The sequence below is a fragment of the Nyctereutes procyonoides genome, unplaced genomic scaffold (assembly GCF_905146905.1).
Source record: "Nyctereutes procyonoides isolate TBG_1078 unplaced genomic scaffold, NYPRO_anot_genome, whole genome shotgun sequence".
NCBI classification, from domain to species: domain Eukaryota; kingdom Metazoa; phylum Chordata; class Mammalia; order Carnivora; family Canidae; genus Nyctereutes; species Nyctereutes procyonoides.
The window spans coordinates 68,755,001-68,815,145 of NW_026575049.1; the positions used below are offsets into that span (position 1 = coordinate 68,755,001).

The 60,145-nt window shown below is 46.6% G+C and overlaps 2 protein-coding genes across 2 annotated transcripts; one reads left to right on the forward strand and one right to left on the reverse strand.

The window, feature by feature from the left end:
- Positions 1 to 28,916: 28,916 nt before the first annotated feature.
- GKN2 (gastrokine 2) lies at positions 28,917 to 36,745 on the reverse strand. The gene is made up of 6 exons (XM_055329152.1): positions 36,734 to 36,745; positions 34,739 to 34,789; positions 34,161 to 34,298; positions 31,761 to 31,871; positions 30,795 to 30,951; positions 28,917 to 29,459 (listed from the first exon to the last, which is right to left on the reverse strand). Exons 1-6 carry the CDS (start codon positions 36,743 to 36,745, stop codon positions 29,377 to 29,379), a joined length of 552 nt encoding a protein of 183 aa, XP_055185127.1. The 3' UTR covers positions 28,917 to 29,376.
- Positions 36,746 to 54,716: 17,971 nt separating this feature from the next.
- GKN1 (gastrokine 1) lies at positions 54,717 to 59,837 on the forward strand. The gene is made up of 6 exons (XM_055329483.1): positions 54,717 to 54,754; positions 56,476 to 56,529; positions 56,620 to 56,757; positions 57,888 to 57,998; positions 58,881 to 59,028; positions 59,662 to 59,837. Exons 1-6 carry the CDS (start codon positions 54,743 to 54,745, stop codon positions 59,754 to 59,756), a joined length of 558 nt encoding a protein of 185 aa, XP_055185458.1. The 5' UTR covers positions 54,717 to 54,742; the 3' UTR covers positions 59,757 to 59,837.
- Positions 59,838 to 60,145: the final 308 nt, after the last annotated feature.

Here is a 60,145-nt window from a genome sequence, read left to right on the forward strand (position 1 = left end):
CCCGGGGTCACACTCTGAGCCAAAAGCAGATGTTCAACCGTTGAGCCCCTCAGGCGTCCCAAAATCTTATTTTAATATCTTAATATCTTCTCTATCTTTTGTCATGTCCTAAGTTATGAATCAAATCCTTTTGAAAACTTAGGAATTTTTTTTTTAAATGATGAATACACAGTTAACTTTCATTCAACGAGAAGGTTTCCTTCCTTGAGACGACCCATTTCATCTAGGCCGGCTAGTGCAACCATTAGAACATTCCATGCAGAAGAAGGTCAAACCCCGGACTCCCGCCGAGTCTCCATTTTGCATCTGAAACAGGAAAAATGTTAGTGAAAAGTGCAATCTGAGAACCCAGGAGAAACAGAAAGTGTCTGGCCCCGTGTGTGTCTGTGTGGGTGTGAATGACACAACCACAGTCAACAGAGGTCAGGGGAAGGAGTCAGGGTGTGAGAAATCCACAGCCTTTACAGTACGGCCTTGTGAATAATCTATTTGGTTTTTTTTAAGGTTTTTTTTAATTTTTATTTATTTATGATAGTCACAGAGAGAGAGAGAGGCAGAGACACAGGCAGAGGGAGAAGCAGGCTCCATGCACCGGAAGCCCGACGTGGGATTCGATCCCGGGTCTCCAGGATCGCGCCCTGGGCCAAAGGCAGGCGCCAAACCGCTGCGCCACCCAGGGATCCCGAATAATCTATTTGCTATGTCCTCTCTCTCTCCTTCCTTCCGCCTTTGCCCCCTCCCTTCCCAAACCTATGCTTTGAGTGTTTCCAGTTGTTCAATTTTTAGAACATATATATTAAGGCAGGAACACTTGCCCAGCACAGTACCGTCTGTTCACTTCATGCCGTTGGACTCCTACAACCCTGTGGAATAAGTAGGGCAGACAAAATCATCCTCTTGATATAAACGGGGAAACCAAGATGCCAGAAGATGAAATGACTCTTGCAGACAAAGCCCTTGCCGACGACCTCGTACAGTGATGGTGAAAGTCGGCAGCGAGGGCTCATGGTTGCACAAGGTCTAAACTATGGTGGACGTGGAACTAGGCAGGATTTTTTTTTCTTTTTTGTAAGTAAAAAAGAAAAGAAAAAAGAAAAGAAAGAAAAGAAAAGAAAAAGGGGGGCTGGGCCACATCAGAACAATAAATATGGTAGATTGGTTAACGGTTTTAATAATTTCAGACACTTATATAAGTTTCAATATTCTATAGAATGTTTGCTGACGGTATTTTGTTTGACACCTGGAATCGATAATTCAGGTGAAACGAGGCACGATGACGTCCAGTCTCCCTCGTGCATGTAACACCCGACTTCCCTCTGTGTTAATTTACAGATATTTCTCACATAAGACGTGTCATGTAAACCCAAATAAATGGTAGTCCCTCTTATTTTCCAAGGGAAAATAAAGTAGACTGGGGAGGGAGGTGTCTTGAATACATCTCTTTCAAGAAGATGGATGAAGTTGTCCAATGCTTCCTTGTTACCTCATTTCATCATTTGCATGCATGTGTATTTAAAATGTCATAGAAGAAAATAATAAAATAAAATAAAAGTCATAGAAAATAAAATGTGAGTTTAGAATCATTTTGATTTTCAAGTTTCTCAAAGTTGCATTTAAACTTTCCGCAGGTGTCTTCGGGATCCCTGGGTGGCGCAGCGGTTTGGCGCCTGCCTTTGGCTCAGGGCGCGATCCTGGAGACCCGGGATCGAATCCCACGTCGGGCTCCCAATGCATGGAGCCTGCTTCTCCCTCTGCCTGTGTCTCTGCCTTTCTCTCTCTCTGTGTGACTATCGTAAATAAATAAAAAAAATTAAAAAAAATAAATAAATAAACTTTCCGCAGGCGTCTTCAACATCAGTGTCAACACGTGAGCCATTTCTGGGGTCGTAGCTCCGCGACCTCCCCGTGTCCCCCGAGACCCCTGCAACATCAGCCGGCCACTAGAAAACCGGTCCCGAATATGAATTTGTGTAACACCAGCCGTTAGCCTTTTCAGTTTCCCTGCGGCATATGTTTATCAGCCACCTAAGGTAACCACTCATTTTATTGGTTTTTGTTTTTTTTTTAACCAGATCTTTAAAAGACTTGTAACCTTCAGTATACGTGCTGCCGGAGTGAGCCCACCGCCCTTGTAACATTCATTGGCTGCAGTCGGGAAGCATACTTCTAGGAATAACCAAAACATTTGGGTTATATTTCTTTGCCTCTTTTAAAAAATTAATTCAAACAGACAGACCTCAATAAATACCCCTCTGAGGTCATTACACTGTCCAAGCAGCACTTCACGGGTCAAAAGAAAGTGACGGAGACAGTCACTGTAGCACGAAGCTTTGCGAGGGCTCAGGATTTCGGTCGCCCTTTCAGAGCAGCTGACATTTAGACCTCTGAATCGGGATTATTTCCGAATGGACCATGTATGGGGAAAAATGTGGATAATGACAGCCATTCCACAGAAGGCAGAAATGAGCATCTCAGATTGGAAACTAATTTTAGTTATCCTGCACATGCTCAAGCCCCTGTCACGCTCCTCTGTATCTCTCCTCTCCCTGAATGGTTCGCTCGTGTAGCAAGCAGTGCCTGATAGCATTTATGGGCATCTTCGTGATGCTCTTCCCAGAATGCTTTGAAAGAACTCAGCGCTGCCCTTTGGTACCAATGACTTACGAGAACGACCTGTAGCATTCCACTGCCCAAAGAGCATCGAGAGATGTCAGGGTTCTGAAATAGCTGCAGGAGCAGTTGCCAGCATTGCATCTTGCGAGCAAACTTATAGGGTGGCGCATCACGGTGCCAGGACTTCGGGAAAGTGTATTCATCACAAGATGGAGTCAAGTGGTTCACACGTTGGTGTTTTATCAGTTGTTGACCGTTGTTAGTAAACGCAGAGGTATCCTACCAAGCAGGTCGCTTCTGCCCAAAGACTGCCTGAATCATTGATGTAGTAGAATTGGTTGTGGGTTTGTTTTTTTTTTTTTTAAGGTAGGGGCTTGAGTTCACAACCCTGAGATCAAGACCTGAGCCGTGATCAAGAATTGGATGCTTGACGGACTGAGCCTCCCAGGTGCCCCAATGCAGTAGAATTCTGACCAGAGTGTAGAAGTCAAGATGGGACCCATCCACAGTCCACGTGTCTCTTCTCCTGATGCTTCACTCTGCTATTTAATTTCCATGAGCATATATCTCGTGTCCTAACTGGTTTATGGTTGGATGCTGAGACTGTCTGAAGCTTGTTGGAAAGAGCAGAGCTTACTGCAGAAACAAGATTCTTGTCCAACAGGTTGAAGATTCTTTCTGGTGATCAGAGATTACTCACGAAAGGGGAATCGAGTGCAGCGTGTTTCCAAACCCCTGGAAAGAAAACCAGATGGAGGTGGTGCCCAACGGGAGATGTTACAGTGTGAGAGGACATTGATCTGTGCCCTTTGGAATGTAACAGGGAGATAAGGAAAGGTTTTCACACTTGGGCATTTTTTTTTATTAGCACTCATCATTCCTTTCTCTGCCTTCCATATTTATTAGGCACACACGACACACCAAACACTTGGATAAGAACTTGTCTATTACGCAGCCATTATTTTCTCTCCAATGCCTTTAAAGGTTTCTTTAGCACTGTATGTAAGAGGGAAGTCTTTTGGTGTCACACAGTTTTTTGTGTATCATGCAATAAGAGCATTTATTGATCCTGTGACCATAAGCTGATTGCTGAATCTTTCTGAGACTCTGTTTTTGCATTAATAAAACAGAGCTCTGGGCAGCCCCTGTGGCTCAGCAGTTTAGTGCTGCCTTCGGCCTAGGGTGTGGTCCTGGAGACTTGGGATCGGGTCCCACGTCAGGCTCCTATATGGAATGGAACCTGCTTCTCCCTCTGCCTGTGTCTCTGCCTCTCTCTCTCTGTCTCTAATGAATAAATAAATTAAATCTTAAAAAATAAAAAAATAAAAAAAATAATAAAACAGAGCTCAGGGGGCACTGGCTGGCTCAGTCAGGGGAGGATGCAACTCTTGATCTTGGGGTTGTGAGTTCAAGCCATATGTTGGGTGCAGAGGTGACTTAAAAATAAAATCTTTAAACAAATATAAATAAATAAATAAATAAATAAATAAATAAATAAATAAATAATAAAATGAAGATCAAAATACTCCCTACCTGGTGGGGTTGTTGTGAGACTAAATGAGATTATGCCTATAAAATAGTTCAAGCCCAATGCAGGAAAAAGTATGTGTTACCACTGTTTAGTACAAGTTTTCCATTTTCCTATTAGTTTGAAATTTCAATTCACATTTCCATTCGAAATTGCCATTTTTGTATGCCAAAAATAGTGGACTATTGGTGACTTTATATGGTTCAACTTCATGTATGTTGTGTTTCCTGGAAGGACTTAGATTGGTTGTCATTACAGTAGGGAGACTGATCTCCTAAATAGTGTCAAGAAGGAAAGGAATGTATTACCCAAAGACTTGAGGTCTTTCACAAGTTTGTTTCAAATTGTAAAACTTTATTTCATTCAGGATTGCACTTCTTTGTACAACTGAGCATTTAACTCCACATAGGAGAAGATTAGAGTAATAAACTCATATAAATGAAATACCTGAACTTTAGGAAACAGGCAACTAGTTTTTAAAAAGTCACCCTATTTCTAGGGCACCTGAGTGGCTCAGTGGGTTAAGCATCCAACTCTTGATTTCAGTTCAGGTCATAATCTCAGAGTTGTGAGATTGAGACCCTTGTACTGAGTGTGGAGCCTGCTTAAGATTTTCTCCCTCTTCTTGCTTCCTCCCCGTGTGTGTGCACTCTCTCTCAAAAAAAAAAAAAAAAAAAAAAAAAAAAGATAAATAATTTTTAAAACTTTTTTAAAATCACCCTATTTCCTTATAGAACTTTATTTCTGATAACCTAAGATCAAGTTGACACTATCATTTCAAAAACCTGAATGAAGCCAGTATTTCCGATTTGAGTTGACCTGATTGAGTCTGGGAATTAGATCTATCATCGAGAAACCATTTCGCTTCAGTCCAGCAATTCCTAATGAAAAATAAGGCTGTGCAAACTACAGCATGGAAGTGGATGTTAGGTTAAGGGTGAGGGTTGCAATCATATCTCTATTCCTCTCCAAAACAAAAAACAAAAACACCTGAAGAGATCCCAGATCAAGAATAAAAGAAGCTGGAAAGTACAAAGCTCCATCTCCAGCCTGGGATGAGAGCTCCACACAAAATCAAAGGAAGCTTAGGTTCCTCACGCCTCATCCCACGTGCTAAGCAGCATTACTGCCAGGGCTAAAACCACCCATAAAAAGAAATGCAACTTTGGTCCCTGGTCTAGGTCCAGAGGAAACACTTAAGTAATAAACGTTTCCTTTGATACATGATCCCTGGATGTACTCTCAGGTGAGTTCCAATGAAAGGCAAATTTAATATATAAATGTGAATTTAGAATATAAATCAGGAGGGTGTTTGCAAATCTATAGAGACAGAAAGTAGACTGGTGGTTTCGAGGGGAGGTGAGGACAACTAAAGGATGTGAGGTTTCCTTTTGTGGTGTTGGGAAGGTTCTACAGCTGCACAGCTCTGTGACTATCCTAAAAAGCCCCAGACAATGCAGTTTGAATGGGTGAGGGATAGCGTGTGGGAATTATATCTCAATGAAACTTTTTTAAAAAGCAAAGGGAAAAGTGAAAGAGAAATTGTTTTTGCAAACCTTTCCCCCACCACGAAGATAACCTTGGCAAGCATATTGGTGTGTAAGTCTTCTGGACTTTTTTCCATGCTAAAAGACCCATTTATTAACCTGTCTTTTTAAATATAGCAGCGTAATTTGCATATTTTTCATGCCAATTTACATCATCTTCATTAAACGGCTGCAAAAGACTCCATGTATTTACATATACCTATATTTCCTTAGCCAATATCTTGTGATAAATATTTAGGTTGTTTCCTCTTCTTTTCTTTACTGTTTACATACGTATTTGTACTCAAAAAAAATTAACAAGGAGAATCTCTGATAAACAGACAGAAGAACCCGTAACATGTCGATGGCACAAGCAGAAAAGTTGACTTTTTTCTTGCTCTTAATGCACCTTGTATGTGTAAACATGGTCTCCACGATACATAAACACTTAACTGTGTGCCGGGGACGGGGCTTTGTACTGTGGGTGCTACAAGTCACGCTCATCATCTGTCCTTAGTTCAGGCCTGAGTTACCGCTTCGCAGGTAATATTTCTAATTCTTTTTAGGTAATAATTCAAGATAATAGCATATCTTACACCAAACAGTAGTTCATTTCCTAGGGCGTATTTTGGTATCTCAGCCTATGCTATAGAATCCAAGGATGTTAGTGCCCACGGATCATCCACTGAAACTCGACACCATTATATGGTAGATGTGAAACCGTAGGCGGAAAGATGTTTAATGCTTCTCCCCAGGTGACCAACAGAGCTGAGATTTGAACCCAATTCTTTGAGAGTCCAGAACATTTCCACCACATCACACTGGCATCCCACAGCTAACTCCTGCTCTGTGACAGCTCCCCTGCAGCTCCTCGGCCCTAAAACCCCCTCTCCTCATCAACTGGTGCGGTGAGAGGAGTAGAAGCAGGATCTGGAGCAAAATCCTTCTTATTCCACTGCTAATTATAGTTAGAAATCGGGAGAGCGCTATCTGCTAATGCAGGTAAGCTAAGATGTGAGTGATAATAGGTCTGATATTCCGAGGAACACGTGTGCTAAATTTTATTTTATTTTTTTAAATTTTTATTTATTTTATGATAGTCACACAGAGAGAGAGAAAGAGGCAGAGACACAGGCAGAGGGAGAAGCAGGCTCCATGCACCGGGAGCCCGATGTGGGATTCGATCCGGGGTCTCCAGAATCGCGCCCTGGGCCAAAGGCAGGCGCCAAACCGCTGCGCCACCCAGGGATCCCCTAAATTTTATAATACAACTGTATAGAATGGGAAACAGGATCAATTATGGAATCAGATGTCAAGCAAACTATAAAAATTCTCTGAGTCTCAGTTTCCTCATCCTTAAGTTAATATTAAGACTCACTTTGGGCACCCGGGGGGCTCAGTGATTGAGCGTCTGCCTTCGGTTCAGAGTGTGACCCTGGGGTCCTGGGATCGAGTCCTGCATCGGGCTCCCTGCATGGAGCCTGCTTCTCCCTCTGCCTGCATCTCTGCCTCTCTCCATGTCTCTCATGAATAAATAAATAAAATCTTTAAAAAAAGACTCACTTCACATAGCTGGCATGAGAAGTAAACAAGATATTTGGCAAGAGGCTAGCATGGGGTTGGATCCTTAGGAATCATTCAGTGCATTGTCACAGTGATTATTATTTGGTTTAAAAGGAGGCACAGAAACAATAGGTGTGTGGCCTTCAACAAGTCACACGACCTCTCCAGTTCTCATTTTTCAACAAGAAACATATATTTAATGTTAATGAAAGTTATTGTCCTCTCCAGATGGAACAGCCCAAGTCGATAGCTTCAGTAGCACGAGGTGAAGAGTGCCGTGGAGGGGTCTATTTCCACCACCCTTCAAGTCTTCCTGGATTAGTTCCTTGGAGGCAGGGCAGTGTTACTGCTGAGTGAGGCAGGTGACCTGAACAGATTTTCTAATGGAATGGACCCAGGCCAAGAGGTGTAGACCGGAGGTGCATTCCAGGATGTCTTTGACCATATATGGATTCCCTGTTTGGGTCGTTGAGGCAGTTTGCTGAAGGATGTCACAGATATTCAGACAGATGATGACGTCTGAGTCTTCATGCTTCACAAACAGCAGCCCTGTGATCCCCTCCACGGGCAGGTTCTTTCCTCCTGCAGTCAGGATAATAACGGCTTGCTCACATCGCCTTTGCCTTGCCCGGCTGTGCCCGCTAATGTTTCTGGATGGCCCACAGATCCCCCAGGAACGGCTTTGAGGACATCACTGAAGCTATATGATAAGATGGGGGAATAGAGTTGGACCACATAAATGCTGTATATTGGAGTCCTGGGGGCAAATATACAGACATGACAGTTAGACACAGGGCCACCTATATAGGGGATAAAATATCATCTTTTCATTAATAAAAGCTGGGTTGCTTTAGGTGTTTTCCTATAAGATTTCTTAATATTTTACCAGCCAACTCACTGGCACCACTGAGCACCACAGGGTCTGTCCCTGGGATTTACCACACAGCTACGTGCAAATGCCAATTCCCTGTCGACAGACAGATCCTGACAGGGGCCTGGAAAAGGTGAGCTACCTGTGCTGGCCCCTCTCCCTCATAATCAATCAGATAAGGCATATCTCCTCTTCTAGGAAGGAGGCTATCTCTACTATATTGCTTCGCTCCCACAGAATGGAAGAAATGGCCTCCCCTCTCCGTAACCTTGAGGAGTAGAGTTAGTCCTTCTGCCTACCACCATGCAGCAGAGATAAACAACTCAAAAAGCTTACAATAAAAGTGTATTTTTTGCTCAATACATGTCCATTCTATGTCAGCTGCGTATCTACTTGTCGTCTTCACTCTGGAACTCAGAGGGAGAGAGTTGGCCTCTGTGGAATGTCGCTATGGCTTGTGGCAGAAGGAGAGGGAATGCGCTGGAACAAATGCTCCTGAAACTACTGCCTAGGAGTGGGACATCCTATCTCCATTTACGTTCATTGGCTAAAACAAGTCACGTGGGTAAGTCTGACATCAATGGGGCAAGGAGAGAAAATGCTTCCCTCCATCCTAGGGATGGGCAGCTGATATTTGGACCAATAATACAAGCTCCTACACTTCCTTACACTGAGGAAAGGGGAGATCTGGCTGCACAAACATCAGATGGCACCAATACATCCTGCTGTGATAAGGAACATAGAACTGTTCTATGGTAACAGGTAAATAGCTGGTGATCGACCATGGAAAGGTCTGCTACTCTATGAACTGCTCCACTTGCAATTAGTCTGTAGGTTATGGGCAATGGATCGGGATTTGTGAAGGGCTGTGAACAGCACTTCCCAAAACCAGGATATAAGCTAGGGACAAGAGCTGGATGTCATGTAACATTCAAATTCTGGGGGTAGAAGAAAGGGGTGAAAGACTATCACACCAACAAGGACGAGTTGCAATGGGGGACTTGGGCAAGGAGATAAGGTGGACCTTCTTTATAAGGACAGTTATGGGAAAGTATTGGACATTGGGTGGATACGTTGGATCTAAGACATGAAGCACCGGCATCTCAGGACCATGGGGATGGGCTGTTGTCCGGGGCCTCCTTGACCCTTCAGTAGAGACACAGGTGGAGGTGCACAGGCCACAGACACCAAAAATGTGCACAGCCAACACTCAGTGGTTTGAACGGATAGAAGCATCCATGCAGGGAGGTGACTTGACCCAGGAGAAATACTGGGGTTTGGTCTCCTGCCCTAATACCTCTGAATTTCCTTCTCCCTCCCTGGGAGCCAAACCATTCCCTGATTCACTCAATAGATTATCCAGCACCTACTGATGCCAGGTCACAGGGTAAATTGGAGCCCAAAAGAAAACAGGAGGAGAAGCCTTTTCTATCTCCTTGTTTTATTCCACTTGCTACATGATGCCAAGACTGTGAACATAGCAGCTGATGATCCTGCACACATTCTCCTGTTGTTGCTTTGGATTTTAGTTTCCATTCATTCTGTGATCCTTTCAGACACTGTGGAGAAGGGAGATCTGAAATTTGCAGTGGGATGTGGTGGAAAGAGCAACTGGCTTGCTGTGGGAAGGAGTGGGCTCTGCATGCTACGCCCTGGCTGCATAGCCTCGAGAAGCCATTTCACGGCTCTGGGCTTCATTTCTCACCTACCAAATGGGAAAATATCACTGCAGTTGCCTATGAAGTGAAATTTTTCAACTTACTTACTGAATGACATGCTATATATACAGAGTAAGTATGGGTGTGAGTACGAGGTATTCCGTACAGGTAATTCTGACCTCATTCCATCCAGTTCGCTCATCCTCCTCTCCGAGCCTCTTACCAGGCACCTGAAGATGGGACTGAGCTTCACCTTCTTTGTTCCTACGCCCACCTTGCGGCTGCCTCGTAAATGGCATGTTCCAGGTAAGGGATGGGAAGCAAGAGAAAGAAGAAAAGTACAAAACTTACAAAGAGAAAATTATTTGTTTGTTCTCCCCAAATTACTTAAGAAATTCAATGGATCGCTCATCAGAAGCTCTTGGAAGCTGATTCCAAATTCATAGGGAAGACCAAACTGGAGAGAACAGCAAGAAAAATAAGGAGAAGGAGAAACAGAAATGAGAAAAGTATAGCTCGAAGATCCAGGGTGTCGTCACAAGAGCAAGTCCAACAGATCAGTGTGACACAGTGAAGAGTCTGGATGCATATCTGCATAGACAGGAATCCGGCGCGCAGTAAGGATGCTGTTTCGAATCAGTGCGGAAAGAATTCAATAAATGAGACTGGAATGAGTCATTCAATAAATGACCGCCTGTTAAAACCTAAGTCACACATTCGTAAAAGTAAATCCTAAGTGAATTATACATCAAACCTGACAAAAGTGCTAATATTAAAGGGAAATATTTCAGAGGGACGAAAGGCTTTTAAACAAAAATTTTGAAAACACGCAAAACTTAAGCCTTAAACTAAACAATTGATAAGACGGATTGCATCAAAATAAGAAAGTTCTGTGCAGTAAAAGACCATAAACAAAGTTTTAAAAAGGTGAGAAAAGAATTTGGCCACAAAGGAATAGTAAGGAGGTCAAGAAACTTCTATAAATTAATGTATTAAATGACCCAGTTGAAGGGCAAAATATATTTTTTTTAAAAGTGTAAGCAAGGGATGCCCAGGGGACTCAGCAGTGGAGAGTCTGCCTTTGGCTCAGGGCGTGACCCTGGGTCCCGGGATCGAGTCCCGCACTGGGCTCCCTGCAGGGAGCCTGCTTCTCCCTCTGCCTGTGTCTCTATCTCTCTCGAATAAATAAATAAACTTATTAATTAATTAAAAATCTTTTTAAAGAAAAGTGTAAGCAATTTACAGAAGAAAAGCAAATAGTCCATACACTTATGAAAAGAAGTAAATACTCACTGACAATCAGGAAAATGTGAAGTAAAACAACTACCATGTCCTTTTCCCCAAATCCGGCTGGCAAAACCCGAAACCATTGTTAAGTGTCTGAGAGGACCTGAGAAAGGACACTGTCATTCTCTGCTGGTGACTAAGGGAATTATTCAGTAAATTATGTTCTGTCTACACCATGCACAGACGTGAAAGGGTGCACTAGGGCTCCACGTGGGATGAACACAGGCTCTAGACACTGAGCGGAAAGCACGTCGCCATGAGGTCCGCACGGTGGGCAACCGTTTGTGTGAACCTCAGAACCGCACCACAGACGCTCCCCGGTTGCGTGTGGGCCCGTGTGCACGCACCCAGAGGTACGCACGCACAGACGATGTTCACCAAACCAACGATGATGGTCACCTCTGGAAAGGACACGGGGATGGAGGTGCAGGTGCACAGGGAAGTCAGCCTTAACACCCATGTTGGAGTAGACCGCGTCGCTTGTGCAATTGGAGACTTAGTTAAAGATGAAAACGATAATGCAACAGGTGGTAGTTTCCAAAGACGGCCACCACCGTGCCTCCAATGCCCCTTGCTCTGGGCAGTGTCATCTTGCCACCCCCCCCCCCCAGCAGCTTCCAAATGTCAGAGCCGGCATCCCACGCCAGACTGATGACATCCTGGCTAAGCTTGCAACCACTCCCCTGCTTGATTAATTAGCTCTCACACAAATCCTGCAGCGTAATACTGCCAGGGTCACCACTGTGCAGAAGAGCAAGCTGAAGCTCTTCCAGGAACCACAGGAAAGAAAGAGAAAAAAAGAAAGAAAGAAAGGAAAGAAAAGAAAAGAAAAGAAAGAGAAAGAAAGGAAAGGAAAGGAAAAGAAAGAAAAGAAAAGAAAGAAAGAAAAGAAAAGAAGAAAGGAAAGAGAAGAAAGAAAGAGAGAAAGAGAAAGGAAAGGAAAGAAGAAAGAAAAGAAAAGAGGAAGGAAGGAAAGGAAAGGAAAAGAGAAGGAAAGAAAAGAAAAGAGGAAGAAGGAAAGGAAAGGAAAGGAAAAGAAAAGAAAGAAGAAGGAAAAGAGAAGAAAAGAAAGAGAAGAAAGAAAGAGGAAAGGAAAGAAAGGAAAAGAAAAGAAAAGAAAGAGAAGAAAGAAAGGAAAGAGAAGGAAAGAAAAGAAAGAAAAGAAAAGAAAAGAAAAGAAAAGAAAAAGAAAAGGAAAGGAAAGGAAAGGAAAAGAAAAGAAAGAAAGGAAAAAAGAAAAGGAAAGGAAAGGGAAGGGAAAGGAAAGGAAAAGGAAAGGAAAAGAAAAGAAAGGAAAAGGAAAAGGAAAGGAAAAGAAAGGAAAAGAAAAGAAAAGAAAAGAAAAGAAAGAAAAGAGAGGAAGAAACAGGAAAAGTCATATGGAAAAATACCCAACCTCCTCATCGATAATCAAGGAAATAAAAGCAAAACAAAGATACATTGTCACACTTATTAACCCATAAAACTAAAAAAAAAAAAAGGATAATATGTATTGCTATGAGATTCACAGTCACAAATGTATTTATTGCTATGAGATTTAATTCATAAACGTTACATGCTTATTAATCCATAAAACTAAAAGAAAGGGATGATATTTATTGCTACGAGATTTATAGACACAAGCGGAAGTCGCAAATCAACACAATGCTTTGGGAAACAATTTGGCAATGTGTATGGAAGATCATTATGCGTCGAGACAGTTCGATTTTGATATCTGGGAGTTTATCTTATGGAAATAATACAATAGAATGAAAACGTTTTCGCACAAAGATACCCGTTGCAATATTACACATATAATTAGGGGGGAAAAGCGCTCTTTGTCCTGGGTTTGTATATTTCCATCTTTCTTTATTAACGTCCTTAAACAGTTAATTCACACATTTTTTTAAAATAGAAATTATGTTAATAGATAAATTCCCTTAGGGAAATACCAGAAGGGATTACACAGGAATAATCAAACCTTATGAAAGTGTTAGAGCCAAGTTTATTTTCAGGAGTCTTATTAACATTCTCATCCCGTTTAAAGATTTGTTTTTAAAAGGACAAAACTGGGGACGCCTGGGTGGCTCAGTGGTAGAGCATCTGCCTTCAGCCCAGGGTGTGACCCCGGGGTCCTGGGATCGAGTCCTGCATTGGGATCCCTGCAGGGAGCCTGCCTCTCCCTCTGCCCGTGTCTCTGCCTCTTTCTGGGTCTTTCATGGATAAATAAATAAAATCCTTAAAATAAATAAAAAATCAGTAAGTAAAATAAAAGGACAAAACTGCACGTATGATGCTTTTCTGCCTGCAGTCCCTCTGCCGGGCGGCAGCTATGTCTGAAAGCGCAAGGCCAGGAGCTCTTCCCCACCTGGGACCCAGGCCACCCACCCACCCCCGTCCCCCGGGGGTGCGATGCCCGGCGGGCAGGCCCCAGCGGTCCAGGAGCTCAGGGCTCTGCCCGGTTGCCAGGCAGGGAGCCAGGCCTGGGATGCGGCCGCGGGGAGAGTCTGGCTTTCTTCACGGCCCGGGCCTGTCGGTCGGCGGCTGAGGTCCTTGACAGTTGGCTTAATCCGCGGTGGGTTTAGAGCCAAAGTCTGCAATTGAATTATTCTGCTATCTAGATTGAGGATTAACACCTCTGTGGATTCGATGTAGAAGATGGCCCCGAGATCCCCCCTTGACAGGCTCTCTCTTTATCGGGAAAGCTCTCCGATCTCACCCACTTAGCGAGGCGCAGTAAGTGCCTGGATTAACTGGGAATTAGGTGGGTCCCCATCTGCCCACTCTGTCCAGCCCCGAGAGACAAGGTAGCCGCAGCGGCAGCCGCCGCCGCCCGCACCCCCAGGGCCCGACTCTCTCCAGCTGGAGGTTCATACGACCCGGACCCTTCTCACGGCCCTTATTACCCGGAGGTAACAAGCCTCCGCAGTGCATCTTGCTGGCCTTCCAGCTCATTCTCCCAGGGGAGCTAGAAAAGATCTTTAAGGCCCCTCTGGTGGCTTCGCACTGCGTGGACAGCAGAAAGCACCCCTGACCCAGCCTACACCCAGCCCGGCCCGGCCTGGGGCCTCCCCGGGGCACAGTCCCGCTTATTCCAGCCTCTGCTCGGGACACTCTTCCCCCTCCTCTCCAGTGACCAGGGCGTCCCAGGGTGCCTGCCACCTGCTTTTGACCCCGGAGGGGAACTCTCAGTCCCTGGAAACCCAAGTAGTTGCACAGGCTGCTTCTCCCCACTAACCTGCACCCCTCACCGGCCACGCTCGGGCTTCTGGAAGGCCTTGCTCCAAAGCCACTCCTCATAGAAGCCGGGCTCCCCCCACCACTCCCCTGGCATCTAAACCCAGTCCCCGTTGGGATTCTCTCCCTGGACACTCCTTTCTTTCACTAAGGGGCACTTGTGCTAATGATCCGTGATCCCATACTGAGCTGCTAGGCCCTGCGTGCATTATGGGGCTAGAGCTATGGGGGTAGAGCTGTAAAGGACTCAGGGTGGTCCCTGACTTCCCGGACCTTACATCCCGGTAGAAGTCGGTCTGATCACACGGGTAGATCACGTAGTACGTGAGGGTGTGATCAGTGTGATTAAGGCAGAGAAGGGGATCCAGGGGCCAGGGCTGGAGTTGGCGTTTTCAATAGGGTGCCGGGGAGGGCCTGACTGGGGATACAGCTTGATCCCAGAAGATAGAGGAGTAAAACGAGGATCCTTGGGGGAAATGCTCCGGGCGATGAAACAGCACGCAGGGGGCCTCAGCAGGGAACAGCAAAGCAGCCAGAGCAGGAGGGGACCCCGCAGGTCCCCACGGCCCACTGGGTGACACCGGAAGCCAAAGCTGGGCTTTGATCGCCGGAACACATGATCTGCCTTCCGGGAACCCGGGAGACACCTGGGCGGGGGCCTTCAAAGTACACCGGTGACAGGTGGGGGTGGAGGCAACAAGACTGGCAGGGATAGAGTCGAATCTATGGAACCCCGCGGATATGTTTAAGGTAGAGGTGAGATTTCCCGATGGGGCGGATAGGTCGGAGGCCGGTGGGAAAGAAAGAAGAGGCGACAAGAGCCCGGTGGCACCTTAGTGGGTAGATGGCGCTTCCAGTTCCCGGGAGAACAGGAAAGTGGCGGGCGCTGGGCTGGCCAGGGATGGAGCGACCGGAGCGCGGTGATCTCTCGATGACTCCGTACCCGGGAAGGAACCAGACAAACGAGGCCGCAGGTGGGAAGAGAGACGGGCGGGAGGTAGAGACCCGGGAGCACAGAGCACAACCCGGGAGGACATGTTGAAGGCCATAGGGCAGGGGATGAAGTCACCCAGAGGGTTAGGTGGGGACAGAGGAAAGGGGAAAGCTCGAGGACGAAGGTCCTGGCCCGTCAGCACTGGACGCCTGGGGAGGTGAGAGGGAGGAGGAATGGCCAGGATGGAGGGCAGGGCGGCACCCCGGAAGCCCCCCTGGGGGAGGCGGCCACTGCATCAGGGAGCAGAAGGCGGGGGAGCTAGCTCGTGCCCTTCAGGGGCTGCGGAAGGGAGTCCTTAGGTTTCAGCCGGAGCCCTGGAGCGGGCCCGAGGGCGGAGAGGCGGGGAAGCTGGCCTCCAAGGACTTCTGCTCCCTGCGGAGGAGATGGAGGAACGGCAGCCCGAGGCAGAAGTGCTGTCAGGGGACGGTTTTCTTTCTTTCTTTCTTTTTTTTTTTTTTTTTAAGATTTTACTTATTTATTCCTGAGACACACGAAGAGGCAGAGACACAGGCAGAGGGAGAAGCAGGCTCCCTGCGGGGAGCCCGGTGGCGGACTCGATCCCCGGACCCCGGGGTCACACCCTGAACCAGAGGCAGATGCTCAACCGTTGAGCCCCCCCAGGCATCCCGAGGAATTTCTTTTTTGTTGAATTTGTCATTTTTTACTCCGTGCAAAGGAGACCCAGCAGCAGGTATTTCTGCTCATGAGGACGATGTGGGAAAGAAGCCCACCTGGACCAGTACTTGGTGAGGGAAGAAACGGGACCCGGATCAGAAGCAGGGCTGGGCCTTCGGTGGGAACACGCAGGCAGAGTCAGGCCTTGGACGCAGGAGAGAAGTCAGAGCCCCCGCTCACACTCACACACACGCGTGTGCACAGCGCTGGATGAGCAGACATGGGGGTGGGAACATAGGCCACGTCCTCCGCCATCGCCGCCGTGTCCTTGACGCATAAGGAGCAGAGCTTATTAGCCGGCGTCCAGTCCGGGAACCAGGAAACATCCTCAAGCAGAGAGCAGTTTCAGGGGAGGGACTGGAAGAGCAGAAGAGGTCAGTGCGGGGAGCGGGACCTGCAAGGGGACGGCCGTGGGGCGCCCAGAGCCGGTCCAGAGCCCGCACCTGTCAGCCACGACCCCGAGGACCTTTCCGCATCTGGGGTCAGCACCTCCTCTCGGCACAACCTAATGATGGAGCAACTCATGGGAGGGCCGGGGCGTGTGGTTTTGAACCGTCCTGCCCCCTGCACGCAGGGACGAGCTTGGAAGAGCAGGAGGGGAGCTCAGAACCAGAGAACACCCGAGATCACCTCCTGAGAGTGAGCCGCGGGGGAGATACTGGATGTTCAGGGAGGAAGACAGGTGCGCCGCAGGTGTCGAGCAAAGGGAGGGCCCGGCTGGACTTTCGCAACACAGTACAATTGCTTGTCAGTTTTAAGGCCGCACGACGGGCCGATGAACACATTTTTTAAAGAATTTATTTATTTGAGAGAGAGAGAGAGAGAGCACGAGCAAGGGCATGGGGCTGCCCTGACGGGGCTCATCGTGGTCCCGGGGTCCTGGCCTGGACCAGAGGCTGATGCCTTGACTGACGCAGCCACCCAGATGCCCCCAGTGAACGCGCGGTGTGGCTGCGTGCTCCTGTCCAGTGCAGAAGGCCAAGATGCCATCAATCAAGAGATTCATTGAAGCAAGAGGAGGGCGGGGAATGGAGGTGTTTTTAAGGTGGTGATCCTAATACCTGGACACAGAATTTAAGCCGATAAGGGAGGACGTGGAGACACAGGGAGAGGCGGGTGGTGGACACGTGGATGTAACCAAGTTCCTTGTCATGAAAGACCGTTCTGTTCAGCTCAGCAGCCGACTCCTGGCACCCGGGAGGCTGCCCACCGCCCGGCAAGGATACGTCTTTGTTGGAGAAGTAAGCAGTGCAACGAATGGGTGAATGTGTCCAGCGCTAGGTCGCTTTCTAGGGTGTCAGCTCCATGAAACCAGGCACCACGCCCAACGTACACATCTCGGTCCCCTCGGCAGGTACGACCACGGCACCTGGCACGCCCCAGGCGTTCTCGTGTATTTGCTAAAATGAATCATTTCGAGACGCAAGGAAAGGCAACCCAGCGAGCAGAAGCCGATCACGTCGAAAGGTACATGGGGCGAGCGTCACAGGGCCTGTAGCCTGCGGCCCGGGGGAGAGGCGACAAGTGCAGGCCACCCAGACGCCAAGTTTGAGTTCAGCAGAAGCACACCCTACAGTTCCCAGCCTGTCTGAGCTAAAGGAATGAGCAGGAATATGACGGCATCGGAATAGGCAGGGGCCATTCTTGTTTTTTAAAACCAGAGTTTAATTTTTTTAAAAGATCTTTTGACATTTATTTATTCACGAGAGACACAGAGAGAGCCAGAGACACAGGCAGAGGGAGAAGCAGGCTCCATGCAGGGAGCCCGACGGGGGACTCGATCCCGGGACCCCGGGGTCACGCCCTGGGCCGAAGGTGGACGCTGAACCGCTGAGCCCCCAGGTGTCCCCGGGGCGGGGAGGGGGGCAGGGGGCACTCTTTGTGCAAGACTGTGTTGGTGGCAGGGGTGAGATGAATCAAGCCTGGCCCATAGCCTAGGCTCAAGGTTCGGAACTGGGAGTCGATGAGCAAAACAGCCCCTTCTCTCCCCTCCTGCCTGCCCCAGCTCTAAACCAGCTCCGGGCCAAGCAGGTGTACGTCCGCTGAGCTGCCTTCCAGCACGGGGAAAGGCCCGGTGAGCCCGACTATGCCCAAAGGTGGGGAACACCTGGGGAGGGGTGCCAGCAGCACACGCTTAGGCATCTGGCCCTGGACAAAATTGTGGATTTGGCAATGTTGCCTCGTGAGCTTTTAGAATCTTGGATCCTGGCTCCACCGAAATCCTGTACCTCCCGTCCTTCATGTGAGGGGGTTAAGTCCGCCAACACTTCCTCACGTCTCCTCCAGAACAGCTTACGGGGTGGGGGGTGGGGGGCAGCTCGGGTGGCTCGGTGGGTTAGCGCCGCCTTCGGCACAGGGCGTGATCCTGGGGTCCTGGGATCGAGTCCTCCGTCGGGCTCTCCGTATGGAGCCTGCTTCTCCCTCTGCCTGTGTCTCTGCCTCTCTCTCTCTCTGGGTCTCTCATTAATAAATAAATACAATCTTAAAAAAAAAAAAAAAAGAACCGCTTATGGCTAGAAGGGATTCAAAATTCATGCAAAATTAAATATCCCATTTCCCCAGTCAACAGCAAGCCCTTTGGGGACAAAGGCCTCACCGTGTGGACCTCTGAGAGCTCTGCGGCCCCTGGGACCTATTCTGTAGAAGATGTGCAAGGAGTGAGTGAACTAATGAGTTCGTGACTGGCCCGATTCAGTGTGGCATCCTCCCGAGGCCCAAATTCACACTTTAATAGCTGACATTTTATTTTATTTTATTTTATTTTATTTTATTTTATTTTATTTTGTTTTATTTTATGTTATGTTATTTCATTTCATTTCAATTCTATTCTACTTTATTTTATTTTATTTCATTTCATTTCAATTCAATTCTATTCTATTCTATTCTATTCTATTTATTTGGCAGAGAGCGAGACAGAGCACAAGCAGGGGAGTGGCAGGCAGAGGCAGTGGGAGAAGCAGGCTCCCTGCTCAGCCGGATTATCGGGATTATTGGGATTATCGGGATTATCGCAGGACTCCATCCCAAGACTCTGGGGTCATGACCTAAGCCAAAGGCAGATGCTTAACCGATTGACCGCCCCCCCCCACCCCCCGGGACCCCAGGTGCTAACATTTTAAATAACGTTTCTTTTGTAGGGAAATGCAAGTAAACGCCCCAAGGAGATGGTGCCTCAGAGCCTCTAGGGAGGCTATACTCAAAAAATCGAAAGCGGAACAAGTGTCTGGGAGGATAAGGAGAAACGGGAACCCTCCTGCATTGTCGGGGGGCGGGGGGGGGATGTAAAATCGTTCAGCTGCGGTGGAAAACGGCCCGATGGCTCCTCACAAAACGTCACACAGAAAACGACCACGGGGCCCTGCCGCTCCCTCGCCGGGTGGACCCCCAACCAGGGCACCTGCGCCCTCACGGCAGCTGGCCGCACGGGCCGCACGGGCCACACGGGCCACACGGCAGAAACGGCCCAAACGTGCATCCACAAACGAGTAGACAAAGACAACGTGACACATCCCCACGACGGAATATTATTCGGACGCAAAAGGAATGAAGTTCTAGTAAACGTCACGACGTGGATGAACCTCGAGAACGTTATGTTTTAGGGGGGCGATCCAGACACAAAACGACACGTATTGTGGGGGTTCATCCATGTGAAATATGCAGAATAAATAAATCCATAGAGACAGGAAAGAGGAGCAGAGGGGAGATGGGCAGTAAATGCTTCACGGGAGTGGGCCTCCTTTCGGAGTCATGAAAACGGTTCGGAACCAGATAGAAGTGGTGGTTGTGCAGCTCTGCAATGCACTGAACGCCGGCCAGGTCTTCCCTCCAAATTGGATGATTTCATATGAATGTATATGATTTTATACGAACTCCACCTCCGTAAAGGAATACGAGCTCTCGCCCAGTAGATCACCCCGAAGGCAGACACAACAAGCACTTATTACGTGACACAGCCTTTGAGGCTCAGGGGCCCAGGAGGGCTTGCTGTGTGGCTGTGGCTCGGGATGTCTTGGCAGGTTTCGGCCAAGGTGTTGGCGGGGGCTGCCGTCCCCCGAGGGCTGCACCTGGGCCTGGGGGACCCGCTTCCCAGATGGTGCCCTCACCAGTCGCCCAGGTCACCTTACTCAGTGGGGAGGGACCCACACGAAGGCCCGAATACCAAGAAGTAAATGTTGTTGGGGGCCATCCGGAAGGCTGCTCGCGGTGCCCCTCCTTGTGCGTAAAGGGTCCTGATGAATCAGCGCCTCACGCCTCAGCCTGGACGTGACCGCCCGGACTGCAGAACAGCTATGGGCCAGCACGATGGTGAGCCAGAGTCCTCCAGTCCCGGGCGGGGGGAGTGGCGTGGGTGGGTCTCCAGTTTAAGGACCTCTCGGCAGCTAAGCCACGCAGCGGGATGGCCTGTGCCCTGGGTGACGTGGCCTGGGCCACCTTCCCGACTGCGGATCACCAGGCTCTAGAGCCCCAGCTCGGGGCTCTGCACCCCACGTCCTGGGTGACCCTGGACACATGTGGGGGGTCGGCTTATGTCGGGTTCTTAACGCCCATGAAATCCCAGCAGCAAGCAGAGGCCCTCGGTTCACTTAAGTCAAACCATAAGTGGAGCAACAAGGATTCCCCGCGATGATGTAATTTTTTTTTAAGATTTTATTCATTTATTCATGAGAGACACAGAGAGAGAGGCAGAGACACAGGCAGAGGGAGAAGCAGGCTCCACGCAGGGAGCCCAATGCAGGACTCGATCCTGGGACTCCAGCATCACGCTCTGGGCCGAAGGCAGATGCCAAACCGCTGAGCCAGCCAGGGATCCCCCGTAATTTTGACGTTCTCACCCTTCTCCAAAGGTGTGGGCTATAGGTCAGCGGGCGTGAGCGGTGAAATGTGAGTGTGGAGCGAACTAACGGGGCGTCTGCACCCCACGCCGCCTCGCCTCCCTGCACACCCCCAGGCGCGCACACACACACACACACACACACACACACACACTATCTGTGGTCGACCAGAAGCCCAGGCCCACTGAAGCCCTCATCCTGGTGTCTCCCGAGGACAAGGGCGACCAAGTGAACCAAGCACCATAGGAAGCGCGTGGCAAGCACACGCCGGGCGCCCAAGCAGCCGGCCAGCCCACGTGGGCAGCCCCACTCATGTCCACGGCAGGTGCTCACTGATGCTTGAGGGGGAAAAAATGCACTTCAGGTCACATTAAAAAAAAACAACAACGATCTTTTGTAGAACTGTTTCGTCATCCCCAGTGGTGGTTTTGTCGTGAAATGTGTAAGTTCACTTAAAACAAATTGTCAGTTTGTTTTGACGAGAGAAACTGCTCCGCTCACCTGCTGTACGGGCAGCAGAGACATAACATAAACGCGAAAATGACTCACACCCGTCCTATGGCCACAGATGAGAAAAGCTTGGAGGCTAGAAAAGTCAGAGGATGAAGGGTCACAGGGACACACAGGGCGGCTCCCGGCGGGCGGCACCGACCTTCTTTCCTGGACTGAGGTGGCCACCTTGTGTCGGGACGGGATACTGCGGCTGCGGCCCGAAGGGGGACTGGGGTGGCCGCTGTTCCTGCGCCCGGAGTCCTGCAGGCGCTGCAGCCCCCTCCTCCTCTCTCCTGCAGGCGCTGCGGCCCCCTCCTCCTCTCTCCTGCAGGCGCTGCGGCCCCCTCCTCCCCTCTCCTGCAGGCGCTGCGGCCCCCTCCTCCTCTCTCCTGCAGGCGCTGCGGCCCTTCTCGTCACCCTGTGGAATGCCGCTTCTCCCGGGCTCTGCAGCACAGACCCCCCCACCCCCGGGGTACCCGCTGTGTGAGAACTCACCGAGCCCTGGGCCGAAGGCCCATCAAGGACATGCCGCAACCATCCCCACCCGCCCTGCCCGGCAGCAGAAAGGTGTTAACAGCTAGTGGGGGTAAGAGAGGAGGGGCTGCGTGCGTGCACAAGGGCAGGAGCACCCCAGGTAGGGCCAGGGCTTGGTCCCCAGGATGCCCCGACCTGCTCAGGAAGCAGGGCCTGGGCTCTCGCAGCTCCGCCCCGGGACAGCCCAAGCGTGGGGCTCTGGACCCCACACGGCTCCCGGGCAGGTTTCGGTCCCTCCGACCAAAAGCTCGACATCTTCTGAGGCACCTTCCATGCTCACACCAGGATGTAGGTCCTTTAGGGTCTGGCACCGGGGCAGAGGCGCGCAAAGTTCGAACACCCCAGGGCTGGGGGCTCGCTCCCGTCGCACGCCTGTCTCGGCGGTCCGGAGGTCGAGGTGCCCGTCTGCAGGCCCGACCGCGCTGCTGGCCTCGGTCAGCGCTTGTCCTGGATCGCCCGGGCCGCACTCCGTGCAGTTTACTCTACTTGAGTCTCAAGCCCGTGCCGGACCCAACGCGCCCCGAGTTCACCGAGGCCACCGGCCTCCTGCTTAAACACGGTCACGGTGACGTTACAGCAGCCTGCGCCCTCCACGGGTGATCGGGTGAGTCCCCCTCCCGCCGAGTCCGTGTACTAACCTCTGAGCCTCTCTGGCAGCACCCAGCAGGTGGCCAAGAGTTGGCCCATCGATCCCCCAAGCAGAGGAATCTATTTTCTTTCTCTCTTTGTCCCCCCGCCCCCTGCAACCCGCGCTGCCTGCTGGCACTGACCTCTGAGAACCAGGAGAGGGGGTCCGGGAACCCCCAGGCCCCCTGCCCCCAGCTGGGCCGTCTCCACCACCCGTCGTGTGACATCCAGGGCGGGCACCGGCATGTCTGCCACTACCCGGGGAGCCCGTGGGGGTCAGGGGAGCACGAGCGGTCGGGCCTCAACACAGAGATGGGGAGAGCACATCTCCCCCAGGCTTGGGGTCAATTGTCCACATTGCTGCGCCCTGTGTGCCGGCTTCTTAGAGTGACTGTACTGAGCAAAGGCTTTCCCTTCCGTCACTTCTGTGGTTTCTACTCCCAGTCCCCGCTCGCCGCCTGCCCCGAGGTCCCCAGGATGAGCCCCCCGGGGCCAACTGGGGACACATCCGAGTGTGAGGCCTCACGATGTGCTTGGCATCGCTTCCCCCATCCGGGCTTTGTGGTTGGGTTGGACCAGGGCCCAGCTCCCTCTTTCCTGAGCCTGAGCTCTCCCTGGGCTGTGTCCTCAGTCTCCTGTAAGCAATCACTCGGAAGGGTCACCGGAAGTCCTCTGTCGCGACCGCATCCCAGCTGGGACCACACAAAGTGCTCCCTCCAAGAAATCACTGAGATTCTTGCAAAACGTCCCCCCTTGCCCGTGAGGTGCTTCTCGGAGAGGAGAGACCCAAGACTGAGGCCAAGTGCCTGGCCTCCTTGCTTGGAGAGTGACACGCCCCTTGCCGACCCCCCTTCCGGGGAGCTGTTGTCCCTTTGCTGCCCTTCCACCCTGGCACCCAGTGGTGCTCCTAACTCTTGCCATTATCCTTCTCCGCAGCCGAGGGAAGAACCGCTGATCCTGAGCCTCAGGTCTGAGGCCGTAGGGGCCAGCTCGCCAGGCAAGGGCAGCAGCTGCTCCATGTTTAGTCTCTGGCTCCCTGCTCGCTCCACACCTCAGTTTTCCAAGGGGTCAGGCCTGGAGCCCTTTGTCCTTCCCGAAACGCCCTGCTTCACCTCATGCCAGGGCCTGCCTGGGGCGGAGAGACCAGCCCCACCGTTTCACCTGGACCTGGGGGTGGCTATTCCAATGGATCCCCTTCATCGGCCGCCAGCACCTCGGGGTGCTTTCCCCCCCAGGCTGTCCCCTGAGCCCGTCTCCCAGGCTGTCTCTCGACCAGACCGTTGCTGTCTGTGCACCCACCACTCCCACTGCGCTCAGCCCTCCGGCCCGGCTCCAAGCGTGAGCCTGAGCCTTCTGGCGTTGCTATGAGCCGCCTACAGCGGTGGCCAACTTGCAGGGTCTCCTTGGACTGCCATAGGCTGGGTGGGCTTCTCTGTATTCGACTGTATTACAAATTTTTAAAAATTATATAGGCAGGCCTGGTGGGGTGCGACATACCGTGGAGTGCGGGATTTCCAGCGCACGGCTCAGTGAATATTTACGTGAAGAAGCCTTGGAGCTGTCCCCTAGGTGAAGATGTGGAATGTTCCCAACAGCCCAGAAAGACCCACCCTCACTCTGGTCCCAAGGGAATAGTAGTCGAATATTCTGAGAATCTCTTGGCAAAACTCAAACACACCCTGGCAGGACCCTTGGAGTGGAGGCCAATGTTGGACTGTCGCAGGCCGGCAACTACCACCCCCCTCCCCCCCGCCCCCCCAGGATTCCCCTCGTCGTGGCAATGGAATCGGGTCAAACGGGAGAAAAGCGAGGGCGCCAGAGGTTGTTAACAAGAGATCAGAATGGGTGGCCATTGTGCTATCCCTAAGACTTCACCCTATGGGTGAGGCAAAGTCAAGTTTTCAGAGAAAGGTTGAAGGGGGGGGGCTGCACCCTTAAAAGTATGAGAGGTAGGGAATCCTTGGGTGGCTCGGCGGTTTAGCACCTGCCTTTAGCCCAGGGCGTGATCCTGGAGTCCTGGGATCGAGTCCCACGTCGGGCTCCCTGCATGGAGCCTGCTTCTCTCTCTCTCTCTCTCTCTCTCTCTCTCTCTCTCTCTCTCTCTCTGTCTTTCACAAATAAATTTAAAAAAAAAAAAAGGAAGGACTTCCTTCACTTTAAAAAAAAAAAGTATGAGAGGTGAATTTTCAGGGGATGGCTTCACTAGGTCACACACTGGCATGAGCAAGGGAGACCCCTGCTACAGCCAGTCCTCCCCTGTGGTGAAAGGCGTCCCGAGGAAACGGGCTTACCACCTTACTGTGGGGTAGACGCGGACCCCAGAACCCCAAGAAGCACTTGACTCGTATCCCATATGTGTCCTGGGTCCTTTGCAAAAGAGTTGCCATAGCCTCACACGTTTGTCTTGGGGCTGAGGGAGCAGCTGGGGACAGTGTCTGGACCCGCGGAAGCAAGAGCAGGTGCGCAGAGCTGGACAGTGGGCTCCGGGTACCATTTCTTCCTTGGCCGATCTATGAGAAGGTGCGTAGCACTGGGGCTCTGCAGGGTGAGTGCGGGGATGTGGTGAAGCCGGAATTTCCAAAGGAGTCCTAGGGTGAGCAGAGTGGGGGCCCCGGAGCTGGGCCAGGCCCAGATGGCGGGATATGGTCACGAGTGCAGTCACAGGTGCATCCGTGAGGAACGCCTGTAGCCGCGACTAAAGGAGGCCACCGTCACGGTGACTCAGACAGGTGGACCTGGATGTGTGCCACGTGAGTCCGAGGAAAGACGGTGCCGGCGGGAGCTGCTCTAGAATGAGGCAATCCAGCCCTCCAGCCCTCCCTTCCCTGAACCTTTCCTCTCCAGGGCTGTTGCCCAGGGGTCCCCAGATCGCAGACATATCTCGTGGCACCAGCGTCTCGTCCACGCGGAAGGAAGAACAACAGGAGAGAGCCGAGGGCACACTTGCGTGCCAGCTGAGTCTGTCCCTCTGTATCAGGAAAGAAAGACCCTTCCGGGAAGTCTCATTCAGCAAACTTCCACTTAGACCTCCTGGACCCGAACTGAGGTCCTACGGCCACCCAGAGACCAGGCACAGTCGGAGGAAGCCGACCCCACCTTGTCTTCTTAAGGGAAGTGAGATAGAGGAAGCCCAGGCCTTTCGACCTTGGCACTCCTGGCTGCCGTTGGGCTGCTGCTCGGACAAGCGGAGGTTCTGTTAGCAGGAAAGAGGGCCTGGGCAGGAGGCAGTGGATGGGGGATGAGTGCTCGGTGGGTTTCTGCATCATGTGATCTTGCAAACCTGATCAACCATAGATGATGAACATTTCTTTCAAAGGCCTTACCTCTTTGCTTCCTGCCTGCTTTGGGCCGCTCTCCGGTGCCTGCAACCACCTGCTTGTTTCACATTTTGTCCAGGTTTGCAATTGTTATGTCAGCAAGGTTAGCCTGATCTAAGCTAATTCATCGTTAGCAGGAGCTAGAAGTCTCAAGAATTTTGTTAGTTCATCAATTGATATTTATCACGTTTAGGTTAACTCCCGTTCACACCCATTCAAGCAGGTGTCCCAACAAAGACTTTGCAGAAGGAAATACTTGCTCGGACTCACGCACTCTAATCCCGGGAGCTCTGAACGAACAACTTCCATTTCGTTCTCCCTCAAGGTGGCCGAATGCGTCTATGTGACGTTATCATTTACTGGGAAGAGCAAAATGTCGTAGGACATAACCCCAGCTGCAAGACTTACCAAGATTCCTACAAAATCCCCCTTGGCACACTCGCGTCCGGGATCAGGCCTCCTCTCTCAGGTCAGCCTCAGTAGCCAGATCAGCTCCTCTAGGATCCTTGATGCTTTGTTATGTTTGGTCCAGACTTGCCCCTCCTCCGTGATGACCTAGAGAAGGTCGATGCTCGGGCGGACAGTGATTTAGCAGAGCCGATATCCCGAGTAAAGCAATAGACGGTAGATAAGTGGATACAAAAAAAAAAAAAAAAACCAACTATAGACTGTCTATAAGAGACTCGCTTTAGATTTAAGGACACACATAAGCTAAAGATGAAAGGACGGGAAAAGATAGTCCATGGAAATTGTACCTAAAATAGAGTAGGGGAGGCGGTACTTGTATCAGACAAAATAGAGTTTTATTTTTTTTTTATTTTTATTTATTTATGATAGTCACACAGAGAGAGAGAGAGAGAGAGAGAGGCAGAGACACAGGCAGAGGGAGAAGCAGGCTCCATGCACCGGGAGCCCGACGTGGGATTCGATCCCGGGTCTCCAGGATCGCGCCCTGGGCCAAAGGCAGGCGCCAAACCGCTGCGCCACCCAGGGATCCCACAAAATAGACTTTTAGTCAAAAACTGTCACAAGAGAAAAGGAGGTCACTACATAATGAAAAAAGGGTCGACTCGCCGGAAGGATATAGTAATTATAAATATATGTGCAGTCAACGTCAGGGGCAGCCCGGGGAGATCTGAGGAGAGAAATGGACAGCAGTACAGTGACAGCAGGAAACTGCTACCCCGCTTCCCATGACGCCGAGACCATCCAGACAGAAAATCAGCAAGACGACAGCAGACTTGGATAACACCCTAGACCAAGTGGACGCAGCGGACCTCTATAGAACGTTCCGTCCGACGACGGGATGCGATCCTTCTCCAGCTCCCACGGCACATTTCCCCGGAGGGATCTCGCACTAGGCTACGGAACGAGCCTTAACGAAGTGAAGAACCGTTCCAGGTATCTTTTCCACACACAGTGGAGTAAAATGAGAAATCACGAACAAAAGGAAGGCAGGAAAGCTCACACGTGCGTGGAAAGCAAACAACGCACTCTGGAATAACAGTCGAGTCAAAGAGAGAAGTCAAGGGGAAATTGAAAAATGTCTCGAGGCATGCAAAGCTGGAGCCAGGCCATATGTCCCCTCCCCGGCCCTGAAGGAGGAGCTCCTTCTGAAGGCCGAGGGCAGCCCCAGCTTCCTGGTAACTTCCACTTGGACATACTCCTTTCAGGCCCGAGCTGGCCCGCTGCACCTGCTGCCCCAATAGCATGGCACCAGCACCGAGGAGGGTTGACCCGCCTCACGCAAGCAGAGTCGGGAAAGAGCAGACCTCGAAGTTCTGCTTTAAAAATGAGACGGACGTAAAAATTAATGAGGATAACCCAGCTCTAAGCAGTAAATCCCAAGGGAGGTTGCTAATGGCAACACAGCCTCCACCCACCACGTCCCCATCAGGCTCGGCCCGGGTGTAAGCACGTGCCCCAGGTGACTCAGTCTGGCTCCTCCCCCAAAGATTTTTTAAATTAAAACAAATTGAGACTGGAATGGAGAGGAGGCCCTCCCTCTCTGAGGACAACGCTGGGAACATGGGGACCATAGGGTGGCGGGGGTTTCTATCCTCCTGGAGAAGGTTGGCATAAACCTCTGAGGCTGATGCTCAGAGAGAAGGAGAATCGAGAGCAGGAGACAAGTCTGGGCCCCCTCACACACCCCGGGTCTCGCCACCCGAGACCGCAATATCTCTATCTTTCTTCAGCAAGGTGACACAACAAATTCCACCCCCCTTGCCTCGGTTCACTTGATGTGGATTCCATCACCCGCCAATACCAAGGTCCCGGGGAGGAGCCTCTACCACCCGTTTGGCCTGTTGTACCTTCTTTACCGTTGCTGGCGAACGTTTTCACGTAAATGTGTCCCTTCCCCAACAAGAAAACCATTTCCCTCCCATTTCCCTGACAATGGGAGTCTTGGCGGCGTAACTGTCCCAGCGCTGAGCACGTGGCCGAGTGTCTCAAATATACTTGGCGGTGGTTATTATGTTAGGAGGAAGAGCAGTTGATAACAGAAATTCTTGTTTAAGCAATTCCCCCGTGATCCGACCGGCCCACCGCCCAGCTGTACAACCCGGGACTGTGTCCACGTTACACAATTTATTTGGAATGTTGGAAAACTTTTTTCCGCCTATATATTGATTTGGCGCTCCCGACTACCTCTCTCCTCACTCCAAGATAAAATACGTTATAATCGTATTTAGGGAGGTTGAGACTAGTGCTTTGATGAGCGAAAAGGCATGTGACGGCCGGTCCAAGCTGGGGGCCTTGTCCAAGGGGACAGTTTCCTTCACCTGAGCCGGCTGAGTTGTTTGCTAAGAGAACCACCCAACCCCGCGACCCCCCGGAGCAGGGGGGGGTGCCATTGCCCACCCCGCCCCCCAGCACTTGCTCCACCCGGAGGGCACACGTGGTTGTTTTCTGTTTTATTTATTTTTAATTTTATTTATTTTTATTTTTTTAGATTTTACTTATTTATTCATGATAGACATATATATATATATATAGAGAGAGAGAGGGGCAGAGACACAGGCAGAGGGAGAAGCAGGCTCCATGCAGGGAGCCCGATGCGGGACTCGATCCCGGGACTCCAGGATCGCGCCCTTGGGCCAAAGGCAGGTGCCAAACCGCTGAGCCAAGGATCCCCTTGTTTTATTTTTAATTAAACTTTTATTTTGCTATAATCTTATTCAAGTCTAATTAACATACAGTGTTATATTAGCTTCAGGGGCACAATATAATGATTCAACAATTCTAGACATTTCTCAGTACTCCTCAGGGTAAGAGAACCCTGAAGCTCCCCGCTCTTGGTGGACAGAGGGGCCTCTGGTCTGGTGGAGGCAAGACGGACACTTGGACCCAGCTGACCCCCATGTAATGACTCAGATTTGTTATCCAGGAGGCTTCACACTCTATGCTCTGGGCCTGAAATCCTGGCAGATTCTTTCCCTCTACGTGTTGACGTCAACACTGTTTGGTTTCCCTTTGCTGTTTGAAAAAAAGGAAACACCCGGACATCTGTCGATATAGGATTTATGATTCACCGCCAGGTCTCAACATTAGTTGGGGCATTGGGAAAGAACTTAACGTGGCTGCTGAGTGGAAACCAAGGGGAGGGGTCTGGGAAAAGGCAACGCCAGTGGGCCGATGCCTACGCATCCACGTCTGCGCAGATGGAGAGTCCAAAGATGCCCAGGAATCCGACTTTTGAACAGGTGCCAGTACCGACATTATCTGAAAAAGGGACAAAATTGCAAAAAAGGAGCCTTGAGAAATACAGTGTTAGAAAGCAGCAAACCGATGTCTTCTGGTTACTGCCTTGACCAGGGGTCGTACGTGTAGTTCCACGTCCCCCAAGTCCTTGGCTCTCCGAGCACCTTGGCTTCCCCAACACTGACAAGCCCTGGGGCGCCTGGTGCTCAGCCGGTGAAGCAGGGGCCTTCAACTCAGGCCGTGATCCAGGGCCCCCCACCCTCGGGCTCCCCGCTCAGCGGAGGAATCTGCTTCCCCCCTCTCTTTGCCCCTCGCCCCCACTCGTGTACTCTTTCTCTCTCTCTCTCTTGCATGCGCTCGCGCTCTCTCTGAAAAAATTAAATAATAATAATAATAATAAAAAAGACTGACAACTCCTAGAAGCGCTGTCTGGCTCTGTTCGATGGATGCTCTGACACTCTGCACTGGGGCCCGCGGGTCACTTTTACTTGTATAAGTACTAATGACGCTACTAAAAGAAAGATGCCTTAAAAAGTTTTTTTGTAGACCGTAAAACACGTGATAAATGCTAATTATTTTCTTTTTTATCTTGCCATCCACTAGGCTGGGGAATTTACCTTGTTCCATTCACCATCTGCGGCCTGGCCCCTCTTTCCCTCTGGCCACTGTCGCGTGTTTGGAGACTTTGTATACAGATGCCAGTAATGGCTGCGGCGACGGCCGTCCCCTGGGTGACTCAAGGGTCTACTCCCCGCCAATCGGGGCACGTGGCTCGCTCTTTCTTAGCCTTGTTCTATCCTAGATTTGCTTTTTTGAAGAATAATTGACAAGTGCACCTGTATGTATTTCAAGGGTGCACTGTGATGCTTCGCTACACATACACATCGTAGGACGGTGACCGAGATCAAGAGAACACAACCCTCACCTCACAGAGTTAACGTGGGCAACTCGTGTGTGTGTGTGTGTGTGTGTGTGTGTGTGTGTGTGTGTGAAGGACACTTAAGATCTGCGTGGATCTGAAGATCTCAGGCCTTCCAAGCCTGCAGAACTGTGTTATCGACTCCGCTCAGTGCGCCGCACATTAGGGAACCCGACGGTCCTTCCTCAGCACCTAGGACATCCCAAAGATTCCTCCTCTGGGTGAACCCATCCACTTTCCCAGCCAGACTCTGAGTCCCTTGGTGGCAGAGTCTTACTCACTTCTGTGTCTCCCTAACATGTGACACATTTTGCACAGACTTTGGCGTTTAGTTCCTGAAGCCAACTGCCAGGAGCCGAGCTCCACGTCCACCCCTGCTCACCCACGGGGGAGCCTTCACGACATCCGTGATGAAGGGATAGCTGGCTGGTACTCACGCGGCTTCTCGAACACCTCCCCCTTGTACAGGGGGACGTTACTGCACAGCTCCTTGATGGGCGAGCCGAACAGGAACCAGTCTATGTGCATGATCAGGGACTGCAGCGGGTTGTACTTGACCCAGAAGTACTTATCGGAGAACAAGCTTTGCATGGCCTAGAGCAGCGGGGGGATGGGGGGAGGATAAAATAGGTGGACGCCACCCGGTGTTCCGTATTCTACGCCGACTTTTCATGCAACTAAGCAGAGGCAGCCAGGAGCCTCAGGCACCCTGTCCTCTGAGCCCTCGTTCTGCAGAGGAGCCTCGGTAGGATGCGGTGGCTTCACCGCGGGGGCCCTGAAACCCAGGGAGAGTGAACCCCCAGGCAAAGGAGGCACAGATGGCAGGACACAGGGGGAGGGAGAAGGAAGCTGTGCTCGTGCTCTCCCGGGTGGCCCCTTGGCTCCTGTGCAACTTCCCTCGTGCCCTCGTGTTTCCGCCCGCACCACGTCTCGGAGCCCTGGCGTCCAGCCTCCCCCACAGAAACAGCAGAACTGGTAACAAGCCGTGGCATCGGGGCCTGTGCGGTAGCGATCGAGCTGAGAGATGCGCTCGGGTCCCCCAAGCCGTGAACGAGGAAGCACTCTGACAGGTGGAGACGACGCGTCCCCGGGAAGGTCTAACACTACGACCTTCCCCTTGAGCCTCGTCACTCCTCTGGAGGTGCCAGTTCTCCTCAGATCAAGAACAGGGAATAAGGGGGCTCCCAGGGGCTCAGCGGTTCAGCATCTGCCTTGGGCCCAGGGCATGACCCCAGGGTCCTGGGATCAAGTCCTGTGTCGGGCTCCCCATAGGGACCTGCTCCTCCCTCCGCCTGGGTCTCTGCCTTTCTCTCTGGGTCTCTCATAACTAACTAACTAAATAACTAAATAAATAAATAAAATCTTAAAAGAACAGGGAATAAGTAGGGGTTCGGCAAAATTACCTGTTTCTCGTAGATGTACCGTTTTAGCTGGTCCAGGGAGGGGATGGCCTTATGGTTCATCTTCAGGATGTAGCAGGCTCTTCGGGACAGCACCCTGGAGGCGATGTAGCCCTGAGGCGGTGAGAACACGGTTACTGGCCCTCCTGGTCCCCTGGCTTCTGGGCTGCGGGGGGTGGCGGGGAACCCCTGGGGCTGGAGGAAAGCCCTGAGACGGCGCAGGGAGGGCCACCCCAAACCCATTCCATGCATTCGCCTTCTTTTGCCTGATAGTTTGACTTCTTCACTAGCTGTCCCTCCCTCTGAGGTGGGACAGAGCCTTGCCCTGTGCCCCAGGTTTCCCGGTTTGCACCCCGGGCCTGTAGTCTGCGGGGTCTGGACAGTCAGGAAGCAGCAGCTCTCTCTCTCTCTCTCTCTCTCTCTCTCTCTGCCTTTCCCTCAACTTGGGACGGATGCAGTCCCCTTTAGAACTGTGCGTTCCACCAAGCTCCTTCCTAGCCACAGGTGCTATCTAGATTTAAATTCAAATTTTCAACATTGAAAATCTTTAAATCGCCTGTCCCAGTCCGCGCTCAGCAGCCACACGCGGCAGGTAGCGTCTCTACCAGGAAACGCAGATGGCGAAGGTTTTCACCGTCGCGGGGACCCCTACACTCCTGCGCACGGCACGGCCCCCCGCCACCAACACCCCCGCCTTTCATCTGTCCTCCCCTCCTTTACTGGCTTCTCTCCAGCCCGTCTCCACCTGAGACCCGGGCTGGCGGGTCGGGCCCGGCCTGGAGGCGGGTGAGGCCCATGGAGCCAGGTGGAAGCGGAGGCCACCTAACCTTCATCCCAAATGGGGTTTTCTCCATGGATTTCCAAATTATTCTACAGTCCGTGAGGCTGTGTGTCATACAAATGGTCTTCTAGTTCCTATTTTTCAATTCTCACAAATGGCCAGTTCCTAAAATTCAAAAATAGACTAAGGCAAAGCCCGATGGTGGTGGAAGGGGGTAAACCAAGTCCTCACCACTCTGGGATTTTCTTCTTCTACTTTTTTTTTTTTTTTTTTTTGGAGACACTTTGCTGATTTCCCTGAAATCTGCCTTAAAAAACAATTTAAGTAGAACTTTCTTTAAAATGGTATCTTTCAAAAAAAATAAATAAAATAAAATGGTATCTTTCAAAGAGCACATGCTCTCACATGCACCCTAGAACTCCTAATGGCGATGGGGAGGAGGCATGTGAGGAGATTCCTCCAAGAAAAGGACACAGAAAAAAAAAAGAAAAAGAAAAGGACACAGAAAGTGTGTTCAAATGTCCGGTGAGATGAACTACAACCTCCTTATATCCACAGTGCATAGCTCTGCCCCACGGTAAGAGCAGGCTCCTTACCGGGTAGAACACGTGGAAAACAAACAAATAAATGGATAAAGGACCAAATAACTTCTCTGAGCAATTTTCTGAGACTTACTATTAATACTAGTAACTGAAACTTGGAAATAGTTTGGAGTTTTTGGTTAACATATGCTCCTTCTTCCAGAAGTATGATTTACTGTCATCTGACTTACATGGTTAAATGTGCATAGATGTTCTGGATTTCTGCTATTCTGTGATTGTTTATTCTGAAATCGCTCTTTTTTGGCACAGGTTTTCATATTAGAAGCCCTAATTCATTCATTTGTTCCTTCAGTGAATATTTTTTTTTAATTTTTGTTTATTTATGATAGTCACACACAGATAGAGAGAGGCAGAGACACAGGCAGAGGGAGAAGCAGGCTCCATGCACCGGGAGCCCGATGTGGGATTTGATCCCGGGTCTCCAGGATCGCGCCCTGGGCCAAAGGCAGGCGCCAAACCGCTGCGCCACCCAGGGATCCCTTCCGTGAATATTTTTGAGAGCCTGTGTGCCAGGCTGCATTCTGGGTTTTGGCCCACCTTTCTAGATGCTTTCTGAGCCTGTAGGGAGACAGTATCAGGATGCTTCCGATTGCCACCTGAAAAGGTGAAGCAAATGCATATCTTTCCTGTCATACTTTTTTTTTGCTTAGAAATGTTTTTTTTGGGGGGGGGGCACCTGGGTGTTCTTAAGTGTCTGACCCTTGGTTTCAGCTCAGGTTATAATCTCAGGGTCACAAGATCGAGCCCCCAGTCCGACTCTGAGCTCAGAGTCTGCTTGAGGTTCTCTCTCTCCCTCTCCCAATGGACCTTCCCCTCCTCTAGTGCATGCTCTCGCTCTTGCTCTCACTCTCTCTCTCTCTCTCAATAAAATAATTAAATAAAATCTTTTTGAAAAGGGAAAAGCAAAAGTAAGGAAAATTGTGAAAGAATTGCAAGGATAGTTCTTGGGTAGTAAGTGGCCACCCCTCCACCCTTTAGAAATCCAGTCTTGAAGAATGTACAAATTCCCTTGCTGCTTACATGTTTATAGTCAAAAATTGTGGTAGAGGAGCATGATCCTGCGTGAACGTTAACGATGGCGATATTTTTTTGATTGTCAATTGACACCGTCTCCTGAAGATTGCCACCATTGTTGTTTGGGCTGATGATGTTATAAACCTAGATTAACAACAAAGACATAATGGTTTATCCATAAAACATGGGCACTGGAAAGGCAACCCTCTTGACAAAATAAAGCCTTCCACTTGCTATGAACAAGAGACTGACGCCTGAAACCTCCTCACTGGCATCCTAGACCAAAGACACATGCTAAAGTAGGAATGTGAAGCTCTTCTTCATATGAGAAATGGGAGAAGCAGTGACATCACACGAGAAATGAGATGGACCACATTTTAAAGCAATGGGTTGCATTTTTTTTTTAAGTCATTGCAGTTGAAAAGAAATAACCAACCGCTTCGTTTCCATTTTTGGTTATTTCTGGGATTCCATCCCAAATAGGGCATATGCGCTCTCTACGGTCCTTCAGATAGATTATCTTGTCTCTTCCTTTTCCCCTCCCAATTACTCCAAGATATAAAATCCATAGTGAACGGACTTACCTCGTTTCCATGGGATTGTGTCCCAAAGATGGCCAGCACCAGAAATACCACCTGAAAGACAGACCAGTTGCATCCACTCTCTATAGGGCAGTCACTGAGGGTAGGGACCTATGGGGACACTGGACAAGACCAGCACAAGTCTCAGAAAATATAGGCCCTGAGACACAGGGGTGTGGTCCTGGGCAGCCAACAGTCCATTTCCAAGATGTGAAACACACATTCCCTCATTTGGCAGGTATTTATCGACTCCGTGCTATTTGTCATTCTTCTATCTTTATGCCCAATCCCCAACCCTTCCCAACATCCTAATCTGCTAGGTAGCACACGTTCTCATGCCAGAAACAAGTTGGAGCAGGTGAACAGTGATAAGAAGGAACACCCTGGTGTGACGCATAGTGGATTTGGATTACGGGAGTGAAGTTGTATTTTATGGTTAAAAATATATATATATTTAATCCCTTGAGACTGAGAGGGTAAAACAGATTTACAATGGGTTTGTGGATGATAGAGCTACAATGGATTCCCAAGGGAAATTATGAAAACAGGAAACTTGGAGGCATGGCTAACGTTTGAGGCTGACACCAAGGACGGGATCCTTAGTGAGGCCGTCAGACAAGTGTTAGGCTAATGGGCCTTGAGGCCGACATTGAGGCAGTTCTGACATTTTGCTGCAGTTAAGAGTCTTCTCCAACCTGTGGATCCCAGTTTTGTGTTCTCTGTTCCGAACACCACAATGTACGGCGCTGTCATTGCAAACCGCTCACGGAGGGGATCTGCAGGAAGGCAGATATTTTTAAGACCTATCAGGAGGATTTTTCTATTTTCCTGACAAACACCAAGAACATTTGTCTTCTGAGGACAGGGGGTGGGGTGTCTGACTAAGACCTGTATGTAGATACCTGACCTGGCTACTTGCACAGCCCCACTCCTTCCCTGACTCAGGGCCAGCTCCTGTAACTCCTGGCAATCCTCTGTATTCTATTTAAAGGGTCTAATACAGAGGTTTGAACAGATGAGTGGACGACTCGCCACCAGAGTGATGTAATTAGAGCAAGCTCGGCAAGTGTCCCCGGTCCCCAAGTAGCCACCCACCCGACACCTTGATTCATGCACCACGGTGACGGGTCTACGTTTCAGTCACAGACCTCCTCTTGGAAAATCAAGAGGCGCCTTGGAGCTGGAACTCTTTAAGCCAACAATCTTGAACACCTGGTGGGGAGGAACTCCTCATTTTGCTTTCTCCCTCAACAACTCCATGAGAATAAGGGATAGATAACTGGTGGAAGGAGTTCCATTCTGGGTCAAAACACAAACCTCTGTTCATGGAGCACTGCAGAGTGAAGCCGTGGGAGCCTGGGATCAGGGCTGGGGTGGGCAGGAGGAGGGTGACACGGCAGGAACACTACGCCGTGATCGCTCCCGCCGGCGGGATGGGGACAGGTACCTTTCAGGTCTAAACCTCATATTTACCGGAATGGGAAAATCACATTCCTCTGTGCCTCAGTCTCCTCATCTGTAGAACGGGGTAACACTACTCAGCTCACAGAGCTGTTGAAGTAAAGAATCAAAGTATGTACGTTTAGCCTAGAATCTAATACACACTTAGCAAATGACTGCTGCTATTGTCTTTTTCAAAAACTTATACCTTCTCTTTTAAGTAGTAGATGCTATTGCCCTAAAACGCCTACATTCCTTCCCAAGCTCATAAGAAGGAATTATTAAAAATTCTCCAAAATTAAAATCCTCTAGATATTTCCAAAATGTTTTCTTTGCATCTTTTTTAGTAAACACCTCGGAAAATAGACAGTGGACAAATAAATATCCGACTTAATATTTAACACTATCCCTGCCAAAAACATTATGTAATTCAATCACAGAAGCTTAGAAGCATGCACAGTGTTCACCTAAGACTTCTGAAATCCAAGGCACATTGGATTCACACGTTCTCTGCAAGAGCCACCACAAGACTATAAAGAAGCATAAGCAAATACTCACGAGGATTTTCATTTTGCCTGATGGGAAGAAGGAGCCAGAGCAAGTGAGGCTGCCAGTGCAACTTCTACCCTTTATATTAGCTTTAAGGTGTGGAAATCTCTTTCCAGAATAATTACTCTGGGAAAGGCTATGTCCATATCTCTGACAAACCCGAGCAAACTCCTTTATCAGGATTGAGACCCAGTGACATAACCTGGTATCAGTAAAGTTCATTCGTCAGTGATAAAAATTTACCACTTGGTCACTCAGTAAATACTCCTTATCTGCATTATGTTGCCGTCAAGATCTCAATTTCCACCCTTTAAAAATATTGCAAGGGGATGCCTGGGTGGCTCAGAGGTTCAGCGTCTGCCTTTGGCCCAGGTGTGTCCCCGGGGTCCCGGGATCGAGTCCTACGTGGGGCTCCCTGCGTGGAGCCTGCTTCTCCCTCTGCCTGTGTCTCTGCCTCTCTCTCTCTCTCTGTCTCTCATGAATAAATAAATAAAATCATAAATAAATAACAAGATGCTTGTTCAACACCAACATCCCATAGAAATACAAGGACATGGTCTTACTCTCTGCCCCTGATGGTAAAGCCCTCCCTTAAGCCCTGCATTGGGTCTTTAGTGTCTTTCCATGTCTGCCCTGCATTTTGAACTCTTCTGCCCAAAGAACGGAAGTAAGACTAAAGGTGAACTCAGTGGCTGGGGGCCCCCTATGACTTTCTTCCATTTCCCTATTAACATTGCTTCCAATTTCCAGAGATTCATGAGGAACAAGGCCCAGAGAGCACTCTCCCCAATGACTGGGGTTAGCCAAACATTCACATTAAACGTTGCCCCAAACTCTGTAAAAACTGTGAGTTATGTATCTCTACTTATCCTGAAGTGCACTGGAAGTTTCTCAGATTAAAAAGAAAATGGAATAAAGTTGAATTTGTGCCATTTTTATAATACCACATTCAAAAATGTTTGGCTAGTGGGATCATGAGTTCAGGAGGTGGGGAAATAGAAAAATAAACAGAACCTGTCAATGGCAAAATTGTTGACTATTGGGGATCGCTATAGTAAGCAGAGAAGTAACATAAGCGATGTCCTTGTTCTACAGCTGGAGTGACGTCCTAACTAGCAGCTTTAAAAAATGGGGCTTTTGAAAAGCAGACATTGGGCAATTTGGGGGTGACCTAACTCACTGGAATTCCGCTACCCTGGCTGGTCAGCTGGAGTGGATGAAAGCACACTGCTTCGTTACACCTTCTTGAGATAGTGGCAACAGGAAGAATCACAGTTTTGGGAGAATATTTGCACGTCTGCAAATATTCTCCTAAATTTCGCTCCTCACCCCAAAATGTAAGCCAGCTCCCAGACCTACAGACATGAGGGCGGACAGAGCTATTCCACCCTTTGCGTTTCCTCCTATCGTCTGCCCTCCTTGTACTGATAAAAATTTTACATTCTCTTTTTTTCCCTTCTGTTCCCAGAAGATTTGGACTTTTTTATTGTTTGGTCCTAACTTTGATATTTTAGCTGGCATCCTTAATTATTCACGTTGCCCACAAATCCAAAAGACGTCCTGTGTTTTTATCTCAATGGAGACAAGGAACGCAGTCACCTTAGACTCATTGCTGTGCATCTTTTCCACCCCGTATTGTTATATTTGCTCAGTGTTGTACTTTCACTTTAAAAAAATTGTTACAAAAATACTTAGATTTACCATCAACAGAGAATAAAATTTGTTGAAATATTTCATCAATTTGGGGACTAATTTTTTTTATATATCCCAAGAACTTTATTTTCTTTTGGCTTACGTATATCTTTTATAGATCTTTTATTGGGAGCCAAGGGTATTAATCTCTTCTCGTGTTTGGAAACATCTTTATTTTGTCCTCACTTTGGAATAGGAGTTATAGACCGACAGGCATTTTCCCCTCTCGCACTTTAAAGATGCTCTCCCAAAAAATAAATAAATTAATTAATTAAATAAAGATGCTCTCCCACTGCCTTCCGGCATCTGCTGTTGCCAAGGTGAAACCTGCTATCAGCACGGTTACCACGTTCCTGATTTGTTCTTCTCCTCAGCAATGTGCTCTTATTTTGTCTCATAATTTCTTGTTTCTTTTTATAAATGGAATACATTTATTTACATCTCAAATACATCCTTAGTGTACCTCTGAGACTAATAATATACTATATGTTAATTAATTGAGTGTAATTTTTTTTTTTTGCCATTCCAATAGTACCACTTATTATGTATGTCATGGCAGTGGGAACAGAAGAACATAGAACAAGGATTTTGCCAGTACCTTAATGATGCTTAGCTCTCGCATTACTATCATGATTGTTATCCTCTATAATGTGGGAGGATAATCCTCTATAATATACATATATATATATATATATACACATTGGGTGTAAATTTTTTTAAAAATCCTTAGTTAATGTCTTCTTCTTGCTATTTTGTTGTTCAAACCAAATAGTAAATTCATTTCTGACTACTTACTTGGTTAGTTACCTTTTCATTACATAAGTTGAAACACATCTTAACTCACACCTTCTTTATTATGATCTTATCTTTTGAAGCCCATGGTGAGAAACTAATGATCCTTTATATATTATTCAATAAAGCTCGTACATCTTTTTCCTTGTGATTTATTCCAATACTTTGAGGCTTTAGAAAAATCTTTTGCATTGCAAAATTTGGATCAATGTTTACCTTATTTTCTTCTAGTTTTTTCCTTTTTCCTTTTTTTTTTTTTTGGCTTCTTTTACATCATATAAAATTTTACATGTATTTTGAAAATTAATTTAGAATTACTTATTCTTATGGTAGGATCTACGTTAACTTGCCCAAATAACTATAGCCTTATCCCAGAACCACTTAAAATAGGATCATTAGTTGTTAAAAAAGAGTAAAGGCACATTTAAAAATCGGGAAAAATACTTTTAACACATATGAAAGACAAGAGGGATATTTTCTTGTTTTGGGGGAAGTGAATAAACTTTCTTATTTTTATTATTAATAAACATACAAGTGTTTATTTAAAATCTCCAAAAATTAATATTTTCAACTTACAAAAAGTTTTTACAAATTTGCAGGAGAATATTGAACACATATGATATGTGGGCAAAGAACCTGATTACAGGAAGATTGGGCACAAAGAGGAGATGGTGCAGAGTTGAAGCTCTGAACACATCCTGCCTGGATTCAAATGCTGAGCTCTCTAATTTCTCACCATGGGCTTCAAAATCCTCATGAGGAAAGACAGGAGGACAAAGTGCCTCCTCAAAGCATCCTTGTGAACATGGATGAGCTCATATACACAATAGTCACTGGCACAGAGTAAGCTTGCAATAAAATTTACCTAATTTTATTAACATGATTTATTATAAGTAAAAGATGTTCAAACTTGTAAATTCTTAAAGAATCGGAAATTCAAGCAGCTTTATTCAATTAAATATAAATGGGACTAAGAGAGCCGGAAAATCCCTAATTATCTGAACGTTTTTAAGAAACCATTTCTAAATATATCATGGGTGAAAGAGGTAGTCGGTCACAAGGAAATTAGAAAATATTTTGAACTTAAGGAAGTGAAAATGCAACACATCAGAATATGTGGGATGCAGCTTAAAGTGAAAATTGTAGCATTGAATACTCATACTAGAAAAAACAAAGGAAAGAAAAAGAAAGAAGAAAGAAAGAAGGAAGGAAGGAAGGAAGGAAGGAAGGAAGAAGGAAGAAAGAAAAAGAAAGAAAGAAAGAAAGAAATTTACAAGGGCCTCAAATAAGTGATTGAAGTATTCACCTTAAGAAACCTGAAATTAAATATCAAATTAAACCTAGAACAAGAAATAATAGAGATAAAAGCAGAAGTACATGAAATTGAAAATAGAAAACAAAGGAAACATAATGAAAATACCAATTAATTATTTAAATAATCAATCGATTGATAAATTTCTATTCAGACTGTTCAAGGAAAAAAGAGGCATGAATTATTAATACCACTGATAAAAAGGGAACATCAATATATCATCGTTGATTTTGGCCCATTAAAAGGCTAGTAAGGACATATTCCAAACAACTTAATATCCCAGACTTCAACAATCTAAATGAAATAGACAAAATTCTTGAAACCACAAACTATCAACATTTACTTAAGAAGAAATAAATATCTTGAGTGGACCTATATCAATCAAAGAAACTGAATTTGTAGTTAAAAACTTTCCCACAAAAAAAAAAAAACTTTCCCACAAAGAAAATTCCAGGACCTGATAGCATCACACAGGCAAATTCTGCCTTTTAAGGAAAAAATAATATCAATTCTACACAAATTCTACCAGAGAATAAGAAGGGAGAGACACTTCCAAACTCATCCTATAAGGCCAGACTTAACCTGATACCAAAAATAGACAAATATAATATGAGAAAATAAGCTACAGACCCAAATCCCTTATGAACATAGATGAAAAAAAATCTCCAAAAAACATCAGCATATTGAATATAGTAATATATAAAAATAATAATATATCATAACTGAAGGATTTTTTCCTGTGAAGTCAAGATTCATTTAACATTTGCAAATCAATCAATGTCATTCAATATATTGAATATAAAAATAAAAAACCATATTGAAAGAACTCAGATATTCAACAGATGAATGGATAAAGATGTTGTATCTATATATAATGGAATATTACTCAGCCATCAAAAAGAAAGAAATCTTGCCATTTGCAACAACATGGATGGAACTAGAAGGTATGATGCTAAGCAAAATAAGTCAATCAGAGAAAGACAAATACCATATGAGTTCACTCATATGTAGAATTTAAGAAACAAAACAGATGAACACGGGGAAGGGAAGGAAAACTAAAATAAGATGAAAACAGAGAGGGAGACAAACCTAAGAGACTCTTAATCATAGGAAATGAACGGAGGGTTGCTGGAGGGAAGAGGGGTAGGGGATGGGGTGATGGACATTGGGGAGGGCACGTGATGTAGTGGGTACTGGGCATTGTATGCAACTGATGAATCACTGAATTCTGCCTCTGAAACTAATAATACACTATGTGTTAATTAAATTGAATTTAAAATATTTTTTTCTAAAAATAAATAAATAAATAAACCATACGATCATCTTGATAGAAAAGCATTTGGTAAAATTCAACATACATTGAAGATAACCACCATTAACAAACTAGGAATAAAAAGGAAGTCTTCATCTTGATAAAGTTCATCTATAAAAACCTGCAGCTCACATCGTACTTAAAGAGTCATAAAAGAAAAATTATTGAATTGGACGTTAGGAAAGTTAAAAACTTCTGCTGCTCTGAAGGCACTGTTAAAATCTGAATATAAAAATCACAGACTGGAAGAAAATATTTGCAAAAAAACACCCAAATTTGATGAAGAATTTATGTCTAGAATATATAAAGGATTTTCAAATTTAATAATAAGATAACATACATTCCAATTTTTACAATAGGCAAAAGATTTAAAAGATGTTTTACCAAAGAAGATATACGGATGGCAAATAGGTACATAAAGAAATGCTTAGCCTCTTTGGTAATTAGGGAAATGCAAATTAAAACCACTACCCACCTATTAGAATGGCTAAACATACACAAGCAAACAAAAGTGAACATTTCAGTGTTGTCAAAGATTTGGAGCAACTAAGATTGCAAGATACTACAACCACTTTGGAAAACCATTTGGTAATTTTTCGTAAAGTTAGTGTAATTATCACAAGACCCAGACATCCCACTTCTAGGTGTTTACCCAAGGGAAGTGAAACTCTATGTGCACATTAGAGCCAGTAGGTGAGTATTGGTAGTAGTCTTATTTTTAATCACCCAATTTAGGAAACAACCCAAATGCCTTTCAGTGGGTGACTGGATAGATAAACCGTGATATGCTTATATAATGAAACACTACTCAGCAATGAGAAAGGACCAACCCACTGACACATGATACAGATGAATCTCAAATGCATCATACTGCGTGAAAATAGCAAGAACCAAAAGACTATGTACTGTATAATTCCATTTATATGATTTTTTAAAAAATATTTTATTTACTTGAGAGAGAGAGACACCAGAGGGAAAGAGAGAAGCAGAGGCCCTGCTGAGCACAGAGCCCAGTGCTGGGCTTCATCCAGAACCCTGAGATCAGGACCTGAGTGGAAGGCAGAGCTTAACAGACTGAGCCACCCAGGCGCCCCTCTGACATTTTGGAAAGATAAAACTAAAAGGGCAGGAAACAGATGAGCAGTTGGCAGGGTCTGAAGACGAGGGGTAGGTTTGCTTGATAATGGGCACAAGGAAGTTTTTGGGAGGTGGTGGTCATGTTTCATATTGATTTTGCTGGTGGTTTATGGCTGCGCACATTTGTTAGAACTCAGGACCATAGAGTCATGAGGATAAGCTTTACTGTTTATAAATTCTATTTCAACAAACCTGATTAGGAAAATAATATTTATGAAGTATAAAAATATAAACAACATCTAAAAACAAATTGAAAACTGAGAGAAATATTCAACATACATAAGAAACAGATGGTAATATCCTCAACTCATAAAATGTTTTATAAATCCACAGGAAAAAAACGAACACGTGTAATTTTTTTTTTTTAATGGGCAATAGCTGCTCTGAGGAAGTAAAATAAAAGGAGGTGGTGAGGGTTGAGGCTTCTAATACATCCTGCCTGGACTTCATTTTTTCACACAGCTACTCACTGTGTGATCTTTGGCAAGTTATTTGACCTCTATGTGCCTCAGTATCCTCATCTGTAAAACAGAAAGCAATAAAATGACTCCTCCCAAGGTTGCTGGGCAGATTAAATGAGGTCATATATATGAAGACTTGGAATTTTGTAGCTGACACAATAGGTTCACAATAAATGTTACCTAAAATTATAGTCACCATTTATTATAAATGAAACACATTCAATCCTATTAATTATTAAGAAACTGAAAGTCAATAATTTAGTAAGATACCGTTTATTTCTTTTAATGAACTTAAGTTGAAAAAATTCTCTTCTTCTTTTGATGGGAGTACAAACCAAATTTTTAAAAGCACTTTCAGGAAGGTAATTTATTTATATGTAAAGAACCATAACAATGTTTGTTCTTTTGACGAAGTAATTTTACTTTTACAAACATATTAAAATGCATAAACAGAAATATGCACCATATTCAGTGCAGTATTATTTATATAGAGAATTACAAGTAGTATATATGTTTAACAATAACTCTGTAGCCATTAAAAGTTCTGTTTGTGAAGAATATTTAAGGATATTAAAATGTCCATTCTACAAAGTTAAATGAAGAATTGTAAAACTGTGTGTTCGATACGGTCTTAATTCTACTAAAAAATACCACATACTCAACCTATGTATGTACATACTAAAAACAAGATTTAAAAAAAAATGCAACTCTGGTTTTAGCTCCAACATATAAAGTGCTTAGAAGATACCACTCCTATGCTTGCAAGAAATAAACTGAACAAATTGAAAATCAACAAACTTTATTTGGACCTATCAGAAAATTGAAGTCACAGAGCAAACTGCCACACCAAAATCTGAAGAGACAGTTGTACACAGAGAATCACAGCTGAAATAAGCTTGCCTGGAGCAGAAGCCACTGGAGTCAAACTGATAGGAACATCTAAGTGCTAATTCTGATAAGCTCTTAGAGTCTCAGTGTGGACTAAGGTGAGCATAAGAATTTCGTAAAAGTCAAAACCATTTGTGGGTTTTCATTCCAGGAACCATACCAGGTTCTCATGGTGAAAAGACAAGAAAACCATCTCAGGTCTCTGTCGGGGGTGAGGGGGAGTAACCATTTTGAAATATGCCAAGAGCATTCTCTCTAATAAAGGCCTGATCTCCATTAAAACAGATTTTCCCAAAGCCTTATCTCACCTGCAAGGAAAAGGGTAAATATCCAACACCAGCCTCCTCTCACTTTCTTGTCTCATCTCATCCAAGGAGGATAAGGAAAGAAAAAAAAAAAAAAAGCCAAGAAACACTTGTGAAGGTCACAGCCCAAAGACTCCGTTCTCCTTCACAACTTCTTATTACATCATTAATAAGATTCGAGTTTAACAACAGTGAATTATAGCTAAAAATAACTGCAAAGCACAGACTTATATAAGAAGGAGATTTTAGAGAAACAAAAAGGCAGCAGGGGGACAAAAGCAATGGGACTAGAGAAATCTGAAGCTTTTTACAAGAACAAACTCCAAATAGCAAATGATGCCAACTCTAGCCAGGTTAGCATAAAAAGTCATGCAGAAGGTTTATTTGCCTCGAATCCTGATACAGCATGTCCCACGTTGAAAAACTACAAGGCATACTAAAAGGCAAGAACAAGACAAAGGAAAACCAACCAAACAAAACAAAAACACACAATCCAGAGAGACAAAGCAAGCCTTAGAGCCAGACTTAGATATGACACAGATTTTGCAATTATCCGACAGGGAATTCACAAGGTGTATGATTGCTGTGTTCAAGGCTATCTTGAAAAAAAAGTAGACAGCATGATGGAAAGTACAAGCAGAGAGGTAGAAACTCTAAGAAAGAACCAAAAAAGAATGCCAGAAATCAAAAACACTGTAGCAGAAATGAAGAATACCTTTGATGTGTCCAGTCGACATACTGAACACAGTAGAGGAAAAACTCAGTGACCTTGACAGTATATCAAGGAGAACTTTCCAAATCGAAACATGATGAGAAAAAAAGAATGAAAAGAAAAGGTGGCGGAGAATATCCAAGGGCTGTGGGACATTTTCAAAAGTGTAAAATAGGCATAATTGGAATTGCAGAAAGAGAAAAAGGAGTAGAAGATATTTGATATAATATTTGATGTAATAATGACCAAGTGCTTTCCAAAATTAACCTCTGACATCAAACCACAGATCCAACCTCATAGAAGCTATAACACCGAGTAAACTCTGGACTTTGGGTGATAGCGAGGTGTCAGTGTAGGTTCACCAATTGTAACACACGTACCCCCCGGTGTTGTTTATTGACGATGGGAAAGTCTGTGCATTTGTGGGAGCAGGGGGTATATAGGATATATATAAATATATAATATATAAATATATAGTATATGTAATAAATATAAATAAATAAATATAAAATGTATAATATCTATATAAGGGCAGCCCAGGTGGCTCAGCGGTTTAGTGCCGCCTTCAGCCCAGGGCGTGATCCTGGTGACCCGGGATCGAGTCACATCTGGCTCCCTGCATGGAGCCTGCTTCTCCATCTGTCTATGTCTCTACCTCTCTCTCTTTCTCTGTGTCTCTCATGAATAAATAAATAAAATCTTTAAAAAATATATCTGTCTATATATATATATAAATTCTGATCAATTTTTCTGTGAACTTAAAACTTCTCTAAAAAAGTCTGTGAAAGAAAACTGTGTTAAAAAACCGAAGGTGAGGGGCACCTGGGTGGCTCAGCAGTTAAGCGTCTGCCTTTGGCTCAGGGCGTGATCCTGGAGTCCCGGGATCGAGTCCCACATCGGGCTCCCCACAGGGAGCCTGCTTCTCCCTCTGCCAGTGTCTCTGCCTCTCTCTGTGTCTCATGAATAAATAAATAAAATCTTAAAAGAAGGCGAAAAAGACAAAACAAAAGCCAAGTGCCACAAATGCAAAACAGTTACAAACCTACCTATCTTAATTGACTAGTAGTAAGAAATGGTAGAGAATAGTCCAACTATATCAATGATCACTTAAATGTGAATGATCTAAATACACCAAGTAGAAAGCAAAGATTATCTGAGTGGATCAAAAAATAAGACCCAACTGACATATATATACATAAAATTCAGCCCTAAAAAGGAATGAAATCTTGCCATTTGCAGGATGGACCTAGAGAGTATCATGCTAAGCAAAATAAGTCAGTGAGAGAAAAACAAATACCATATGAGTTCACTCACATGTAGAACTTAAGAAACAAAACAAATGATCAAAGGGGAAAAAGAGACAGAAAAACAAACCAAGAAACAGACTTTTAAATATAGAAAACAAACTGATGGTTATCAGAGGGGAGGTGGGGGGATGGGGCAGAAATGATATGGATTAAGGTGTGCACTTGTATAAAATTATTGAATCACTATATTGTATACCTGAAAGTACTGTAATACTGTATGTTAACTACAGTGGAATTTAAAATTTTTAAAAATGCAAAAATAATACTAAACTATATGCTACAAACAGAAAAGCCATTTTAATATAAAGACACAAGTTAAAAGTAAAGGGGTGAAGAAAGATATACCATCTAATGCTAATTTTAAAAAACTGGAGTACCTATATTAACTTTAGAGCAGACTTCAGAATAAAAAACACCCCACATTAACAGGGATAAAGAGGGGTATCACACCATGATAAAGGAGTCAATTCCTCAGGAAGATATAATAACCTTTGATATGCATGCACCTAACAACAGAGCATCAAAATACATGAGACAAAAAACTTAAGAGAAAGACAGTGAGAAATAAAGAAACCCACTAGTCTAGACTTTACTACCCCTTTTTCAGTATTGATAGATCAAACAGGCATAAAATCAATAAGGATGTGGATGAACTGAACAGGACCATCAATCAATTGGATCTAATTGACACACAGAATATTTCATTCTGCAATATCAGCGTATACATTCTTCTTAAGCTCATAGTAAACATTCACCGAAAAAGACCAGATTCTGGGCCATAAAACACACTTTAACAATCAAAAGGAATAGACTCATACAAAGTATGTTCTCAGACCCCAATGGAATTAAAGTAGAAATCAATACACCCTTTCACGAAGATGGCACACAAGGTGAAGAGGGAAGCCCCTGCCTCTCCCAAAGCAGAAGCCAAAGCAAAGGCTTTGAAAGCCAAAAAAGAAAAAAGAGAAAAAAAGCCAAAAAAGCTGTGCTGAAAGGTGTCCACGGTCACCAAAAAAAGAAGATCTGCGAGTCACGTCCATCCTGACTACCCAATACCCTGCGTCTCTGAAGGCAGCCCAGATATCCTGGGAAGAGAGTCCCCAGGAGAAACAAGCTTGGTCACTACGCCATCGTTAAGTGCCCCCTGACTCCCGAGTCAGCCATGAAGAAAACAGTCGCGCTCGCTGTGGACGTCAAGGCCAACGAGCACCAGGTCAGACAGACTGTGAAGAACCTCTACGACATTGATGCGGCCAAGGTCAACACCTTGACGAGACCTGCTGGAGAGAAGAAAGCCCATGTCCGACTGGCTCCTGAGTACGATGCTTTGGATGTTGCCAACAAAATTGAGATCATGTAAACTGGGTTCAGCTGGCTATAAATCTAAATATAAATTTTTTCACCAAAAAAAGAAAAAAGAAAATCGATACAGAAAGGTAACTGGAAAATCCCCAAGTATCTGAAGGCAAAACAATACACTTGCACATAATACACAGATCAAAGAAGAAGTTAAAAGAAATTACGGGAAGAGGTTAACAAGGATTATTTCTGCATAGTACACTGATAGGTCAATTATTTTCTTTGATGATTTTCCATATTCTCTATAATCTCTTATGACTTACTTTTATGATGGAATGGGGGCAGTTTAGTTTATTTTTAAAAAGAAATACTGAAAAGGTAGCATGTATACAGGCCATGGTTACCAGTTGTGTAAGGAAGGAGGGAAGGGTGAGGAACCAGAGCTTGAGGACAACTGAGGTGACTGTCTTGATTGCCTGGTGGTTAAAACTGCCATTACACTACATACAAGTCATAGAAGCACAGCATGTTGGGGAACTAATGAAAATGGCTTGGTTTGGAGTCATCTAATACACACGTTTGTGAACTAACATCCGAGGCTTGGTAGGTTTGATCTGTTCTTCCGTCCTGTAGAGGTGGCTCACGTGTTCAGAGTGGAGGAGCTTCCAGGGAAAAGACGAGGGAGGAGGAAAGAGGGAGATCAAGATAGAATCCAACACCAACATCGAAGGGACAGATGGACGAAGAGAGGCAAGCAACTGGGTGGGTAGTAGAAGGAGCACTCGAAGCGCAAATGGGAGAAAGGGGTGTTACAGTTGTTAAGGGGAAAGAGGATTTCAGAAAAGAAGAGACTATCAGGGTCAAATGTACAAAGAGGTCAAGTCACATGAGTCCCAAGCAGGTATCAGCGCAGCCCAGATTTCAGGGCTGGGCCCCCTGCCTGGCACCACCAGTTATCCTTTGGACCTGAGGCCAGATTGCAGGGATGTAGCTTGACTGGGAGGTGAGGACATGGAATCAGAAAATCTGCAGTATTCTTTTAAGAGATATAAAGGGAACAGGAGATAGAAGCTTTCCATATGAGGAAGATGGAGCTAAGGGAAGGTTTTTATGTTTGGCTTTCGCTCGTTTTTTTTAGTATCAAGATTTTCCCCATACAAACCAAAAAGAAATAGCAAACCAACAGGCAGATATTGAAATTTGAGGAAAAAAAAAAAAAAAGATACCTACCTGACAGAGGAAGGTGGGAATCAGAGGTAGGAGAGGCAAGAAGTAGGACCACCCATGGGCCAAGGCTTCAGGCCCCCAGTGCATCCTCCATTGTCCCACTGGATTTACTGACAAAACACAAATCCAAAAATAAAATTATTGAAATTTTCAAGATGGTGGAGCTCCTGGTGGCTCAGTTGGTTAAGTGTCTGCTTTTGGCTCAGGTCATGACCCAGAGTCCTGGGATGGAGCCCTGCATCAAGCTCCTTGCTCAGCAAGGAGCCTGCTTCTCCCTCTCTCTGTACCTGCCACTTGCCCTGCTTATGCACTCTCTCTCTGTCTCTTTCTGTAAAATAAATAAATAAAATCTATTTTAAAAAATTCAAGATGGCAACTGCAAAGTGTTAAACTGAAGTGTGGAGCTCTTAGTGTGAGCCCCGTGTGACTCGGCGAAGCCAGCCACATCTCTCATAGAGATGGTAAGATCTTGCAATATGAGCACTGGTTGTTGGCAACTTTGAGTCCTCTGTGGCATTTGTGCGTAACTGGGGTATTGCGTTACCGGGAGTGGGACTCATTGTTTTTAATTGATTACTTTTCTTTTTTTTTTAGAGATTTTATTTATTTATTCATGAGAGAGAGAGGCAGAGACACAGGCAGGGGGAGAAGCAAGCTCCATGCAGTGAGCCCGACGTGGGATCCGATCCTGGGTCTCCAGGATCACGCCCTGGGCCAAAGGCAGGTGCTTAACCGCTGAGACACCCAGGGATCCCTAATTGATTACTTTTCAATATGAGAAAATGAAGAAAAGATTGGAGGCCTGGAGATCCACTGCTGCTCAGCAAAGGAGAAACTTTCCTGGCCAGGATGAGGGGAGTTGGACCTTTATTTAAAGCCAGGGGGACCTCAGAAGACAACGTAGATTCCAGAACAAGCCCCAGTGGGTAAGTGTTATTAAGCATTTCCAGAGACTGGAGGCTGGAGCGTGAGTAGAAGGGCACATAACTGAATACACATGAAAGCTCAGAGTTCCCCGGGGCACCTCGGAACATCCACCATCACCAAGTAGAACGATGACGCACGCGTGGATGTTCTCTGCCTGTGGCGGAGGACAGGAGACCAACCCAGGTAGGTCACCTGCCGGAAACTCGGTGATTCATGAATCCTGTTTCACGGCCCAGTGGCCTTGGGCCCAACTCTTTACTTTGGCTCCTTCTTCTCCAGGAAACCGTGGAGGCCGCCTGGTGCGGGGGCCCGGGGCCTCCAGGCCGGGCAGGAGGTGGCCCCTCTGCTGCTGCCCTGCAGTCGCCCCCTCTGGGATCATGAGATTCGCAGCCTCCAGGGTGGAGGTCAGGCCTCCCCAGCCTCCAGGCTCTGGGGAAGGACCGGCCCTCCCACGACAGTGTTTTGACACCACTTCCTCTGAGTCGCTTCAGTGGGAACAGCGGACCTGGGATAACTGCTCCTATTTCCGAGTCATCTAAGGGAATCACGAAAGCACTTGTTCCTTCGCTTGGGGGTTTCTCGTCGTCAGATGGTCAGTTGTCTCCCACCCCCTTCTAGGAGGGCAGCACTCACCCAGGCCTGACTGTCCTCCGTGACGACACAGAATGAAGCTGTCACCGGGATTCCCTGTCTCTGTGCGTTCGTGTGTCTTCCACGGTGGGTATCATCCCCGGGGGCCTCCGACGGCAGGACTCCTCGGGCCGCCGCCCCACCTGGCGCCACAGGCCGGCCTCCCATGGGCGGGACGCGTGGTCACCTCGGGGGGCCCAGCTGTTGGCATCTGGACAGCCATGCGAGAGGCCACAGAAAGGTGAGGTCGAGTGTGTTCTGGAAGGCCGTGGCCTCTGGGAGACAACAGAAGGGAAGGGCCCCCCGCTGCCCCGGGAAGGGGCTGCCTCCACTTGGCTGTGGTTTGAGGACAATTCCTTTCCCTTCCAGAAACAAATGTGTAACTAGCACGGCTTCTCTGGAACTGGAAGCTTCCTGGCCATGACGGTTAACCTGCTGCGTCCGGGCCGGGCACCCAAGTGGGTGCCCGACAGGTGCCGCTGCCCGGGGCCCCCGGCGTGTTCAGGCCCACGGCCAAGCACCTGGCATGGGGCTGCCGCGACAAATGTCAAATGGGTGTGAGCCGTGCTCAGAAAATGGCAGTGAAGGCCAAGAACCTGGGCAAGAATGTGGGCGCTGGGGGCCGTCGTGGTGGGCGTCAGGCTGCACCCTGAGGGTCGGCCGGGCCGGGCTGGACGGGGGGCCTCATGGGTGTCAGTGGGGCCTGGTCGTGGGCCGGCCGTGAGGGGGGAAGCCCGAAGGAGGACATGGTGGAAGGACCCCAGAACGAAACATCCCCTTCTGCTCAGAGAGAAGGAGGAAAATAAAAGTCTGTCCGAGGGGAAGCTCCGAGAGGCCCCCGATCTGAGGGATGAGCGTGAGCCAGGCCGGCCTGTTTGCTGCACACAGAGGGAGTTCCCACCCACCCAGCTCGACACCGCAGGGTGTGGGGTAAAGCGAGGCCTGGGTGTGCGAGCCATGAGATAAAGTGCGATAAGGGCTTGCACTTGGCTCAGCGTCCAGCTCTGCGGGCAGGGCAGGCCCTATTTGCTCAGGCGCTGGTGTGCCCCACACTGATCCCAGGGCAGGGACCACACCATCTTGTGGGATCCTTGGTGGGTAACACCTCTCCGGCTGGCTCCAAAAATCAGAATAAGTACACACGTGCATTTTTTGTTCTCCGAGTTTGAGTATCAACTTTATGCAATTCTAATTTTTTAAAATATTTATTTCTTTATTTTGAGAGAAAGTGTGTGTGTGTGAGAGAGAGAGAGAGCAGGGGGAGGGGAAGAGAGAGGAGAGACTCTCCAGCAGGCTCCCTGCTGATGGTGGAGACCCAGGTGGGGCTCAGTCTCGGGACCCTGAGATCACGACCTCAGCCGAAACCAAGGGTTGGATGCGCAACCGAATGAGCCACCCAGGTCCCCCAAAATTCTTATTTTTAAAATAGGTATATTGGGCATCATGTGTGTGCCAATATATTCTAGGTTCTATGGAGGTGACAAAAAAATTGATGTGGCCTGTCTTCCTCCCACGGGAGGATAAGAAACATATAAAACATAGGTGGGAGGAAACAAGAGACTTGCTCACCTTCCTTAGGACTTTCGGCCTTAAATGAGACATGGGTTAAGGTTAGGATTGATCCCCTTGCCCCCTGCCCAACCCTGGCACATTTATAAATATTGCACAACGTACAGAGGAAGAAGTTCTGATTTTTGGAGCCAGTGAAATAATATTGTATAAACGATGAATTTCTTCTCTTTCACCCATAGGAAATCTAAGGCCTAAAGGGTAAGAGATTCATAGAAAGAAGGAAACAGAACAGAATCTAGGTCTCCTGGCCCCTCGTTCCAACCAGCAGCTCCCCAAATGGATTTTTCACATCCAGGATGTAGCCTCAAAAGCAGCACAATTGTTGTTTCCCTAAGGAAGCTGCCCGCCCCCCCACCTCCCCGCCAAGGGTGTTGATAGGTCTGAGAAAAATAAGTCGATAAAAAAAGAAAAAATAACAAGGTTCTACGGTCAGTTAGGTTTAGGGGAATCTGGATGAAACAACATGACATAGATTACTCCCTACCCACGTCTTAGCACAGTTGATACGTGAATGTGAATTGTCGATCTCTAAGAGTGGCATATTTGGACTCTGAACTCGATCGATCGATCGATATCATGGGGTACCTTCCACACCAGCATTTCACACTGAAAAAAATGTCAACCTTGAATCTTTGGTAAGCTATAACATGCAAAAAGCGAGTTAGACTCTACCCACATACTGAAGTGACTACCCGTGGCTGGGCCTAAAGGCACCAAGCTGTCCCCTCTTTGACTTTGCAGTGATGTGACAATCCCTGAGGCAGATGAAGACCTCTCCCCCCACCCACCCCAGAGCTTATTGACCTTTTGCAGCTAAAGAATACATTTGCATGACATTGGTGGAGACATTAAAAACATGAACAAAATCTGAGCAGGTCTGTATTAATCCAATTACCTTTTCAAAGAGGTGTCCCTAGTGAATCATCAAGCTTTACAATCACGTAACCCCATGGTAACCCCAATCCACACCTAAAAGGACAATCATGAGCTCAGAAAGGGTTCCAAGGAGGAAACTTGTAAATCAGTGATGGATGAAAATATAATATTCCTCTTGGGCAATTGGCTTTACTAGATTCAGTGCATAGGAGAAAGTAGGGAAAAAAAATAAAACTTTAATTCAACTCCAAGACTGTTTTGAGCATTTACTTGTCAGCCCAAGTGACCGTTTCTACTCTCTGCTTCTGCTGCAAACATTTTTTTCTTATTTTGACATAATTTCTGAAAATTATGTTATCTAGAAGTGAATAAAAGGACAGAGATTGCTTTTATAGCTCCGGGAAGAAAAAAAAAGAAAGTCCCCCCTGAGAGATGGGGAGGGTGTGTTGGAAGCAGTGGTATTTAAGTTGGGCCTTGACAAATGGATAACAGTTTCCTAATTAAAGGAAGGCAAGAGGGTCCCACCCCAAGATGGGATGACAACGTGTGTAAACCACAGAGGCATGAAACATCCCGAATATTCCAGTTATTGCAGGAACTACTGGTGTAGCTGGAATATAGGGATATAAGAGTGATACAGCTGGGGAGGCTTTGGAAACCTTATTATAAAGGACCCTCTGTGCCATTCCAATGAGTTTAAAGCTCATCCCGCAGGTTGCCAGTGAACATCTCTAAGCACAGTTGGGTTGTGTTTGTATATATATGTACTTTAGGAAGCTCACCTTAGGAAAAATGTGCTGGAATATGGCAGATGGGTGACCAGAGTGATCCATCACACGACTATTATTAAAGCTCTGGTGAAAGAAGCTATGGGCGAGACCAGAGTTGAGAGGCCATTCTGAGACAAGATGGAGCGTGCTTTAGGAAGGGCCTGGAGGTGGTGGTGAGAAGACACTTGCTGAAATGGGTCCCAGGTTTTCTCTCTGTGTCTATGCATGGTTCAAGGTACCCCCGAGAGAGCTCAACAGTGCAGCAAAGGATATAGGTGTGCTGGGAGGCACTAACAGAATGTGTTTAGCCTAAGCTAAGTCATCGAGGTGGGTTCAGGAAAGGTACGAAGAGGAAACCATTCCCACGTCCTTACAGGAGCTGCTATCTGCAGGGCCTCAGCATGTCCACAGTTTCTCACCTACAGTCTTGTTTGATTTTAGGGATTATTCTTCTTGCGACTCTGAGTGACATCAATACGTAAAATACCCACACCCACAGCCTCAGTTGGACCAGAAGTTATCACAGATCATATTGAGTTTGCTGTGATATCTTCAACTTCAACAGTGATGAGTCAGCTCGGCTCCATGTCGAGGTGCCTTGCCAACTAGCTAGATATTCCGCAAGCTTCCTGCCATGCTGGATCATGGCACTGATATGGAAAACGGAGAAAGATAAATCTTGGGCCCACCCTAGTCACACCTCTTTTAAGTAAAGCTGGTTAAGTACAAATATGAGAAGAGTTCTTGTCTGAGCTCATGCCGGCCTCCTCTTCTACTCCATTGCTCTGGTGAAGCCAAGATGAAGCTCACAGTGAGTAGACGATTCCTTTTGAATGTATTCTCTTATGATTAGAGACTGTTAACCTTCTGAACTAAGGCGGGGGGGGGGGTTCTGTTTCTTAGGATAATCTCACCATCATGGAAATTTTGTTTTAAAAAAAAGTCTCCTTTCATGTCATTGAACCGTGGCGATTATGAGCATCTCAGTGGAGATGGTAGCTATGCTGGCGGTAGAGAGCTGTCTGAGCATTGTATACCGTGCTAGCTAAATAAAACTACCTTCCTGGCCTTCTGATTCAGGGCTGGTCACAAAGCAGGCAGTCCTTTGGCCATAGAAAATGCCCAAACTTTCTCCACATTCTTGAATCCCCCTTTTGACCAAAATTCCTGAGCATGTTCAGGCAAGATGAGAAGCTTAGTACCCAATTAAATGGGCGAGAGACCTACTGCCATGTTCTCTGCTGTGAACTGGATCTCCAAGTAAGAATGGCTTGCTGGAACCCTGACCACAGTCATTTATCCACAAAAACACCTGATGCGTGAAGCTAGAGCAGCATCTCACCTGTGGCTCCAGATAAAAGGCTGAGAGTGTGGTCGGTAGAGCACAAAACTCCACCAAAGTAACTGGTGGTACTGTGTGTCGCTTGTAACGAGATGCAGAGGGGATAGAAATCTGATGAATGTTGTCACGCTTTAACATACTAAACACATATCACAGCAGCCTCTGCCTCAGAGTGGAATTGCAATTGTAAAATGATTATCTAGAAATAAGTTCTAATAGCAGGATAGTTTAAAAAAAGAAAAAAAGAAAAAAAAGGAACTCCAAACCCAGGTCAGAGATGGTTTCCTCTCAGAGTTCTGCTGTGAACAAGGGGTCGAATCTGATCCAGTATAACCTTGGCCCCGTCATTTAACATCTGGAGCTCAATTTCCTCACATATGAAAGGATTGCCCTGAACCAGTAGATCTCTAAAATTCCCACCACCTCTCACTGTTTAGGAGCCTAATTTTTACCTCCTTCTTAAGCTATCAGGAGAAAAATTAAGCAAATAAAAGAATTACCTTGAATCTCCAGGGCAGATCTCAAACCATTTTGTCCCAGGCCAAGGAAATGAGAATAGGTACTCAGAATCGGGCATCTACAGAAAGCTCTGTGTTCTGGTAACTAAGGTCACGTACCCAATGACAAAGGACTAACCCAGGTACCCTGGGACAGTTACACACTTCGTCTGTGCCAGCCACACTCAACAGCCAGACCTCTTCACCCTCAGTCTCTCGGCAGCAGCAGCCAGTCTGCTTATTAATCCATTGCTTGGGGGAAAAAAAATTTTTTAAGATAAAAAGAGTACTTTTCTAAATTAGGAAGTCCTTGGAGGAATGAAAGCATCCCAGATCAAATAAGAAAATCAAATCATTTTTGGACGTAATTCTCAGAACCTATATCCATGGATGCTATTCATTTTCAAATGTGTCCTTCAATATACTGATAGGACAGGGGTTTTTCATAAGAGCTACATTAACAATTCTAAAACCATAAACCATAATAACATGATTATTTCAAGTAATTGATCTATACCACCTTGCATTATCATTGAAACTTTCTGTGACTGAAAAAAAAAACAAGGTCAAAGAAGAAAAGACAGACCACTTAACAGAGGGGTTAAATTAGTAATTTTTGTAAGGTCGGGTTGAGAAAGAAGAGGACACTGTTTTCCATGTGATAGTAGACCCGTGTTACTTACGATCTTCTAGATTGTCTTCGCTGGACTTCTTGGAGTCTTCCTGACCCCAGCCCTTGCTTCCTCCGTAAGTATTAAACTTTTTAAAGTGTATTGCCCAAATGCATTTGCAAAGAAATGTGGTATTAAATCACTGTCAATTTCTCATAAATTCCAGGATATCAACATTGGCGGGAACAGCAACAGCGGTGCAAGTGGGCAACAGTCCGTGAGCGTCAACAATGAGCATAATGTGGCCAATGTGGACAATAACAACGGATGGGACTCTTGGAATGCCCTGTGGGACTACAGCAATGTAGGTAGCCAACACGCAATGTCCATGCTCTACTAATATGATTTTTTAAGGTTTTATTTATTTATCCATGAGAGACAGAGAGAGAGGCAGAGACACAGGCAGAGGGAGGAGCGGGACTCGATCCCAGGACACCGGGGTCACAATTTGAGCCAAGGGCAGATGCTCAACCACTGAGCCACCCAAGTGCCCTGATAGTTCTTTTTTTTTTAACAACAATAAAAATGTCTGCTAACCATAAAAGAATTAAAAATAAATGATTTCTGACTGCACATAATAAGCATGGAGTTGTAAGTCAGATTGCCTATTTTGGCCACCCGGTTTCACTCCCTAGATATAACCCTATCAATGTTTCCCACAATCAGCTAAAATTCAAACCATTCAACACTAATTAGAATCCACTATATCCAAGCGATTGCGGGGCTGTTAGGCAAATATGAACATCCTTTGGCCTTCCCTGCAGATACACCCTCAGTAACGAGGAGAGACCTGCACAAAATCACTGCGGCCTATCTCAGCCTATCTTCAATTTCCTTCTGAAAAGACAGAAACGGATGTTTCACCTGTAATTCAAAAAAAAAAAAAAAACCAACCAAAGGAAATGTAAATGACAATATTAATTGGTAAGAGAAGCAAAAAACCAAAACCAAACAAAAACAACAGTTGGCTCTGGTTAGGAGACCCAACTCCGCAGGTAGTAGCTTTTTATTTAGCAAACTTTGTACTTTGAAAAAGGCGACTCTTTATCATTTCCGTTTCATCATGTGATCAATTAGAAAACCAATCCCTGTCTTACCTGCCTCCTTGAAATGTTGCGAAGATCAAATGAGATCAAAATGTGATAGCAATTTCACGTTTATTTCAGCAAAACAGACATGTGTGGAGTGACTCCATGCTAGCACCTGAAGATGAAGCAACGAATTAGACTCTAGTTCTCTGCCCTCAAGAAGTGTGTAGTCCATCCTTAGAGATGTTAGCAATAGGTCTGATTGCAAAACTGGGCCCGGTCGGTGCTCTTAGCTGAGTTCATTACAATCTTGGAGTGTCCTTTCCCTCTGCTGCCCAGACTGATTTCTGGTAAGAAAAGCTCCTTGGGGAACCTACTTCCTACCCTCTACCATCTTCTTTAACAGGACCTTGCTGCAATCAGACTCTTTGGCAAGAAGAAATGCGTTGTGCACAGAATGAACAAGAATGTCATGCCCTCTCTTCAGACTCTTGACACGCTGGTCAAGGAAAAGAAGGTACAAATAAAAGCCTTTTTAATTTGGCTCGAGGGAGGCCTTAGGATTGCCAATAAATAATGAGGTCACAGTCAATTCCTCTTGACCACAGTACGTTGTAATGTGCACCACGAAAAGAGAAGAGGAACTGGTGATTGCCTGAGACAAGGAAGCTGCCACCACACTCCACACTGTGGCTCACACCTTCCTTACTGGTGGGGATCAAAGCTCTGCTCGAGCCAGTGGGAGCTGTCTACACTTCTCCAAGTGCATTTCGCCATGGAAATTGGGTTGGGGTTATTCGATTTAGAAATAAAAATAGAGGATACCCAGTTAAGTTTGAGCTTCAGATAAATGATGGGAAGATTATTTTAGCATAAAGTGTGTCCTAGGTGATATTTAGGACACACACACACACACACACACACACACACACACAAAACGATTTGTTTATCTAAAATTCAAATGTAACTGAGTGTCCTGTATTTTATCTGGCAACCCTAGTTGGGTGCGGAGAGAAGATCCATTGCTTTTTAAAATGTTTGCCTGAGTTCCTATTTCTGTAACTGATAAATAGGCATCTTTCATCAACCAGGTAGAGAAAATAAACCCCATTCTCAGAAGCTGGTTATTATACAGCTCAATCCAAGAAATACAAAATGACTGAATGAGGTCGAAGCTTCCGAATAAATTTAGCCTCAGACTTCTGCTTTTTATGAGAAGCTGAGGTTTCACATGGGCTAAAGCTTTTGGGACACAGAAATTCTGAGATATACAGGGTTGATGCCGATTATGAAAAGACCTGTGGCCAAGCAATACCCCCTGCTGGCCTGGTATACCCAGTCCTCATTCAATAAACCGCTGGGCTGGACCTTCATTCTCTCTCTTCCTTTCCACCCTCAGCTTCAGGGAAAAGGACCAGAAGGACCACCTCCCAAGGGCCTGATATACTCAGTTAACCCTGAAGAAGTCAAAGACCTAAACAAATTAGGAAAACCCATCGCTAACATGTGCAGGGGCGTTCCAACATACATGGCCGAGGAGATTGAAGGTGAGTAAGCTGTTGGATGGTGTACACCAGGCTATTGCTGCCGGAGTCGTCAGACTATTCTCAGGCATGTCCACAGGAGACGCCAATTATTCAGCATTTGCTCTGTGCTTAAAGTGTGTTTAAATTAGTAGCTCTTGCCGGCAGTCTTACATGATAGGTTATTATTATTCTCACTTCCTGGATGAGGAAACTGAGGCACAGGAGAGGTCACAAGTCCCTTGTTTGGGTCAGTTCCAAGCGCTCTGGCTTTGGATTCTGTGCACTTCACCTTTGGGAAATCCTGCCTTTGAAGAGTGGATCTGGAGTCACTGCAAGAGATATTTAAAGGAATGCATGAATTGCTAAGGGACAAAGAGGATGCCAATAGAATTTACTGACTTTTTACAGCTCAATCATTTGATTTCTGCCTCTTCAAAGAACAACTTTCACAAAAACAAAGTATCCACCTACCTAATATAACAGCAGCTTTCTAGATCTCTGAGTTGATTGATTTAGTCTAGATAGTTGGCTAGACAGAGTGAGACAGACTGATCTTGAAATTAGTGCATAGCTAGTTTGGAAATTGTGTGACACTAAAAAAAAAAGAATTTTTGAAAAGATATTAATACCAGTTTCTTCTTTTCTTTTTATCAGGAGCAAGCCTGTTCTTTAATTCAGGAAAGTGCTTCAGTGCTGGGATATTATGGATTCTGAACATTTCCTTCTGTGGCAGTACAGTGGAGGATTAAAAAACATTTTTGGAACACCTGGGGGCTCAGTGGTTGAGCGTCCACCTTTGGCCCCGGCCATGACCCCGGGGTCCTGGATTGAGTTCCCGCATCAGGCTCCCTGCATGGAGCCTGCTTCTCCCTCTGCCTGTGTCTCTGCCTCTCTCTCTCTCTCTCTCTCTCTCTCTGTCTTTCATGAATAAATAAATAAAATCTTTAAAAAAATGCTTTTGAATTCAGTCATCAAAATATTCGATGCAAAAAAACATGGATTCTGATGGTTTTTATCATGTCATTCTGAAAGATTTTCTGCTAGTTATTTTATTTTCTTTAGGTTTCAATAAACTTACTTGGCACTAAATTCTTTATGATTTCTATTGATACGCAGGATCAAAAGTGCAATGTGGGTG

What these genes read in the sequence shown, in the direction of transcription:
- GKN1 (XM_055329483.1), top strand. An exon ending in CCCTGTGGGACTACAGCAAT is followed by an intron (nt 56,758 to 57,887) that starts GTAGGTAGCCAA and finishes CTTCTTTAACAG; the next exon opens with GACCTTGCTGCAATCAGACT. An exon ending in CGCTGGTCAAGGAAAAGAAG is followed by an intron (nt 57,999 to 58,880) that starts GTACAAATAAAA and finishes TTCCACCCTCAG; the next exon opens with CTTCAGGGAAAAGGACCAGA.
- GKN2 (XM_055329152.1), bottom strand. An exon ending in CAATTTTTGACTATAAACAT is followed by an intron (nt 31,872 to 34,160) that starts GTAAGCAGCAAG and finishes TCACCGCCTCAG; the next exon opens with GGCTACATCGCCTCCAGGGT. An exon ending in GGTACATCTACGAGAAACAG is followed by an intron (nt 30,952 to 31,760) that starts GTAATTTTGCCG and finishes CCGCTGCTCTAG; the next exon opens with GCCATGCAAAGCTTGTTCTC.